This window comes from Cnephaeus nilssonii (assembly GCF_951640355.1).
Source record: "Cnephaeus nilssonii genome assembly, chromosome: 3".
NCBI lineage: Eukaryota > Metazoa > Chordata > Mammalia > Chiroptera > Vespertilionidae > Cnephaeus > Cnephaeus nilssonii.
In genome coordinates, this window is record NC_137074.1 from 8,239,566 (window position 1) to 8,293,383 (window position 53,818).

At 57.9% G+C, this 53,818-nt stretch overlaps 2 protein-coding genes across 6 annotated transcripts; both read right to left on the reverse strand.

Annotated features, from left to right (window-relative positions):
• Positions 1-22,693: 22,693 nt before the first annotated feature.
• ICOSLG (inducible T cell costimulator ligand) lies at positions 22,694-34,632 on the reverse strand. Of its 4 annotated transcripts, none has more exons than XM_079765051.1 (9): positions 34,425-34,632; positions 33,469-34,088; positions 32,979-33,096; positions 30,876-30,916; positions 29,666-30,019; positions 28,522-28,821; positions 26,928-27,101; positions 26,386-26,421; positions 22,694-25,644 (listed from the first exon to the last, which is right to left on the reverse strand). In XM_079765051.1, the coding sequence occupies exons 2-9, from the start codon at positions 33,668-33,670 to the stop codon at positions 25,634-25,636; spliced, it is 1,236 nt and encodes a 411-aa protein (XP_079621177.1). In that variant the 5' UTR covers positions 33,671-34,088; positions 34,425-34,632; the 3' UTR covers positions 22,694-25,633. The 4 variants fall into 4 exon arrangements, with proteins under 4 accessions (XP_079621177.1, XP_079621176.1, XP_079621178.1 ...); XM_079765050.1 differs by having other exon boundaries at positions 34,394-34,632; XM_079765052.1 differs by having other exon boundaries at positions 32,979-33,110; positions 34,394-34,631.
• Positions 34,633-39,784: 5,152 nt separating this feature from the next.
• On the reverse strand, positions 39,785-52,206 carry DNMT3L (DNA methyltransferase 3 like). 2 transcript variants are annotated; one of them, XM_079767118.1, is made up of 12 exons: positions 52,022-52,206; positions 51,452-51,550; positions 51,129-51,173; positions 49,861-49,940; positions 49,672-49,784; positions 48,673-48,844; positions 46,495-46,579; positions 45,156-45,244; positions 44,314-44,389; positions 43,704-43,843; positions 41,777-41,862; positions 39,785-40,090 (listed from the first exon to the last, which is right to left on the reverse strand). In XM_079767118.1, exons 1-12 carry the CDS (start codon positions 52,128-52,130, stop codon positions 39,928-39,930), a joined length of 1,257 nt encoding a protein of 418 aa, XP_079623244.1. In that variant the 5' UTR covers positions 52,131-52,206; the 3' UTR covers positions 39,785-39,927. The 2 variants fall into 2 exon arrangements, 1 of the variants encoding a protein (XP_079623244.1); XR_013813342.1 differs by having other exon boundaries at positions 40,029-40,090; positions 41,777-41,858.
• Positions 52,207-53,818: the final 1,612 nt, after the last annotated feature.

Here is a 53,818-nt window from a genome sequence, read left to right on the forward strand (position 1 = left end):
ACAGAGAATGGGATGTGTTCTCTTGGCAGTGCCGATAAGACACCCTTCGGGAGACTGAGCAGGGGGGATACCCGTGAGGCCGTTTAGATTTCACACACGTTTTCTTCCCAGTACTGCCTCCTAATCAGCACATGCTAGTCCTACCTCACCCAGCCCTCACCAGATATCACCTTACTGTTTGGAAACAAGTTCAGCTGGTTAATCGAGCTCAGGGTGGCAGGCTGGGAGATTCCCTAGCCCCAGGTTGATGGTTGTTGATCAGCTCTTTATTAAAGGTAAATTCCTTTAACATTGTAAGTTCAGTTATAATTTAACGTGTGCATTTTTCTTTTTCCACATTTCAAGTACCTGGCAAGGTATTTACAACTCAAACCAAACGTCTCCAACAGGTAAATTACTCTTATTTAGCTAGTACATTAAGCTTATAACAAAGTCCACTTACATTCTAATACTGTTTTTTAAACTTAAATTAAACATCTCAGTTTAAAATTACAACTCTAATAGAAATAGACATTTAGGTTATTCCTAAACTTCACTTTAACGATAGCTAATACAATGAGGTTGACATAGTGCATTATTTCTATTAATTTTTTGTTTCAATGAAGTATAGTTTAATGCTAACTTGATGTAACTATAAAGAATTTAATGAGCTATAAATCTTAACATTTTTATTATGAAAATACACATGTTGTTATGTTTAGGCACTTAATTTTTAAAATAGTGGATATATATATATATATATATATATCACATAATTTATCATTTTAGCTATTTTTAAGTGTATAATTAAATGTTATTAAGCTCATCCACGTTGTTGTGTAACCATCACCACCGTCTACCTAAGGATTTTTCCATCTTCTGTAACTAAAACTGTACCCGTTAAATAATTGCCCTTCCTCTTATTCCGTGGCAAACACCATAAATCTCACTTTTTGTCTCCATAAATCTCACTATCTTAGGTACCTCATCTAAGTAGAATCACGCGGTATTTGTCTTTTTGTGTCTGACTTATTTCACTTAGCATAACATCCTTCCTTTGTAAGGCTGAATAATATCCCATTATGTGGATGGACCACCTTTTCCTTATCCAGTTATTATCAGTGGGAGTGCGGTTTTGGGGGGTTCTGCTGGAATAAGAATTTCTGGAGGCCCCGTGAGTGGATGAGACAGTGTAGAAAGCTTAATTTCTGTGGAATCAAGCCCCTGAGTTTCCAAGGTCCCATCTCCCTTCGTCCCCACAAGGAAGAAGCGTAGCTGTTGCTCCACAGAGCTAGTGTCAGAGCCAGAGCCCAGAGTTCCTGCTCCATGTGGGAGCATCAGGCTGGCTTAGCTTGGGTTTGCAGCTGCAGTCCACCAGTCCATTGCACGTGGGATCCGCTTGGCCACATGGCTCTGGAGGCAACACGGGCAGGAGCAAAGCCAAAGAAACTAGAGAGCCAAGAGTGAGCTCAGAGCCAGAGAGCGAGCTCCTTTGTTCAGCAGGTTATGTAACTCCAAATTTTCATGGGCTTGCAGTGGTCCTGCCTACACTCTGTTCCCAGGTTTGATTGACAAGCACCTTCCCTTAGGTCACCCTGATTCAGTGCATATGCGCCCAGCTTCCCCTCTGTCCAGTCCCTTTCCCCGTAATTTTCAGGAAACGGGCTGGTGGTTCCCTGGGGAGCGTGGAATTGCAGCTTCCTGGTGAGGCTGCCCAAATGGCCAGCTTATAATGTCTGGCCTCCGCTTTGCTCCTCTCCTATTGTCAATAACCAATTACAGTGGTATCACAGTCATCCGCCGATGGACTTTGGGGTTGTTTCCTTTCACTCTTTGGCTGTGGTGAATGGTGCTGCTATGAACATGGGTGAACAAATATCTGTTCAAGTCCCTGCTTTCACTTCTTTGGGCTGTGTGCCCTGTGATTGCTGGGTCACGAGGCAGCTAGCTCTGTGTTTAATTTTTTGAAGACCTGCCATTCTGTCTTCCATAGTGGCTACACCATCTTCCATGTGCACAAGGGTTCCAATTTTTCCACATCCTTGCCAACACTCTCAGTGTTGTTGTCTTGTTTTGTTTTTTATTGTTATCTATATATATAAAAGGCTAATATGCAAAGTGTCCCCTTGGGAGTTAGACCAGGAGACCAGGAGTTCGATCACTCACTATGATGTGTGCTGACCACCAGGGGGTGGCACCGAGTGAAGGAAGGCCCCACCAGCAGCTGGGGAAGGGCGGTACCGGCCGGCAGCCGGAAGGCCCCAATCGGCCCTGATCGCCGGCCAGGACTAGGGACCCTACCCATGCACTAATTTCATGCACTAGGCCTCTAGTTGTTTTAATAAAAGCCATCCTGATGAGTGTGAAGTCATGTCTCATCATGGTTTTGATTTTCATTTCACTAACGGTTAGTGAAGTTGAGCATCTTTTCATGTGCTTATTGCCTATTTTTATAACTTCTTTGCAGAAATTTATATTCAAGTTCTTTGCCCATTTTAAAATGAAGGTTGTTTGTTTTTCTTTTTTGTTGTTGTTGTTGAATTTTAGGAGTTCTTGGTATATATTAGCCTTTTATCAGGCACATCACTTGCAAATACTGTGTGGATTGCCTTTTCCCTGTTGATTGTGTTCCTTGGTGCACAGGAGTTTTTAATTTTGATGCAATCTGGTTTATTTATTTTTTCTTCCATTGCTTGTGTTTTTGGTATCATATCCGAGAAGTCATTGCCCAGCCCAGGGTCATGAAGCTTTTCCCCCCGTGTTTTTGTTTAACAGTTTTGTAGTCTTAGCTCTCACTTAGGACTTGGGAATAGTTTGAGTTCATGTTTGTCCGAGGTGTGAGGTGAGGCTCCGACCTCACTTTTCTGCCTGTGGACACGTTGGGGCTTTTTCAGGAAAAGCTCACTGGGTTTTTTCTCTGAGACGTCCCTACGCTCTTGTCTTGCTTTGCTCTGGCTGCATCCCTAGCAGGCTATGGAACTGGGGCACAGGGAATGTTTAATTAAGGCCGTTTGTTTAAACTTGGCTGAGATTTCTGAGTACACTTAGAGACAGACCTAGTCCTCTAAAAACCACACAATGAATCTCAGCTAAAAAAACAATAAAAACTCACACAGACAGAAATTTGGCGATGTAAACGTTACGTCGCAGCCGCTGTTGCTCAGCTCCTAGTGTGCTCAGCGGCCGTGTGAAAGTGGGGGGTGCGTGGGTCCGGTCTTGTTATCATTGCGGAGTTACCCACCTTAACCTGAGCCTGTCTCACTGCCCCCCGTCCACAGTGCTGTCCTCTCCCCACGGTCACCATCTCGGAGAGAGGACTTGTTAACTGGGACCTGCCTTGTGTGACCCAGGCCGTGCTTATCCCGGCCCTCACGTGTGTGAGGGGCTGTGGCTGGGTGTGCCCACGTGTGTGGACTTGGGGAGCAGCCGCTTCTCAGCCATTTTCTCTCCCTCCAGGCCAGGCAGCTCCCACTCAGTCCGGGTGTCAGGCCCTTGTTCGCCCTCCTGGGCTGGACACCCCTCGAGGCTAAGGGCTCCACCTGCCACCATCCTTGTCCCGGTCAGTGGCTGGTGACACCCAGTGCACATGGGTGGGTCCCTAAGGCGGGGGAGGGTAGACCATGCATTTTCATTCGTCTCTTCCCAGTGAACTTCTCCTAACACATTTTTATGCTTAACAGTCTTGATCTCCTTCTTACTTTTCTGCAGCTAAATATGCAAATCAATGGAAAATGAAAGTCACTTTTATTGACTGTGACCATGAGGCTTTAGGTGCTAAATTTTTTGTCTGGGTTGTGAGCATTTTACAATAATGATTATGCATTTGACGAAAACAACCAACTTGTTATCTTGTAGACAAGTTACTGTTACACGTGAGAGCCAGAGCTTATTGGGAAGCAGCTCCCTGTGAGGTGCTGGGGCCCAGTCTCCTCACCTTGAGGTCACGTTTCCAGTGAGGAGCTCTCTCGGTGCTGCAGCTACCCAGAGCTCAGCACAACTCTGTCTCTCCTTCATTTCTCCGAGGGGAGGAGAGGGGCGGGGAGGGGAGGGGGAGGGGAGGGAAAAGGAGGGGGAGGGGAAAGGAGGGGGAAAGGAGGGGGAGGGGAAAGGAGGGGGAGGGGAAGGGGAGGGGAGGGGAGGGGAGGGGAAGGGAAGGGGAGGGGAGGGGAGGGGGGAGAGGGGAGGGGAGAGAAGGGGAGGGGAGGGGGGAGAAGGGGAGGGGAGGGGAAAGGAGGGGGAGGGGAGGGGAGGAGAGGGGAAGGGAAGGGGAGGGGAGGGCAAAGGAGGGGGAAGGGAGGGGAAAGGAGGGGGAGGGGAGGGGAAAGGAGGGGAGGGGAGGGGAGGGAAGGGGAGGGGAGGGGAGGGAATAGGGAGGGCTTTGTAGCAGCAAAAGTCTAAAATTTAAAAATTGAGTCTATGAATTCTTTCCTAGAAAAGTGCCCAAGGTCATGGGATGCGTGATTTGTGAGGTCCCGCCAGGTGCCGACTCGGTGAGGCCTCCTCCCCTGTCTGCGTGGGGTTCCCCGGGTTACAAAGGCCTCGGCGGCCCGGACCTGGAAGCCAGCTAGGCTTTGCTGAGCCTTGGGAGCTGGTGGTGCTTCCAGGCCAGGCTGAGGCTGACGTGGGGCACCGACTGTAACCTCGCCTGTGTGCAAAAGGTCGGGCAAAACATTTTTTAAAGTTTTATTCACGTCTCTGCTCAGTATTTTTGCATTTTATGTGCCTCAAATGATTTCTTGCCAAAAAACACGGAGCTGCGGATTTCGTGCCCACGAGGGGAAAACACCCTCCCTGTCACTTCCCTCTTGCATACCAGTTGACAAATGGAGCTTTCTGCCTGAGAAACCAGCTGGTTTCACCTGTCAGTTATGGACATGGGCTAATATGAGCTTCAGAGAAGCTTCCAGAACCTGCTGGGTGTGCTGTCCGAGCCCAGCAGCAGCCGAGGCAGGAGTGATGATCGTCCCATGTAACTGCCTAAGCGCTGGGAAGAAATCTAAACAGGGGCCAAGTCCGTGCGCGTCCTCCCTCCCTCCCTTCGCGGCTGCCAGGATTCGCTCTGGGAAAGGAGGGAGCAATTCAGCGGGGACTCCTCGGTGAACGGTGTGTGCAGCAGGGCGTGGATGTGAGTGTACACGCGCCGAAGGGACTCAACTCCGCGCCCAGCTTTGGGGAGTCATTGCATGAGAATCGAGTGTAATTCAGGTTAACATGCTGTGTCCATTAACCACCGAGCCCAGCGCCCGGGGCATTTAGCAGAATCCTACGGCCTCTGCGGCCCGGGGAGGGAGGGCGCTTCACTCGGTCGTAGAACGTGTACAACGTGATCTGTGTCCAGGCGGCGTGGACGCCGTGGCCCCGCAGGAGTCAGCCCACCCGCACTTGCGGCATCAGAAGCACTGGCCCGGAGCGTTCGGCGGTCCCGCTGTCATCCCCTCAGAGGGTGTTGAGAGCAGCTGAGGAGTTAGGGTTTGTGCTGTGACTCGGGGGCTCCCCACCCCCATCCTGCCACCTGTGTCTGGCCACAGTGCCCTGCGTGGGCCGAACCTGTGAAAATGTGACCCTACAGGGTTAAGGGGACTTTGCATATGGGATTAGTTAAGGGTCCTGAGATGGGAGACGACCGGCAGAGAAGGAGGCAGGAAGGTCAGAGAGAGAAGATGCAATGACGGAAGCAGAGGCCAGAGAGGGAAGAAATGGTCCCGTAGGCTCTGAAGACCAAGGGAGGGGCCAGCAGCCAAGGAACCGGGGGAGGAGGGGGGGGAGGGGGGCGCCGCCAGAACCTGGAAGAGGCCGGACATGGCTCCCCTCCCCCAGCCCTCCAGAAGGAGCCCGTGGGGACTGACGGTGACCTTCCGACCTCCAGAACCATGGAGAGTCAAGTTGTGTTGTTGTAAGCCACTAAATTGTGGTGATTTATTCCAGCGGCTGCAGGAAGAGAATGCACAAACTTATAAAAATCTCCATAAAATATGCTGGAGCAGCATGAGAGCAGGAACACTTGCATAACAAGATCACAAGAACTAATAAAAACAAGAACTAATGGTCATTTAAGTCGTCTCCCAGTAAACAGCTGCCCGTCCATCTTAGCAAATGGAGTGGCCTGGATCCAGAACTTGAGAGGGACATTTATCTCACCACCTCCGATAGCTTTCATGACAGCTGCCTCCTTAAGGATGTTTCGACATTGTGTTCTTGCTGGCAGCCGCACCATAAACACACCGCCCGCGCCCAGGCCCTGGGCTCCCAGGGTCCCAGACACCCGGCTCCAGGCGACTTCCCCGCGGTGGAGTAGCCACTCCAGCGAGAGACAGACCCTGGGACTTGAGCCAGGAAGGCGTTTGCATGGGCGGGGGGCGGGGAGAGCCCCCTTTCCTTCCCATCTGCCCCCACATCGCTGGGGTTCCTGGAGCCCCAGAAAATGTAGCTACCACAGGGCAGGGTGCTTGGCCACAAGGAGCTGTGGGGGAGCCCTTGACACCTCAAGGAAGCTCCCCAACTTCCAAGGTGCTCCCCAAAGCAGCCAGTACCTTGCAGAGCCGGGAGTGATGTGGTCAGCACAACAGCTGAGCTTGTTTGTGGGGGTGAAGCCAAGTCCCACGGCCCTGCCCCCCGGAATGCGAAATTCCCTAGGAATGCTGGTGATTGTGGCCACTGGGGTGTAACTGTTAGCATCCCTGCTGCTTCACACAAGGAAACAGATCTCCCGCCATGGCCTGTGAAGCACACAGGAAGATTCCACAGGCCTGAGGAAGAACGTTCCCAGCCCAGGTCTGGGCAGCTGGTTATTTTGTGTAAAAGGTGGGTTTCTGGCTCCAGAGCACCTACAGGACGGAAGGTGCCCCAGGACCAGGGTGAGCGCAGTGGGCACGCGCTAGGTCATGGCCATCAGAGCAGGTCCCAGCACTCTCAACCCGCTGCCCTCCCCTGTGGTCCCTCCGCCGGGTCCTGCTCCACCCCACCCAGCACCCCCACCCTGCCTTGTTCCCTCCCAGACCCTGCTGGCTGTGTCCCCAGCGAGAGGGGACCCAGACATCACTCGCCCCAGGGCCAACCCAGACAGGGAGTGAGGCCAGCAGGTCTGCCCTTGAAATGGGCCTGGGATGGGGGACAAGGAGCAGCCACTTCTCCCCCAGGCTGGAGGAGCGAGGGCTCACCCCTGACCCATCGACAGGTGTCCTTTGCTGAGGGCTCACCCCTGACCCATCGACAGGTGTCCTTTGCTGAGCATAGGGTGTTGGTGGTGATGGCTGTGGACAGCACTGGAGACGCAGGGTGGAGAAGACAGGGTCCTGTGTGGAGGCCCGAGGCAAATGCACGCTGTGTGTGTGTGTGTGTGTGTGTGTGTGTGTGTGTGTGTGTTCCCCACTGTGAGGGGATAGGGGGGCCTCTCAGAGCAGAGACCAACTAGAGGGAGGAGGGTGTGCCCTCAGGTACCTGGGGAGGAGTATTGGGAGAGGGATAGGCAGGTGCAAAGGCCCTGGGGCCACAGACCCTCTGCAAGTGAAGGCGTGTGAAAGCGGGGAAGGAGAGGGCAGACATGTGGGTTTCCTGGTGGTGGTTTGGCCTTTGCAGAAGGGTGAAGCCTGCAGTCTTAGGTGTTGGGGGACAGATGCAGGGAAGGGGGAGAAGGGCGGAGGCTGGGAGAGGAGTAACCAGAGAGGCCTGGGCTCTCAGTGCAGGTCCTTCCCAAGGTTCCATCCCACACCCCACCCCACCACACCCCACACACCGAGGCCGCCCAAATCCCAGCCCCCCATTCAGCCCCTGGCCTGTGGGTGCTGTGGACACCTCCTTGGTGTCCCACAGACCTCAGAACCCCAGTCTACTACACAGCGTACCAGGTCCCCCTGCCCCGGGCCTGCAGCGCGCAGGCCAGTGCGGGTAAAAGACGGGCTGTCACCCTGGAGTCTGGAGATGATTTCTGAGACGTCAGTGCACGGGAATTCGGAATAAGCAGCAAGGACTCAAAGATGACAGGGTGTCGGGTTCTAGCCTGGATTGCCTTTGGACGCTTCTTGCTCTGCGCGTTATGGATAACTGACAGCGATACAGCTGTTCCTCGCCTGTAGGCCGCGGGATGAAGAGTGGCCCCAAGGAGACAGGTCCACGCCCTCGCCCCTCCTCCCCATGGGCGTGACCTCCTTTGGAAATGAGAGTCTTTGCAGATGTCATTCCTTAAGGACCTGGGCGTGAAATTATTCTGGCTTGAGGGTGGGTCTGAAATTCAGTTACTTACGCAATTACAAGAGAGAGGAGAGGAGATTCGAGCCACGTGACAGAGGAAAAGCCACGGAAGGGGAGGCCGAGATTGAGGGCTGGAGGCGGGCAGCACGGGGCTCCGGGAAGAGGCAGGCGGCCCCCTCAGTGCCTCCGATGGACCCAGCCCGGGGGCACTCAGTCTCAGGGCAGTGAGAGCTCCCTCTCTTACTTTAAGCCGCTCTGTCCATCTGTGTACTGGGCCCCAGCAGCGCCAGGGAAGGACTAGGACCTGCAGATTCACCCTGCCCCTGGGGGCTGTCAGCCCCCGCCCCCGCCCCCGCCCCGGGAAGCCAGCTCCCCCTGTGTTTGAATCCGAGTCCCGTCCCTTTACTCCGTGTGCATCTGTGCTTTCTGCTCCGCTCCTCTGAACCGGCTGGGACACCTCGCTGTCCCCTCATTAGAAACGAGCTTAACGCGCTCATGTGCATGAATCCCCTGTATGTCCGTCTGAGTCCTGCTTTCTTCTGGGCAAAGGTTATCTTTGCACACGAATAGTTTAGGGGATTGCGAACAGAAACTTCTGGATAGTCAGTCTTTCTGGGCTGGTCCAGGTGCTCGCAGCAGCTGTGATTCACTCACGCCTTAAGAAAATCAGTAAGTTCGAATGTTCCTGGGGAAATGGTTTTAACCCCACGAGACGCACCAGCCTGAAGCCGGGAGGAAGTGACCCTGCGGGCAGTCTGCTCAGGCCTGGCGAGGCCCCGGATGTGGCCCCGAGGAGGAGACACGCACGGGAGCCTCAGGAAGCACGGGGGACCAGCTCGTCCGGGGTGCCGGTGGCAGGAGATGGGGGCTTTCCTAATGTGACAGCCACCAGCTGAGGTCACAGGGCAGGGCCCGGCCCCCTCCAGGACCTCCATACCAGGGCGATGCGGGGCCGATGGCCAGTCTGCGTCCCCAGCCTGAGCACGGTGGGGCGTTTCCGCTGCTCCCCTGGACCCCCTGTGGGTGGGGGGCAGTGCAGGGAAGTCAGAGCTGGGGCCCTGGGCCTGGGCCTGACAGCTGGGCCCTCTCCAGGCAGCTGGAGGCGAGCAGCCTGCAGCCCTGTCCCCGCACGGCCACCAGCCCCCCCCCTCCTGCATCCCACCCGGCTCCTTCCCTCTCCCCACACTCAACGGCCAGCGCCCAGCCCAAGCTGCTGAAATCAGTGATGGCCCTGACAACAACAGCAAAGGCAATAATAGTAATCCTAGAGGGCGTCAGTGGGAGCGGGGCTCAGCATCGCTCTGTGGGCCTCACGGGGACCCCGGGCAGCAACCTGTGCCCTCGGCGGAGGCCCGCTCTGTCCTGTCCCTCCCCACTCACCCCCAGCTGCAGGCCTGGGGGTCCATGCCCACCACACAGACGTCACCTGAGGCCAGGAGCAGAGTCCCTGATGCTGCCAGCGCCTCCCGTGGGACACTGAGGCCCAGCAGGCGCCCAGGGCCGCGGGGGACCAGCCCCACCCCCTCGGCCCCCGTCTGTGCTGAGGGGTCCCGTCTCCCCGGGCCTGCAGGTGGCTGCCCGCCGGGCACTCAGGTAGCACCTGTTTTCTACTTCCTGCCCTCAAACTGCACACCTGCTCTTTCTCTAGACGTTTCTGAAGGGGTTTTCCAAAGTGAATTCAGCTCCAGGGCGCGGATGGGCATCGGTGGTTAGGGACGGCACGCAGGCGCAGCCTTGCCGCCCGCCCGGGAGCGCTCCCTCCCTCCCTCGGTCGTCCCTTCATGTGCTGGTGTGCCCACTCCTCCTTTCCTTCATGTGTCCATTCCCCGGTGTGTCGTCCCTGACACTGTCTCAGGCGTCAAGAACCACGCCCCGTGGCCTGGCCGGTGACTCGGACCCTCGGGGGCAGGCAGAGTGGACACGGCCTTTACCTGGGGACACAGCGGGGTCTGCACCAGGCCCCTCACCCGAGATGATTTTGATCTGCGAAGCCTGGAGACATGCGGGTTGTCACTCTGGGCAGGTGCTGCTGGCCCGTGGAGAGCGGAGGCCAGCACACTGCGCAGCCAGGACAGAGTACGAGGACAGAGGTCCGTGTGCTGGGAGAAGCCCTGCTAGACCCTCCGGCTGCGTCCTGAGCCTGCGTTAGGCTGTGGGCGGACGGCGCTGGTGGCCCCGATCTCCCGCTGTCTGTGACCCGCTCCCTCCAGCAGGGCCCCCACGAGCCCACCTTTCTCCCTTCAGCCCGCACCGTGGTCCCTCCATCCACGCCCGCGTCCTCCCGGAGAAGCTGCTCTTGGCCCGACCCCATCTTCCTGGCCCCTCGGGTGTCCTGACCTCTCTCCTGGGACACAATGTGTCAGAATGAACCTCAGAGGGTAAGGGCGGCGACGCCCATGTCACTGGTGCAGGCAGAGCGTGGTCAGGACCTCATCTGCTCCTCACACCCCACCGCCGTGAAGGACGGCCGTGCTGGGGACCCACTGGGGCCCAGACTGTCACTCTCTGACTCCTGTGCAGGTGGGGGGGGGGGGCCTGTCATACCATTGCCGCTGGAGCCACGGAGAAGGCTTTGTCGGGGAGATGGGGCTTCTGGGGATCCCGAGGCACCGGGGAGCTGGGTGGGTGCAGGAGGGAGAGGCAGGGCAGGAGAGGGGACACCTCGGTGGGAAGGCGTGGTGGGTGAGATCAGGCCCCTCGGAGGGCCAGGGAGGCCCAAGCCCGTGGAGTGGGGTGGAAAGAGCAGTGGGCACGGGCGGCCACGTGGGGCTAAAAGGCAGGTCTTATCTTGCAGGAGGCAGGGGACCCTGCAAGTTTGGGGGGCCCATAACACCCCACGTGGCTGGAAGATTCATGAGGCCTGAGGCTGGGCCAGGGAGGCAGGGTGAGGCCCAGCCTTGGGAGGCTGACCTGGAGGGTATCCCTCCTGTGTCCACCTGCATGGCTCTGGGTTTATCCTGAGCAAGTTATTCAAAATCTTGCTTTTTTTTTTTAATGTGTCCAGGTCAGAAGATAAGGGTCTAGTTTGTTCCATCACCACAGAGAGGGCCCGTGGGGTCAGCACAGAGCAGGCCCCGTGGGGTCAGGAGCACAGAGCAGGATCCGTGGGGTCAGGAGCACAGAGCAGGGCTCGTGGGGTCAGGAGCACAGAGCAGGCCCCGTGGGGTCAGCACAGAGCAGGGCCCCGTGGGGTCAGGAGCACAGAGCAGGGCCCGTGGAGTCAGGAGCACAGAGCAGGCCCCGTGGAGTCAGGAGCACAGAGCAGGCCCCGTGGAGTCAGGAGCACAGAGCAGGTTCCCGTGGGGCCAGGAGCAGCCTTCCTGTTGGTGGAGCCCAGGAGCAACCGTCCGGTCAGATGATGTCAGGAGTCATCGAGGAGCAGATTCTGGAAGAAGTTCCTCAAACTCCTGTCCAGCCTGAGAACGAGGCTCAGGCCTCCTCTTCCCTCCTCCCTTCGCCCACCAGGGAAATCAGGTCGTTGACTCAGAGCCGTGCAAACCACCCCCACCCACAGCCCTTACCTGCCTCCTGGGAGGCAGGCCCTTCAACGCTAGGACCCTGAGGCTCTGGACCTTTCCAATACCTTGTAGTGGGGGCACCAGGAGAGGGTGGGCACCTCCCACCCTGCTCACCGGGCAGCACCCTCCTTGGCCCAGCTCAGTGCCAGGACACCCAGGGGCCCAGAGCCTGAGTAGACAGGCCACGCTTTTGGTAGCAAACCCCACAGGGGACGGTCGAGCACCCTCGATGCGCCCAGCCCAGGACCCTGTGGCAGGAAGAGCCTCCTTGGATAGTAGCTGAGGATTTGGGCAAAATAACACACGGCGGGGAGTGGGACAAGGAGGGGACGCAGGGAGCATTCGCCGTGTCAGTGAGTGAACGTCCTTATTGACTCAAAATATGTTCTAACTTTCCAAAGAAACCCGACAACCTCAAGACCACCCAGCCGTCCTCCATCGTGGGGAATGGGCCAGGGGCCTCCAGTCCTGCTCCCCACTGGGCAAGACCAGCCCCAGAGGCCCCTCCTCCACAGGCCTCCCACCCACCGTGGAGAATGACCTGGTCTCTCGGTCAGCCCAGTCGTCAGCCGAGTCCACCCCGGGACACAGCGATGACTGGACTTGTGTCGAGTCTTCAGTGGGTCACTGCTGTTCAGTGGGAGGCCTGGATGTCCTGTGCCCAGAGTGAATGAGTGAATGAATGAATGGTACAGGGGGATAGGTTTGGACCCATGTCACCTCCTCAGGGACCTCTACAGAAAGAACAGAAAAGGTCTGCCCCATCACCCCTTTCATCCTCTTCTGGAACCCTGGCCGCTCCGACATTGTCTCGTTTCCCTGTTTTCTGTGAAGTTCACCAACATCCCTGTGCCTGGGACAGTTCCTGCCACAGCCCCAGCACTTGGCATTTGGGGAACAATCTTGCCCTCCTGGGGGTGCATATTGAAAGAGGGAATGAATGACTGAGTGAATGCTGGAGGAATGAATGAGTGGCAGATGAGTGCTGGGTGAGTGTCAGATGGAGGCATGCTGGATGAGGGAATGAATGACTGAGTGAACGCTGAGGGAATGAATGAATGGCAGATGAGTGCAGGGTGAGTGCTGGATGGAGGCATGCTGGATGAAGGAATGAATGACTGAGTGAACGCTGGAGGAATGAGTGAGTGGCAGATGAGTGCTGGGTGAGTGTCAGATGGAGGCATGCTGGATGAGGGAATGAATGACTGAGTGAACGCTGAGGGAATGAATGAATGGCAGATGAGTGCTGGGTGAGTGCTGGATGGAGGCATGCTGGATGGAGGAATGAATGACTGCGTGAATGCTGGAGGAATGAGTGAGTGGCAGATGAGTGCTGGGTGAGTGCTGGATGGAGGCATGCTGGATGAGGGAATGAATGACTGAGTGAATGCTGGGGGAATGAATGAGTGGCAGATGAGTGCTGGATGGAGGCATGCTGGATGAAGGAATGAATGACTGAGTGAACGCTGGAGGAATGAGTGAGTGGCAAATGAGTGCTGGGTGAGTGCTGGATGGAGGCATGCTGGATGAGGGAATGAATGACTGAGTGAATGCTGGGGGAATGAATGAGTGGCAGATGAGTGCTGGGTGAGTGTTGGATGAAGACATGCTGGATGAAGGAATGAATGACTGAGTGAACACTGGAGGAATGAGTGAGTGGCAGATGAGTGCTGGGTGAGTGTCAGATGGAGGCATGCTGGATGAGGGAATGAATGACTGAGTGAACGCTGAGGGAATGAATGAATGGCAGATGAGTGCTGGGTGAGTGCTGGATGGAGGCATGCTGGATGGAGGAATGAATGACTGCGTGAATGCTGGAGGAATGAGTGAGTGGCAGATGAGTGCTGGGTGAGTGCTGGATGGAGGCATGCTGGATGAGGGAATGAATGACTGAGTGAATGCTGGGGGAATGAATGAGTGGCAGATGAGTGCTGGGTGAGTGCTGGATGGAGGCATGCTGGATGAGGGAATGAATGACTGCGTGAATGCTGGGGGAATGAATGAGTGGCAGATGAGTGCTGGGTGAGTGCTGGATGGAGGCATGCTGGATGAGGGAATGAATGACTGAGTGAATGCTGGGGGAATGAATGAGTGGCAGATGAGTGCTGGATGGAGGCATGCTGGATGAAGGAATGAATGACTGAGTGAACGCTGGAGGAATGAGTGAGTGGCAGATGAGTGCTGGGTGAGTGTCAGATGGAGGCATGCTGGATGAAGGAATGAATGACTGAGTGAACGCTGGAGGAATGAGTGAGTGGCAGATGAGTGCTGGGTGAGTGCTGGATGAAGACATGCTGGATGAAGGAATGAATGACTGAGTGAACGCTGGAGGAATGAGTGAGTGGCAGATGAGTGCTGGGTGAGTGCTGGATGGAGGCATGCTGGATGAGGGAATGAATGACTGAGTGAATGCTGGGGGAATTAATGAGTGGCAGATGAGTGCTGGGTGAGTGTCAGATGGAGGCATGCTGGATGAGGGAATGAATGACTGAGTGAATGCTGGGGGAATTAATGAGTGGCAGATGAGTGCTGGGTGAGTGTCAGATGGAGGCATGCTGGATGAGGGAATGAATGACTGAGTGAACACTGGGGAATGAATGAGTGGCAGATGAGTGCTGGGTGAGTGCTGGATGGAGGCATGCTGGATGAGGGAATGAATGACTGAGTGAACGCTGGAGGAATGAGTGAGTGGCAGATGAGTGCTGGGTGAGTGCTGGATGAAGGAATGAATGACTGAGTGAACGCTGGAGGAATGAATGAGTGGCAGATGAGTGCTGGGTGAGTGTCAGATGGAGGCATGCTGGATGAGGGAATGAATGACTGAGTGAACGCTGGAGGAATGAGTGAGTGGCAGATGAGTGCTGGGTGAGTGCTGGATGAAGGAATGAATGACTGAGTGAACGCTGGAGGAATGAATGAGTGGCAGATGAGTGCTGGGTGAGTGCTGGATGGAGGCATGCTGGATGAGGGAATGAATGACTGAGTGAACACTGGGGAATGAATGAGTGGCAGATGAGTGCTGGGTGAGTGCTGGATGGAGGAAGGAATGAATGACTGAACAGGAAGCCACCCCGGCGCAGCGCTGAGTGCTGTGACCGATTCGTGAGAAGGGGCATCTCTTGGATCTCGGACCTCACCAAGGCAAGCTGGGGCCTCAGCCGAGAGTGTGAAAAATAGAAGCCGTTAGCAAAAATGTTCTAAACGAACCGATGGAAATTCCCCTTGTCAAAAGGAACTGCTGTCAGTCAAGCCACACAACCGCATGTCCAGGAGCTGAGGACTGTTTCTTGAGCTAATAATGAGCTGGGGGAGGGGGCAGTCAGCTTCCCTGCGGGGAGCGTGTGAGAGAGGCCCCCAGTCCCACCCGGGGGTCTGCGTTCCGGCGCTGTCCTATTGAAATTAGTCATTCAACCGTCATTTAAGAACAGACACTGCCGGTGCCTTCCTGACAGGTTTGCAGGTAAAGGACGCCCGTGGAGAGGGTTGTTATTTAGGGAAAAGGCCTCTGAGGACTGAGGACTTTCTGGATAGACACACTTCAGCAGGTAGGATTTGGACAGGAAAGGCGAAGGTCCAGGTAAACAATTGGGACGGGGGGCGGTCCTGGGCTAAGAGTTGGGTGTCAGAGACCACGGTGGAGTGTTGCTGGTACCTTGGTTCTCTGGGTCGGGACTGAGCCGTGCGCCCAGCCCACCCACCTGCGTGCCAACTCCTGTCGGGTGGATGCCCCTGACCCCCCCCCCCCCACGGCCTGTGCAAGCTGCCAGCCCTTTCACAACTGCCTGAAAATTCTAAAAACTTTTTTTTTCTTTTTTTTTTTATTTCCCCTGCCCTCCCCCCGCCCCCCCCCCCACACACACCTGAAAATTCTAAAAACTTTTAAACAATTGACTTTTAATTATAGCTGACATATAATATTTGTTCGTTTCAGGTGTACAACAGAGTGATTAGGCATTTATATGCCTTACAAAGTGATCACCCGATAACCCTGGTACCCACCGGGCACCACACATGGTTATTACACTATCACTGGCTGTGTTCCCTGTGGTGTGACGTTGCCTCCCGTGACGGCTTTATAACTGGCGATTCGTACTTCTTCGTCCCTTCCCATCCCCCTCAGCCCCTCTGTCTGACAACCATCGATGGTTCTCTGTATCTCTGAGTTTGCTTCTATTTTGTTTTGTTTGCCCATTTATTTTGTTTTTGTTTTTTTGAGCCCACACATAAGTAAGATCATACAGCATTTGTCTTTCTCTGACTTACTTCACATAACACGACACGTTTCTCCAAAGAGGACGCAGAGATGGCCAACAGACACAGGAAAAGATGCTCAACATCACTCATCATCAGGGAAATGCAAATCAAAACCGCAATGAGGTGTCACCTCACACCTGTTAGAGTGACTATCATCAGAAAGTCAACACAGGGTAAGCACTGGGGAGGGTGTGGAGGAAGGGGAACCCTCGTGTAAATTGGCGCAGCTACCATGGAAAACAGCATGGAGGTTCCTCAAAAAGTTAAAACGAGAGCTGCTGTACCGTTAAAAGTCAGGAGTGCCATTCTGGGTGTATGCCCAAAGAAAAGGAAAACATACGTGAAAACATAAATGCACCCCATGTCCATCGCAGCACTATTTACAATAGCCACGGTATGGCAACAACCTAGATACCCATTGATAGACGAATGGATAAGGATGTGGTATATATACAAACCATAAAAAATGAAATCTTGCCGAAACCGGTTTGGCTCAGTGGATAGAGTGTCGGCCTGCGGACTCAAGGGTCCCGGGTTTGATTCCAGTCAAGGGCATGTACCTTGGTTGCAGGCACATCCCCAGTAGGGAGTGTGCAGGAGGCAGCTGATCGATGTTTCTCTCTCATCGATGTTTCTAACTCTCTATCCCTCTCTCTTCCTCTCTGTAAAAAATCAATAAAAATATATTTTTTTAAAAAATGAAATCTTGCCATTTTCAACAACACGGATGAACCTAGAGGGTATTATGCAAAATTCCTAAATATGTAATCACTGTTTCCCACGGCCTCGGACAGGCAGGGCCAGACTGAAGGTGAAGGGAGGGAGGTGCCCGAGAGCCGGCGGACGGAGGACCACGCTGGCAGGACCAAGTGCAGACTCCGCCCCTGGAGGGAGCGTTGCCCCGGGCTTTGCGCCCTGGGTGCCTTGCTTGTCTCAGCCAGGTTCGCCCGGTCACAAACCCCTGAGCCTTGTCTTCTCTCAGTCAATCACTGGGACCTCATTCTGTGGCCGTGAAAGGCAGCCCATCTATGGGGTCAGGAAAGGCTGCCATCCACAGCGGGTGGGCTGGTAGGTTCTGCTCAGCTCCCAGGCCCCTAAGGGGCAATGGTGCCCGTCTGGCTGCATGACAATGTTATTGTGGATGCCCGGTGAGCTGTGACTGCTGCTGTGCATGCAAATGCAGGCCATTCCTGGTGCGGCTGCAGGAAGACACACAGGCTAAATGCAGGGGCTTGTTTTCAAGGCCGGGGGTGTCGGTCCCACACGTGACAGAGCGTGACAGGCTCAGTGGTGAGCACCTGCAGCGCGGCCACCGTGTCGATGGAGACCTTCACCGGGCCCAGCCTGGCCTCTCGCCAGGGAGCTGGCTGTCCCACTGGCTGGAACCACTAGCGAAGGGCAAGGTGGGAGTGGCCCCGGAACAGAGGCCCTGGTTTGGGTGCAGCCCCTAAGCTGTGCTTGTCGGGGTGAAGAAGCCCAACCTCCACTTCATGGAGATGAGCCAGAGAGTCTAGAGCAGGGAGTCTGGAGTTTTTCCAGGGAAAATATTGCGGGCTTTTTGGAATTTGATGCAAAGAGTTTAAAAACTAGCTTATGTATTGACCTAATCATACTCTGGTTCACCATGATTTCCTGTGTAAAACTTAACCTACACGGCTGCTTCGAACCTCCCTCCCTCACCTGTGGCCCTACTAAACCTCACCTGCTGACATGGGCGGGGCTCGGGCGCCCCTGTGGCCTGATGGGGACCGGCCCTGGAGCATGGCTGCCCGTCCTGACCTGCTGGTGGCCCCGGACAGCCCCCCCGCCCCCCCGCCATGGGCCAGGCCCACTTCCTCTGCAGGACCACAGTGGGGCCCAGGAGGGACCTGGCGGTGCTGCCCCGCCCTCAATGGCTTCGCCTTCTATGGGACACCTTGCAGCCTCCCTGGAAGCCCAGGAGCGCGGTCAGAGGGGCCGGGTGCCTTAGGGCGGGAACAGTGCATGAACTCCGTGTGCCACACCCATGGGGTTGATTCCAGCTGACGTATGGGCACAGAGCCCCACTCCAAGGAGAGAGTGGCTTCTGCCTCCCAGGCCCTTCCCCCACCATCCCCTGCCCCGGGTGGGGCTCTCATGCCCAGCCCAAGGACAGCCAGAGATTTGGTTGGGACGGGGTCCCGCCCCCTCCTGAAGCACAATTCTGCGCCCTCCAGAGCTGGCCGGTCCACCCCCGTAGAGGAAGCTCTTGGATAAGGAGGAGGAGGAGGGGGAGGAAGAGAAGGAGGAGAGGAGGAGGAAGGGGAGAGGGGGAAGAGGGGGAGGAGGGGGAAGGGGAGGAGGAGAGGAGGAGGAAGGGGAGGAGGAGAAGGAGGGAAAGAGGAGAAGGAGAAGGAGGAGGAGGGGGAGGAGGGGGAAGAGGAGGAGGGGGAGGAGGGGGAAGGGGAGGAGGAGAAGGAGGGAAAGAGGAGAAGGAGAAGGAGGAAAAGGAGGAGGAGGAAGAGGGGAGAAGGAGGAGGGGAAGGAAGAGGAGGGGAGGAGGAGGGGAAGAGGAGAAGGAGGGGAAGAGGAAGGGGAGAAGAGGAGGAGGGGGAGGAGGGGAGGAGGAGGAGGAGGAGGAGAAGAGGAGGGGGAGGAAGAGGAAGGGAAGAGGAGAAGGAGGGGAGGAGGAGAGGAGGAGGGGGAGAAGGGGAGGAGGAGAGGAGGAGGAGGAGAAGGAGGAGGAGGGGGAGAAGGGGAGGAGGAGGGGGAGAAGGGGAGGAGGAGAGGAGGAGGAGGAGAAGGAGGAGGAGGAGGGGGAGAAGGGGAGGAGGAGGGGGAGAAGGGGAGGAGGAGGGGGAGAAGGGGAGGAGGAGAGGAGGAGGAGGGGGAGAAGGGGAGGAGGAGAGGAGGAGGAGGGGGAGAAGGGGAGGAGGAGGGGGAGAAGGGGAGGAGGAGAGGAGGAGGAGGGGGAGAAGGGGAGGAGGAGGGGGAGAAGGGGAGGAGGAGGGGGAGAAGGGGAGGAGGAGAGGAGGAGGAGGGGGAGAAGGGGAGGAGGAGAGGAGGAGGAGGAGGGGGAGAAGGGGAGGAGGAGGGGGAGAAGGGGAGGAGGAGAGGAGGAGGAGGGGGAGAAGGGGAGGAGGAGAGGAGGAGGAGGGGGAGAAGGGGAGGAGGAGAGGAGGAGGAGGGGGAGAAGGGGAGGAGGAGGGGGAGAAGGGGAGGAGGAGGGGGAGAAGGGGAGGAGGAGAGGAGGAGGAGGGGGAGAAGGGGAGGAGGAGGGGGAGAAGGGGAGGAGGAGAGGGAGAAGGGGAGGAGGAGGGGGAGAAGGGGAGGAGGAGAGGAGGAGGAGGGGAAGAAGGGGAGGAGGAGGGGGAGAAGGGGAGGAGGAGGGGGAGAAGGGGAGGAGGAGGGGGAGAAGGGGAGGAGGAGAGGAGGAGGAGGGGGAGAAAGGGAGGAGGAGGGGGAGAAGGGGAGGAGGAGGGGGAGAAGGGGAGGAGGAGAGGAGGAGGAGGGGGAGAAGGGGAGGAGGAGAGGAGGAGGGGGAGAAGGGGAGGAGGAGGGGGAGAAGGGGAGGAGGAGAGGAGGAGGAAGGGGAGGAGGGGGAGGAGGGGGAAGAGGAGAAAGGGAGGAGGAGGAAGGGGAGGAGGAGAAGGAGGGAAAGAGGAGGAGAAGGAAGAGGAGGAGGAGGAAGAGGGGAAGAGGAGGGGAGCAGGAGGGGAAGAGAAGAGAGAAGAGGAGGGGGAGGGGGAGGAAGAGGAGGGGAAGAGGAGAAGCAGGAGGAGGAGGAGAAGGAGGGGAGGAGGAGGAGGAGGGGAAGGAAGAGGAGGGGAGGAGGAGGGGAAGAGGAGAAGGAGGGAAAGAGGAAGGGGAGAAGAGGAGGAGGGGGGAGGAGAGGGAGAAAAAGGAGGAGGAGGAGAAGAGGAGGGGGAGGAAGAGGAGGAGGAGGGGAGGAGGAGGAGGGGAGGAGGAGGAGGAGAAGGAGGGAAGGAGGAGGAGAAGGAGGAGTAGGGGGAGGAAGAAGAGGAGAAGGAGGAGAAGGAGGAGTAGGGGGAGAAAGAAGAGGAGAAGGAGGAGGAGGAGGAGGGGGAGGAGGAAAGAAGAGGAGATGAGGAGGTAGAGGAGAAGTGGAGGAGGAAGAGGAGAAGGGGAGGAGGAGGAGGGGACGGAGGGGAAGAGAAGGAGGATAAGGAGGAGGGGGAGAGGAGGAGAAGGAGAGGAGGAGGAGGAGGAGGAGGAGGAGAAGGAGGGTGACGAGGAGGGGGAGGAGGAGGAGGAGGGTGAGGAGAAGGAAAAGGAGGAAGAGGAGGAGGAGAAGGAGAAGAGGAGGAGGGGGAGGAGGGAGAGGGGGGAGGGGGAGAAGGAGAGTGGTGATGATGCCTACCTAGCATCCTAGTGCACCTATCCTTTTCCCACACACTGCACGCCCCTTCTCATTGTCCTCACAGAGACCCCCTCTCCCCCGCCCCACCCTACCCCACTGGCATTGCTTGCATTTTGCACAGAGGGGTTAGTCACTTGGCCAAGCACATAGCAAGGTGGACGGGCCTGGCTGGCACCCCTCTCTCAAGCCGTGGCCGCCAAGATGCCCTCCTCCTTTGTTGTGGAAAGAATGCCAGGGCAGCTTTGGGAAACCTAGGTGCTTAAAGAGGGTCTTTTCCGACTTGGTTCTTGGGCCACCAAAGTGTCACTTCCTCTTTTAGGCCCTAAAGGCAGACAGGAAGTTCATTTGGGGAGGTAATTTTAACTAAAAGTTTGTTGGGTTTTATTGCAATTCTCCCCATGGCTGTTGGCCCATGCGCTGGCCACGCAGAAGGTGCATGATGCTTAAAGCCTATTGTCGAGCAACCCCCATGACCCCCCACATCTGTCTGGGGCTCAAACAGTAGTCCCCAAAACCCAGAACCCTCCCCGGGGGGCAGGCCCAGGTCTCCCCAGGAGGGTTCACTCTGGGGCCAGGACACCAGCTGGCAGGGACCTTGAGGAAGCCCTGGGCCCGAAGCCCGGGAGCCGATTCATGAATGCTGACTCGTGCCATGATTCTTCACGATGGAGCGAGACCATCTCCTCCTCCATGCACCGCAGGTCACCCTCTGACTGTGGGTCTCCTGAGTATGGTGTCCCCCTCTGTGGGTCTCCCTCTGACTGTGGGGCCCCTTCTGTTCACGGGTCTCTTGTCTACAGCCAGTAGCCTGCCCCATACCTGGGCCCTCATATTCACAATTCTTTCAATGTCCTTGATTGTTGCCTGTTACCACTAGTTTTTACTTGGTGCTTGATTGATTGTGGAGGGTAAGGGATTCCTAGACGTGTCCCACCGAGAAGTAATGTTTATAAACGACCGCTCCCACGCTGTGAGATTTCACGGTCCTTTACAGCACAAAGTGCAGGCTCTCCCACGGTCCCTGATCCCCAGACACTGACCAAACTGGCTCAGGCCCTTCCCCTCGGACATCCCATCCCCGCCTGACCCCGCCGAGGACACATTAAATTTAGATGGTGAGCCGAAACCGGTTTGGCTCAGTGGATAGAGCGTTGGCCTGCGGACTGAAGGGTCCCAGGTTTGATTCTGGTCAAGAGCATGTACCTTGGTTGCGGGCACATCCCCAGTAGGGGGTGTGCAGGAAGCAGCTGATCGATGTTTCTCTCTCATCGATGTTTCTAACTATCCCTCTCCCTTCCTCTCTGTAAAAAATCAATAAAATATATTTTAAAACATTTAGATGGTGACATGAACTCTCTTCCTTCCCAAATGGGTCTGCTCAGCCCCACAGTAAGTTTTTTCTTTTTCAGATTTGGAGGGTGTATTGGAAGGTGAACAGAAAGCCCCATCAGTTATAAAAACAAAAGTCAGGTTTATGAGGCAGGCACAGGGACAAACGGAACGTTTCCGGACGTGTGAGACGCTGGACACCTTTTTGCAAAGAGCCCTGCATGTTCAGCGCTGAGGGCAGCGTGGAAAGTCCCCGGCGGGCTCAGACGCCAGGTTCCCGGGCAGCTGAGCAGCATCGGAGAACCCCCACGCCCCTGGGTGATGGCAGTGCTGCCCCCCGGCCTGTGCCTCGCCCTGGCCTGCCGCCCTCCGACGGGTGCCTCCAGCCTTCCCCAGTTGTTGCCAAGGCCTGGGGTCCCCTCCACAGTCACACCCCTGTCAGGGCAGGAATGGTTGTATCTTAGGGTCTGGACACACCAGGCCTTACATGCCCACTTCATGGCCAGGCCTGTTCCCTGAGACACTGGGCCCTCAGATTGCTGCACATCACCCCCAGGTTCGAGCCTCACAATGTATCCACACCCCTCCCACTTTCTTTTCGGAAAATTATTTTTTTAAATTTTAATGTTTTACTTTTCAGTTACAGTTGATGTGCAATATTATATTCATTTCAGGTGTGCAACCTAGTGGTTAGACATTTATGTAACTTACAAAGTGATCGCCCCCGACAAGTCTAGTACCCACCTGGCACCATACAGAGTTGTCCCAGTATTACTGACTCTATTCCCTACGCTGTCCATGACTTCTGTAACTACCGATTTGTGCTACTTAATCCCTGCACCTTCTTTCCCCAACCTCAACCCCCCTCCCATCTGGCAACTGTCAAAATGTTCTCTGTATCTGAGTCTGCTTCTGGTCTGCTAGTTTATTTTGTTTTTTAGATCCACATGTCAGTGAAATCACATGACACTTGTCTCTCCCGGTCTGTCTTATTTCACTCAGCACAATACCTTATAGGTCCATCCAGATGGTAAGATTTCATTCTTCTTTATGGCTGAGTCATTCCATTATGTATATGCACCACGTCTTTTTAAAAAATATATTTTTTTATTGATTTCACAGAGGGAGAGATAGAAGCATCAATGATGAGAATTATCGATTGGCTGCCTCCTGCATGCCCCCCCCATCGGGGATCAAGCCCACAATTGGGCATGTGCCCCTGACTGGAATCGAACCCAGGACCCTTCAGTCCGCAGGCCGGCCCTCTATCCACTGAGCCAAACCAGCTAGGACTGCACCCCGCACGTCTTTGTCCATTCGGCACTTAGGTTGCTTCCACAGCTTGGCTCCGGTAAATAATGCTGCAGTGAACATAGGGTTGTCTATGTCTTTATTTAGGGTTTGGGCTTTTTGGATAAATACCCAGACGTGGAATTGCTGGGCCTTTGTCTCTTGTTATAGCCGTCGTTTCAAAGTCTGTTTTGTCCAGCACGAGGATTGCTACCAGCTTCTTTGTTTCACCTCTTTTCCCGGCCCTTTACTCTTAGTCTGTGTATGACTTTGATCTGAAGTGAGTCTCTTACAGGCAGAGTATGTAAGGAGACTGTTTTATTACCCGTCCAGCCACAGCCTGTCTTCTGACGGGAGCACTTACTCCATTTGCATTTGATTAAGAACCACTGGATCCTCAGACCGGGGTCCGCCCTGCACACGGGGGAGCTGTCTGGCCCCACCCTCCTCACAGAAGTCCCCGGCTGGTCCCTTCCCCCCGATTCAGCAGGACCAGCATGGATTCGAGGAGAGCGTTGGCCGTCCCCAAGGAGACTCACCACTGGGGATCTGGGATATTGGAGTCCAAGGGGAGGCTGTCCTGGTCAGGATGCAGCAGGGGGCTGGTGTCGACTGGGATGGGGGGAGGCCGACAGCCCTGACCTGGACCCTCCAGGCCTAGCCCTCTAACCCTGCTAACCATACGCCTCCTCCGAGACCCAGTGTGGACGGGGATGGGAGGCAGGGGCGCCCCTTGCCCTGCCCCCGCCCCCCGGGAAAGTGGCCTCGGAGGGCAGGGACTCCCCCTTGCACCGGCCTTCAGGGGGACACTTCTCTGCGATGGGCCGTCTGTGCTTTTGGACTTGGAGCAGCGCCCCTGCCTTCTACACCCCGGAGGCCAGTATCAATCCCTCAGTGAGACAACTAGAATGTCTCCAGACCTTGCCCAGCATCCCCTGAGGGTGCAGAAACCCCCAGAGCGAGAGCCGATGGTGAGGCAGGGGCCCAGACCTGCAGTGAGGACCAGCGGAGCTGACCAAAGCCACGACACAGCTTATCTTGCATTCTCTCCAACTGGGTTTGTGGGAGCAGGTGTCAAGCACGGGCATTCAGCGGGTCTACAGCACCGGCAGCAAATGGCGATTGGGGGTGGGGATGGACAGTACAAGCCTGGAGGACTCGGACGTGTGCTGTGTCCCAAGGCCAGTCCGCCTTCCCCAGGCCCAGGTCAGGGGGGAGGGGCTGCCGGGCTGTGGCTGAGGGTTGTCAGGGACCAGCGGCGAGATGAGGAATCAGGGCACGGAGCCTGGAGGGCATGCTCGTGGCATCGGGAGCCCCGGGTCAGGTCCGCACCTGCTGGGAGAAGGCTGAGGGTGGCCTCCCCTTCCGCCGCCTCCGAGAAGGAAACCAGCTTCCCTTCGTGCTGCCCCATCCCCGGGGACACCGGCCCCAGCACCTCCCGGGCCCCCAGGGCCTGGACCGAGGGCGGGCACCACATCCAGTGCTTTGCTCCAAATGCTAGTTCGCGGCCCCTCGGCCACTCCTCAGGGATGACACGTGTCTTCTAATGCTTCCGTGTTAAAAGTCTGGTGGGCCTTGTCGCCCTCATGTAGAAGCCACACGAGGGCTTCTTGCCACAGGACACACCACGGATTTCTTGTGATGAGTGTAGAGCTCGGCTTCACCACGGAGTCCGGCCCTCACTTCTGCTCCAAGTCTGGGTCTGGGGCCCATCCGTGCTGCAGGGCCACGGGCGGAACCTCAGGCCCCGTCTTCGGGGTGCGCACACCTGGGTGACCTGGCAGCCTCCTTCGCAGAACGTCCTGGAGACTTCATTCCAGGCCACAGCGTGGACACCGCCCGGGGAGGGCCAGGACACTGCCGCCTCCCATCACCTGGGGGGACGTGGGCTCGGAGGAACCGGTGTTGGAGTTGGGGTCTCCATCACCCCCTGCAGGTTCTCAGGGGCGGCCGGGCGAGAGGCCGCGGCAGCAGTGCAGGGAGCGGCCCAGACCGCACTCGGAGGAAATGCTGTGATCTGAAGGCTGCCAGCGCCTGGGGAGCCCTCTTCACGCCGCTGCCCCGCTCTCAAGGACCGGCAGTCGCACGTCCGTGTCCGTGTCCCTGTCCGCGTGTCCTCAATCCCCCCGGAGCCCGGCTCTCCTGCCGCGGGCCCGGGCGGTGGGCGCCTGCAGCAACCTTCTTCGCGTGGGTTTGATTGTGCTTTTACAACGTAGCTTTTCACCCAAACACCCGAGGCTGTTTCTCCCCGGTGCGGCTCCCCGAGGACAGCGAATCCCGGGGCCTCCGTGCTGACCGTCCCCTGCACGCGGGACGCGCACACGTGCACAGACAGTCACGGGAGCCCCGCAAACACCCTCCGCGCCTCTCCCAGCAGGGCCGCCCCGAGGAGAGCGGGCGCCTCCCCTCTTCCGTCCACACGGGCGCCCGTCCTCCGGTCCTCCAGTCCCTCTCAGACCCCTGGCCCCACAGCGTGCGTCGGGGACACGGAGCAGGGCTGGAGGCGGGGAGGAGCCGTGTCTGGCAGCGAAGCCGGGGCGCCCGCTCACGAGGGGTTAAGTGCGGTCTTTCCAGGGAAAGGCCCCCGGGCCAGAGGCTCCGTGTCCGTGAAGCTCCTGGTGGAGGGTGCGGCTGAGCTCCCTCTGCCACCAGCCTGCCTGTGGCAAGCCGCCTTCCGACGGCCCTCTGGGTGGCGTCTCCCGGAAGCCTGGTCCACGTCCCGGGTGGTGGGTTCTTGTCAAACGTGGTCTTGGAAGGGAGAGAAGGGAGAGGGAGGTGAAACACTCTGCGGGTCTCGGGCAGCCCCCCACTGTCTGAGAGACGTGTCCCAGAGTTATCCCAAACTGGCTGCGGGCCCTGCACCTCCTGCAGCCACAGCCCCCGGCGTGGCCCAGGCCCCTGGGCAGAGGAATGGGGCTCAGACAGGCGCAGGGATTTGCCTACGGTCTGACTGCAAAGCTACGCACAGCCCCAGGCCGCTGCTGGGGAACGAGACTGTGGGTGAATATGGTTCCCGAATTGGGATGGGAGCCACATGGACCTTTGCTCCCGGGACTGTGGGGTGCTCGGTTCCCCGGGAAACACCAGTTACCTGTTCTATTAGGAAGGGCTCAGTGTCTGAACCCACTTCAGCCCCCCGCAGGGGTGGTGGGAGGGGAGGGCATCTGCACAGAGGCAGTTAGGAAGGAGAAGGGAGGCTGGGTGGAGGTGCGGGGCCCTCATCCTACTCGCTCTCCGCGCCCTGTGTGTGCGTGGAAAATTCCATAACCCGACGTCGGCAAGCGGCCCCGCGGGCAGGACTGTGGGCGGCAGGGGCCAGTGGAACGTGCCTTCGCGGGGGTTCCCTGTCCCCGAAAACAGAGGCCCCTGTGCATGTCCCAGTCACCAGGTAATGCTCGTGCCACGTGGCGAACGTGGAGGCAGCGGCGGCCACGCCGCCCAGGCCCACGGAACCTGCCCGCTTTCTCCCCGAGCCTCTGGCAAACTCACCGGGGAGCCCCAGCTCTGGCCTCGCAGCCTCGGCACCTGTTGGAACAAACCAGGAATGCTCAGGGCCGGCCGTGGAGGGTGGGGAGGGGCCGGTCTAGAGACCCCCGTGGCTCAAGGGCTTGGGCCGAGAACAGACTCCCAGGGCCACCCGCCTCAGGGCAGACGCTCTGCTGGAGGGAGCGTGGGAAGCACATTGAGGGGCTCTGGGCCTGGCCTCGGGGCGCCCTCTGCGGCCTGGCGGACGGGCAGCTCGGCTTCCGCGGAAATGAACTCCGTCCTGACCTCTAGATTCGGAGTCCATCCTCTCCCCGACCCCCAACCTGGGAGGCGGCGTCAGGAACGTGGGGCCTCAGACGCGGGCTTCACATCCACGTGCGGGAGCTCTGGCGAAGCTGTGCTCGCTCAGGATGCTAACGCCACTAAAACCGCACTTAGAGGGAAACCACCTCCTTGCAGAGTTTATAAACATCTTGAGAAAGGCAAAAACACCGCTTCCTACCAAATAAACAACGCCAACCAGCTGCACGCGCCCCGCCTGGTACCTGCGTAGCCCCGGCGAGGACGGCGAGGACACCGGCTCCGGCACCACCAGCCTGCAGACGCCGCCACGACCACCGTCAGCAGCAGCGCGATGGCGGCCACCACGGTCCTGGATCTCCCCGCCTCGGCGTCGCCTGGGGTCTCTGGGCTGCTGCCTGTGGGTCCCGGGATCGGTTCTGGAAGAAACAGGAAATTAGCCCGAGGCTTTCAGGGAGAGGGGAAAGAGGAAGGCACCCGGGAGCATTACTTCCGGAGCACTTCCCCGGCACCGCGCTGCGCCTTTGGACAGAAAGCTGGTGGACGGAAGGGCTTTCCCTCCCAGGAGCCACTCCGCCCACCTGCCCGGGACGTGCCACGCCAGCCCTGGGTGGTGGCGAGAAGCACAGGTTCTTCCTGGCTCTTGACACTTAACGTCATTGACTCTTTGTCCAGCTTTATTGCTGACTTAAAAAAAAACCCAAGTGGCTCTTTTCCTCCCTGGCTGCTTGAAGATCAACCTTCATCATGAACGACACGGGAACCATCCGGCCCGGGAAGCTCACGACCGACAGACCACTTCAGCGGGAGCAAATGGTCATTGATGTCCTTCCCCCCTGGGAAGGCAACAGTACCCGAGACAGAAATTCGGGGAAAACGAGCCAAAATGTACAAGACCACACCTGCTGCCCTCTTTGTGTTTGGTTCAGGACCCACTTTGGGGGTGGCACGACCACTGGCTTTGGCATGATTTGATTCCCTGGATTACGCAGAGAAAAAGGAACCCAAACATAGACTTGCAAGAGAAGAAGAAGACCTCAAGAAAACAGAGGAAGGAACGCAAGAACAGAAGGAAGGAAGTCAGGGGGACATGCTTCACCCCCACTGCAGGTCAGAGCCAGCTTCAAGGCCTGCGACCCCTGCAAGCTCCCGGGGCCGCGCCAGAGGCCCTGTGCGTGGGGCAGTGCTGTGTCCCCATCGCGGTGCTTGTAAGTCCTGAACAAGGACCCCTGTGCTTCCCACTGTGCACCGAGCCCCCCAGGTCCTGCAGCGGCACGGCCCACGGGCGCACCCCCCCTTCCGCCTCTCATCTCAGCGCTGTGACAGGGACACAGACGGAGAGAGCCCGCGGCCTCTACGAAGGAGTCACCTGTCTGTGCCCCTTCCACGGGGAGGCCTCAGGCCAGCACAGGCCCAGCTGGACCCCTAGCACGGGGGGGAGGGGGCAGTCTTCTCAGGGGGCACACACCCAAAAGCAAAACGCTTGTGGGGGCAGCGCAGGTGTGCGCTTCAATCCTGACGCTGTTGCCGCCTAGTCCTGGTGCTTCTGATCTGTTACACAGCCGTTCAGAGCCTCAGTCCCTCCCCTGTGAAACGCGTCACCAAACTGGCCCATGACTGAAGGTGAAGCCAAGCAGGGTGCATTGGGCACCCAGCCCCGGGCCCATCGCCACCGACGTGGTGATCCCGTCACCGCGCACCGGACTCTCCCCTCCTCTCCCTTCCAACCACCTTTCCGATGCCGCTGCCGGGTCACCTCGGAGGGGCTTAGTCTTCTGAGAGGATCCCCCATCACCCCGGGCCCAGAGCCGTGGTTGGGGCAGGCCTGCAGATCCTTACCGCCCCCTTTCTGGCTGCTGACAGTCAGGTTCTGGTGCAGCAGCACGTTCTCGATGCAGCAGCCGACGTTCACGTGGGGGGTGCGCCGGATCCTCAGGACGCTGACCACGTCGTACAAGCCCCGCGCGTTCAGGGAGACGGTGCTGTTCTGCAGGGCCTCGTCCAGCAGGCTGTTGTCCGTCCTGTTGATCCAGTACACGTTGGGCCTGGGGTAGCCATCCTTGGACGTGCACGTGAAGGTGAGCTCCTCGTCCTGGGGGGCGGCCGTGGGGGCGCTGACCACGGGCATGCTGTAATTTGCTGCAGGGGACGAAACGGAGGTGAGGGGCGCCAGGTTCTGAAGGTCAGAAATGGAGGGGTACCCGGTGCTCGGGGCCCCGGGCCAGGTTAGAGGGGAGGCGGCCCGTCATGCCCCTGACTCTGGTGGAGAGACAGGACCAGGGCTCTGGTCTGGGCAGCGGGCACTGGCCCTGCTCTGCCCAAGAGTCACTCCTCTGACTCCAATAGGGAAGTTACTGAGCCTGAGGACAGGGACCGGCACCCACTCCTCACTCCAAAGAGGCCGGTCATTTGCACCTAGGGACACGGAGAGCTAGCCGTCATCGCCCATCTCTGAACTAGCGGTGCCCTGAGCATCTTGATTGATTTTCCTTTTCTTCCTAAATTCTGACCTCAAATCTGCCTTACAGCACTCCTTCCTAATTTTATTTTAAAAATCTAATTTGAGCCCTGCCCGGTTTGGCTCAGTGGGTAGAGCGTCAGCCTGAAGGGTCCCAGGTTCGATTTTGGTCAGGGGCACATGCCCGGGTTTTGGGCTCGGACCCCAGTAGGTGGTGTGGGGGAGGCAACATTATATATATATATATTTAATCTAGTTTGAGTTGAGTTGGCGCGTTCAAAGCAGAGACGGCAACATTAGGAGTATTTCTGTGAAACCAGGGAGCCTCAGGTTATGAAAACTTCCTTACGAGTTGATGTTTCAACCAACTCAGCTTCATCCACAGTTAAGCAGAAGGCTGCTCATTGAGACTGGGATTTTTTTCATCGAAAGAACCAGGTGAATGAGCCAGAAAATGGGTCTCCTTAATGCTTTCTCCAGGCCAGGGGCTGGGATGAAGTCTGCTGTCGGCGCCGACGCCCTTACCTGCCACGTGCAACATGACCTCAACATTCAAAATCTGCTCCGTAAACTTCCTGAACACCAGGCAGTAATACTTCTGCTCGTCTTGGGGGGTGATGTTGTACAGGTGCAGGGAGAAGTTGCCCTGCTGCATGCTGTCCAGCGACATCTGGGCCCGGTCCTTGTACCGGTTGTTGTGATGGCCCACGGAGCCGTTCCCGGGCAGGTAGTAAGTCACAGTTTCTGGCTTGCTGCTAGTGTCCGTGATTTGCCAATAAACATAAAGTTCACTTAAATCAAAACTCTTTTCTTCGGTGTGAATGCAGCTGAGCTCCACGTCACTGCCCACCATTGCTCTGACTTCTTTTTCTTGACCATCTGCAGTGATTCAAAAAGTACATTTATGGGGCTGGCTTTAGCTCAGCGGTTCCTTCGACTCTGCAAAAAGTACATTTATTTTTTGAGGGTTGAGTCTTACCTAACTTGGGAAGTTACTCTGGGGGGCGGGGGGTGGGGGGGTTGAGGGAACTCTCTCAAACACCAATTCTGACTCATTTCAGTAGAAAAGGAATGTATTCATAAGATACACATAGGGATGCGATATTTTAAAAATTCGGAATTTGCGGTAAGCTCCTGCGATGTGTTGTCTAATGTGGACTTCCTGTCAGTATGGGAGAGGCCAGTGTTGGGAGAAGCGGGGGTGGCCACTGGGACCAGGCTGCACGCTGTCTGCTCCTTCTTGGGAGTTTATAATTAATTCAACTGAAAAGGGTTTTGTAAAAATTTAGACATTTAATAGGAAACATCAGTTTCTCAACAACAGACTTCTAATGCTGCTCGCACTGTGCCCAGGCAGGCCACGTGACGTGTGCAGACGGCTCTCCCATCCGCACAAACACTTGGAGGGCTGAGGAAAGTGGCTGTGTCTGCCCTCCCTCGCTCTGAGCTGGGTGTATCCCTGTTCCTTGCTCCCAGCTCATCAGGAAAGCAGAGGCCTGGTGCATGCGGGAGGAAGTGCATTCCATCTACACCTAACTAACACGTGATAAAACAAGAGCTACAGGGTCTAGACAAGCGACCCCTTTGTGCTTGGGGCCCAGCGACCTCACAGGAGTCCCTGGAAAAACAAGGAGGGCTGTGGCAAGGCCCCCGCTGTCCCTGCACCCCGTGGCCCCACTCTCCACACTGAAGGACTGGGAACGGGCCTCCGGCCCATGAGGGCTGTCGGACTCACCAGCTTGCAGGCCGCTGAGCAGCAGTAGGAGCAGGCCAGCACTGGAAAGGAACCAGAAAGACAGGTGAGTCCCCTTTCCTCCAGAAGGTGAAGACGCCTTCTCACGGGCAGGAGCGGGTCACACCCATCGCAGAAAAGTGAACTCATCCACTGACAGCCAGCCCATCAGCCAGGCCCCTGCAGCAGGAGGCGCCCACCTCCCTGCCCAGCGCAGCAAGTCCCGAGGGGCTGGCATCCCCGCAAGCGGCCAGCTCCCGTGTTAACCCCCCAACACAAGGATGAACGTGCGATAAAGGTAGTGAAAGACACGCCCAAGGCATAGCTTTCGACACCCTGGTGACCTAGCCATAGAGGAGCAGAGTCCAAGAAATTGTATGGAATCAGAAAAAAAAACACTTCCACAGAATCCATGGCAGGAGCTGCATTTAATTTGGGGGACAAAGAGAAGATCTAAGATGCCCAGTGGCAGTCGGTGAGCGGCAGGACAACCCTCTGAGGAAGGAACTCATTCTGAAACCAATTGGGAGGCTCCTCCCAGCCGGCGGGCAGCTGGGCTGCAGGGGTGAGAGCTCCCCAACTTCCAGGCTCCTGGTGCCCTCAACCAGCCACCACCTCCTACCGGCCTCCCAGGATGCTGTGTGCCCTGAGCTCTGGACAGAGACCCCTGACAGCTGTCATCGGACTCTGTTTAGAGGCATGTCCCTTGCCACCAGGGGCTCCCCATACCCCACCGAGGCCACAGCCTGCAGGTGGGGCTGTCCTCTCTCACTGTCCCTGTTGGGGCCTCCATTCCCGTTTGTGGGGACAGCTGTGATGACCACCTCCAGTCTTGACTCCTCCAACCATCTTCCCCTGAGCCAGAGCAGCCTTCTAAAATACAAAGCTACGAGGACGCCTCTGTGGCCCCTATTTCTCTCCCATGGAGCCCGCCTATGGGTGCTCACGAGGCTCGCCCTGTGTGCGCAGGGTCCGAGGCACCTGTCAGGGCCTCTTCGGGGCCTCTGGGCTCCTGCAGCGGGTACAGTGAGCCCTGTCCTGGGTGCTGCCTGCATGCGGGCCTCTCTGTACCTCTCCCTGCATGGTCCTCTGGTCCCTGCTGTCAAACACTACCCCCCCCCAAGGCCCACCACCCTTGCCTGCACCCCGTCACCACCCTGCCTTTGGCTCCAGCCCACCCTCCTTGAGTCAGAAAGACAGGGCCACAGATCCCAGGTGAGGGTGGCTGGTGGCTGTGACATTCTAGCACATTCTTTCTCTTTTGAGCAAACAGAACACTAAAACTACCCACATGTCTGACTGGGGAGGCTGAGCTGCAGGACCCACCCGGTGTGGGCAGCCTTGTGGGCTGTGTGGCTGGAAACCTGGGGACCAGGTGCCTCACCAGTTTATCCAGGGAGTCAAAGGCTGACGCGCCCTGAAGGTGGTGTTTTTGCAAAGGTGCCCACCCCCGGGCTGGCAGGAGCCCTGGGGTGATGGGCTGGACCCAGGCAGGCCCACCTTCCCAGTTTGGCTCTGCGGATAGGGGAGGGGGAATCCCTGGGCTGTGGGAGTCAGGGCGGCACCGCTGGCCTGGAGGTATCACATCCTTCATTCTTCCCCTCTGCGGCCAGGAGGGGAGGGAGAAGGAGTGAGGGAGGTGGCGGGGAGCGAGCGCTTTCCCTTCCCTTCCCAGGGACCCGCCTCCTAGCACACCCACACACAGCGTGGGTCCCACGCACTGCCGTCCGTCCCCACGCACTGCCGTCCGCCCCCCCACACAGCGTGGGTCCCACACACTGCCCTCCGTCCGCACGCCACCCCTTGGCGGATGCCACGGACTAGCAGGTAACCGCACCCGCCGGCCCTGCCCGATGCCGGCCCTGCCCGATGCCCGCCCTGCCCGATGCCGCCCTGCCCGGTGCCCGCCCTGCCCGATGCCCGCCCTGCCCGATGCCGCCCGGCTCCTGGCTGCCCACCCTGCGCGCGGACCCCGCCGCTCTGCCGCCAGGTGAGTGCGTCCCCGGCCGGGCGCCCTGGGTCGGTCCCTCCTGGGCACCCAGCTCTCTACGGTGGCGCCTCCGCTTCTTCCCCGGCTCCCGCAGGGCCCGGCCGATGGCCTCTCACCTTCTTAGCTTCATGGTGGAAGCGAAGACCTCGGGGCGCGGGAGACCTCGGAGCGCAGGGACCTCGCGCCGCCGCCGCCGAGCCGAGCCGAGCTCTAACTGCGCTGCGCGCCCGCCGCCTGGACACCAGCTTCTGAGAAACCCGGGCGGGCGGCCTGGGGCTCGGTCCCGCCCCGCCCCGCCCACGGTCCCGCCCCCGCCACCCCAGCCTTAGGCGGAGCTCCTCGGAACGGAAGCTCGGCCACCAGTCTCCAGGCGGGTTCAGGTGGGCCCCGAGGGCGCCGGGCCACGGGCGTGGGTGCTGTAGGTGCCCGGGAAGTTGGGGGGAGTGTGGCACAGGGGGGCGGCGGCCGTGGGCGCTGTGGAAGGGCTGGCCCGTGTGGAAGGGCCTTGGAAGGCTAAGGGCTGTCCCCCAGAGTCGCGCAGACCGCCCCTTCGGCCCAAGGTCCCTGCCCTAGGCCCCCTCCCTCCCTCCCTCCCTCCCTCGGTACCTGCAGCTCTCAGGTGAAGTGAGCTCCACATCTGGGATGGATGGATGGATGGGTGGATGGATGGATGGATGGTTGGAAGGAAGGAGGGAAGGCCGCAGGCTCTACCGTCCAGCCCGGCCCTGGGTGTACCCCTCCTGCCCCCCAGCTTTGCTCTCCGATCCCGCGTGGCTCCTGGGCCACGTGCCGCAACATGCGTGCGCATCGAAGGCTCTGGGAGGCGCGCCGCGCGGAAACCATGTCATCTTCGCTCTCCCACGGTGGTGAGACCTGGCCCTCTTGTTTTTTGCTCGGTTCTCCGCCCAGCCCTCTGGGCCCCCTGGGCCAGTGCCCCCACTCCCGCCCTCACGGGCCAGGTGCCACTGAGGTGAGGGAGGTGGGGCCACGAGGGAACAGGGTGCCCTCCCTGCAGAGACCCCCAGGAAGGGCCTGGGACCCAAGGCCCGCAGCTCAGGTCTGGGGCCCAGGTCCCCGTGGAGCAGGCAGGAGGGGCGTGTCTGGGCACCCAGGCTGATTCAGAGGCAGAGGCCCGCCTCTGGGGGGCAGGAGAGGCCAGGTGTAAGGTGAGGGCGGAGCCAAGCTTCTGCAAGTTGTCACTCATCCAGCAAAGATTCCGTGCACCACTGCTGGGAGAGGGGACCGGGCCGCAGAAGACAGGCCTGGAAGGGGTGGGGTGGGGGTGGGGGGCTGGCTGGCTGCCAGGAGGGGTGGACTGGCGGTTCTCAAACCTGGGCTCCACCGGTCCGGGTGAGGCTGGGAGATTGGTGTGGAGGATTTAAAGAGACCAAGCGGGGCCACCCTCCCTCTTAGCGGTGGAGAATGGTGATTGGGGGGGGGGGGGGGGGGGCAGGAAGGGCAGATACAATCTGAACTGGGGGTGGGGGGAGGAAATATAAGATTTGGCTAGGAGCGCAGGGCGTGGGCATACATCAAATGGCGGGGGTGAGTATCGGACTCACCCCATTCCTGGAGCCAGAGATCCAATCTGTCCAGGGCGCAGCTGGAACAGATGCAGGCGGGGGCGAGGGACGGGGCACCTCATCAGTCCCCGTGGAGCTGGGGGGGACCTGATTCCTGTGGCCTTGGTTCTTCTCCCCGTGGATCGGCAGCTGCTGGCAAAGGAAGACAGAGTGTGGGGCGGGCCAGCCTCAAGTTCTCCCGCAGATGGGGCAGGGGGGCGGGGCTGGGTGCGCCTCGCCTCCCCCACCTGGCCGCGATCAGCCCCGCCCTCAAACCCGGGGAGCTTTCCGATTGGTTAGGCTTCACTGACAGGCTGTGGCTTTACTTCCGGCTCCCAGAGGAATCCCTACTTTGCCCTCAGGGATGCTGAGCGGGAAGGGGTGGGCCCCATATGCAATCTCTGGGGGTGTTGAAGAGGAGCGGGTCTTGGGGGAGGAGCTAACCCCTGTGGAGCTAAGAAGGGAAAGTGCCCCCATTGCAGCCTGGGCACTGCCCCAAGGCAGGTGGGAGGCAGGGGAGAGGCCCATAAGGTAGAGCCAGCAGGAGCTGAGGCTGGTGAGGGAGGAGCGAGCTCTGCTTCCTGGGCAGCCCCAGACCCAGGCCAGGCGCACAGGAGTGGGGCACTCTGGATGGAGAAAAAGACTGTGCATTGAGCAGGCAGTGAAGTGGCAGGGAGTGCAGCTGGGCTGGAAGGACATCGGGGGGACTGGGCCATGGAGCGAGGGGCACCGCCAGGAGTGGGACCAAGGCCAGACCCAGAACCCCCCACCTGAGAAGTGCATGCTGGCTTCCTCTCCCAGCTCTGCAGTTCAGGAGCTGTGTGACCTCAGAAAGTCACATGACCCTCTGTGCCTGCATTTTCCCCTTGTGAAGTGGGGGGTTATAAGCTGTCCCTCAGAAAGCAGCTGAGTTAATGCGTGGATCACAGTTTTGAGACAAATGGGTAAAGACCACCATGGGGGGGTGTGGGGAGAGAATCCGGCCTGGAGGAACATCTGGGCAGACCTGGGGACCCAGGAGTTGTATTCACGCCAGGGACTTGAAGCTCTGGGTGTAGATGGGGAAGCCAGAAGGGGTCACTTTCAGCCAAACTCAGAGGGTCCCAGAAAGGGGCTCCGTGGATGGGGTTTAAATAGTTAGAGGGGGATCTCCAGGTATTTGTGAGCGAGCGGAGTGCATAAAGCTGTTCCGAGTGGCTCTGGGCCTTCTTGGGAGCACCCTGATGGGAAGTGGACAGGAGTTAGGTTGGACCCTGTGACGTCGGTTACTGGAGTGGAAGCAGCCTGGAGTCAGCCCTCCAGGGCACAGCCATCGCCGCGCTCTGTTGCTGCCACAGCTTGGATCCAGAGCTTGACCCCCAGGAAGGTCTTATGTGTGCCTGGATGCTCCCGTCCCCTGGTCCCCTGCATTTCTGGGGCTGCTGTGCCCTCGGTTTCATTGCAGATCTTGCTAAATTAGCCCCTGGACATAGGACCTGCCTCAGAGCCCAGGAGTGTCCTCCTGTCCACTGCTCAGAGAAGGTTCACGTTGATCAATGAAGACATCTGTAGCTGCGGCCCTGGGCTCTCCAGAGAAACAGAACCAAAGGACTATATATAAATTCTCTCTAACAGGAATACATATATCTACACTAATAAAAGAGAGAAATGCTAATTGACCGTACCTTTGCTATGCCCACAGCCAATCAGAGCGAGTATGCAAATTAACCCAACAAAGATGGTGGTTAATTTGCATACGCTGAGGGAGGGAGGAGTGAAGACTGAAGACAGCATAGAAGGAAGAGGGAGGGAAAGCAGAAAGCAGGGCGGCTGTGGGAGGGAAAGCGTGGGCGGGGTTGGCGGCGGCGGAAATGCGGTGGGGCAGTGGAAGGGAAAGCACGGGGCAGCAGTGGCGGGAGGGAAAGTGCGGGGCAGCAGTGGCGGGAGGGAAAGCGCGGGGCAGCAGTGGCGGTGGGAGGGAAAGTGCAGGGGGGGCGGTGGCTGCAGGAGGGAAAGCGTGGAGGGTGGGGGGTGGGGGGCAGAGGCGGTGGCAGGGAAAGCGTGGGGGGCGGGCGGGAGAGGTGGCAGTGGCGGGAGGGAAGCCCGCTGGAAGCCCTATTCTTGCAGGAATCTTCCTGCAACTGGCCTCTAGTATATATATATATATATATATATATATATATATATATATATATATTCTCTAATAGGACTATATATATATAAATTCTCTCTCTCTCTAACAGAAATATATATACATATATTCTCTCTCTCTCTCTCTCTCTCTCTCTATATATATATATATATATATATACACATACACATACATATATATTCTCTCTCTCTCTCTCTCTCTCTATATATATATATATATATATATATACACACACACACATATATATATATTCTCTCTCTATATATATATATATAAATTCTCTCTCTCTAACAGAAATATATATATATATATATATATATATACTCTCTCTCTCTCTATATATATATATATATACACACACACACACACATATATATATTCTCTCTATTAGGACTATATATATATATAAATTCTCTCTCTCTCTAACAGAAATATATATATATATATATATATATATATATATATATATATACTCTCTTCCTACTCTTCCCCTGGCTTCCCTGAATTTCCTCTCCTCCGTCTCAGAGGCCAGATTCCCTCTTGATCTCAGGCAGAGCTGTCTGCACCTTATCTTGAGTGCATGGCCTACAGAAACACCCAGTTCTCCGGCTCCTACTCCCAAGCCTTCAGCTTATCAAAATATTTTCCCAAACAAGGACTGCTTCCTGCCTGAGAATTCTACCACCCACAAAAAAGATCAAAACATTTCCCCGCATGTTAGCATCCTGCCTGTGCTGGAGACAATGCCTGGGTTAGAGAAGTGTTCCCGAGATCCTCCTGGAGACCCTCAGGAGAAATGTTTTTGTGACAAACCAGGAAGATATCAGGAGTGAGAACTCGTTAAAGCAGGAAAGTTTCCAATAAATCCTATTGTTTAGGAAATAATCTAGTAAAGAGCTTCTAAATCAAAGGAAGGAAAAGGAGGGACAGGAAGAGGAGGGAAAAAGGAGACTTCATCCCCAGGGGCCTTAGGAGAGCATCTGGATCCTCCCCTCAGTATCATCCTATCTAATAATCTAATAAAGAGGGAATATGCAAATTGACCATCACTCCATCACAAAGATGGCTGCACCCACAGCTGAGGCCAAGTTCCTGTAAGGAGCCTTAATGAGCAATCAGCAGGTACCTGAGGCTTCGCCCTCCCCTGACCCCATGGGGCTTGACAGGAGACCTCAGGCTGTGTCCCCCACCCGGCAGGGCTTGACAGGGGATCTCAAGGTGCGCTTCCCGTCCTGGTGCTGGGCTAGGGGACCTCAGGCTGCTCCCCCCTCCCTGCCCCAGCGCCAGGCCGGGGGACCTCAGACTGCACCCCCCGCCCCCAGCACTAAGCCAGGGGACCTGAGGCTGCGACCCCTGCCTGGCTGGGCTTGACGGGGGACCTCAGGCTGTGCCCCCCACCCAGTGGGGCTTGACGGGGGACCTCAGGCTGTGCCCCCCACCCAGTGGGGCTTGACGGGGAACCTCAGGCTGTGCCCCCCACCCAGTGGGGCTTGACGGGGGACCTCAAGGTGCACCCCCAGTGCTGGGTTGGGGGAACTCAGGCCGCGCCCTCGCCCAGCAGGGCTTGATGGGGGAACCTGAGGCTGTGCCTCCCTCCCAGTGCTGGGCTGGGTGACCTGAGGCTGCGCCCCCCCCACCCCCTGCCTGGTGGGGCTTGATGGGGGACCTCAGACCATGCCTCCCATCCTGGTGCCAGGCCAGGGGACCTGAGACTACGCCCCCTGCCTGGCAGGGCTTGACAAGGGTGAGACTGGCCCGGTCTGGATCTAGCCCCACCAGGGGGGTGGGGGTCTGGGTGTCATGTGATTTTGAGGTGCATGTGTGAGTGGGGACTTGACTCTGGGTCCCGCATAATGTTTTTTCATCTCTGACACTTCTATTATAGAGAAAGGGCAAATAGCAATTTTAAAATATTTCCTCTAATTAATCCCCTTTTATTGTGCACAAATTTTGTCCACTGAGCCATTAGTGTATATATATATATATTATTTTAAGGACACCAAAGACGAGTTGTAATTGGAGCGCACAGGTGGTGTGCCAAACTCCCAGATCAGCCTTGGTTCCTTCAGTGGCTTGGATGTGTCCCGGTCCCATCAGGCTGCTAGAACAGAGTACCCCACACGGGGCGCTGGAGGCTGGAAGTGAGGGGTCGGGGTGCCAGCAGTCAAGTAGGACCCCTTTTCGTGGTTCCTCACATGGTGGAAGGGGCAGGATGCTCGCTGGTGCCTCTTTGATTTGGGCACTAATCTCATTTTGGAGTCAGCTCCAAAGACCTCACCTCCTCACACCTTCATGTTGGGGTTTGGATCTCACACATTCAGACCACAGCACCCACCCATCTTAAGGAGGTTGGTCTGCTTTAATCAGAGTCCACCGATTAAATGTTAATCTCACCCAGAATCATGAGCACCTGGACCAGCCAAGTTGACAGAGAAAATTAACCATAAAAAGGCTAATCTTAACAATGTATATTTTTTCAAAATCCTCAACAAAAGATCCAATTTTAGCCCAACCTTTCTTCCACCAAGTGTCTTCATCCCACTAACAGTACCAAGCCCTGGCCATCATGCCCAGGACAAGCTGAGTGGTTAATGACCTCAGCCTTGGGCCCTTGGGGGCGGGGGGGGGGGGGGGGGGGGGTTCCTGGCTAAGCTGGAAAGATCCCTTTAGGATTCACCACAGGCTTCGAATCCAGCTCGAACCAGTGCTCTGCAGGGGTCTCCCCTCCCTGGAGCCCAGCGAGACCGGGAGGGCTGCACACTTCATGGCGTATCTGGCCTCCGCCTGGTGCTGTCTCCTCATCCCTTCTCGCTTTGCTCACCACGCTCGGAATTCTGGACTTTGCTGAGGTCCGGGCTGCTGTGTGGCTGTCGGGGGTGGGGTGGGGGGGGGTGAGTGGTCACGTGACAGCATCGCTCCTGCACCTGGGAGCACCTGCAACAGCCGCCTGAGAAACGGGTCATGCCCCTCTTTCTCGCCCCAGCCCCATGTCCTACAGCATCAAGACCGTGCGTGTACTTCAAAACACCCAAAATGACCACTAACGCGCGTCATAAGTGTATTTTTAATTCCACAAACAGCACACAGAAACACTTTCAGCAGCACACATGCACTTGAACATCAGGATGTTGTCTCTGGTGAGACGCCAGGCACTTCGCCCCCTCCCTTGAGAAGACGTGGGGTGGGGAGGGGGGAGCGCCATGGCTACATCTCCAGACCCAAAGGGCGTAGGGGTCTGAGGCCACCATGGAAATCCAAAGTCAAGCAAATAAAGTAATCATTTGAAGAGGGAAATGGAGACAATATCAGGAAAGTTATCTTAGTTCTAAGAAAAGTCTTTTTTTTTTTTTTCACGGTATAATGACTCATTTATTAAGAGGAAGTTGAGTTCGATTGAAAATACTTGAAATATTCTCTCAGGGGGAGGAAACACTTCTTCACCAGGGTGGCCGGCCCGGCGGCGGCGGCCCGTGCTCTCTGCCTGTCCTGAGCCAGCAGGGACAACTCCTCGCGGGGAACCTGGTCCGAATGCCTGCTGCGGAGAGAGGGCAGCCCATCACCCACCCGCTCCACGGCTCCCAGGGCAGGGCTGCCGGTGATGGGCGGGGGGCTGGCTAGTGCCAGTCGCTCCAGATTCTTCAGAGTCTCTCACATAAACACTCCATCCCGTGTGCATGTCCTGGGCATCAGGGGACGATGGCCCCACCCCTCCCACCTCCCTCCGTCCTGTGAGAAGCTGGTGAAAGGCAGAGGGTCCCCAAGGACAGATCTTGGCCCACCTGGGGAGCCCCCCTTTCAGTGAGAAGAAGCATCATGGAGAGACCCCACAGAGAGGAATATCATTCCCAAGGGGTTCTGATCTACCCAAGTCAGGGACACCTGAGCAGGTCCCGGGGTCCTGTGGCAGCCTGAGCTGCAGACCCTGCATGTGGGGCAGGTGGGCGGGGAGAGCACAGGACCCCAACTTGCAATGTGATGCAACAACCCATGGGACTCAAGGCTTTGTGAACACGGCGCCCAGCACGTGCGTCTCATGCTCCCAGGCACCCACTGCAGTCAGACAGACACATTCCCTGGTTCACTTTGGAAGGCCAGGGATGAGGCGCCAGAAACATGCAGGGCTCCTCCTGGTAACCCCTCCTCCCCCCACCTACACACACCCCAGGGCAGCCGCCCACCCTCTCAGCAGGACGAAGTCTGCTTTCGGTGAGGGGCCCCTCCTCGCTGTCAGGACAGCAGGAGGCTGAGGGGACCTGCCCTTCACAGCAGGGGCTCCCAGCCCGTTTCCGGGAACCACGTGGGGAGGGAGCCAGCTGCTGGGCAGGGCAGGGCGGGGGGAACAGGCGCAAGCACCGCCCACAGAATGGCCGTCCAGGCTTCGGGGAGGGCACATCCCGGAAAGCCGCCTCACGTTCGCTGCACCTAAAACTGATCCCGGACGTGGGCCTGGCGAGGGGAGCGTCTGGGACCGGGGTGGGCGGGCAAGGCTCCAGCAGCCACTGTGAGGAGGAGGGAGGACCCGGCTGCCCCTGAAGATGCATCAGCGTGGCTCGCCCGGGCTGCCCGGGGCGGGGTGCCGCGGAGGAGCCAGCTGTCCCCTCCAGGGCAGGACGTGTGGGGTGAGACGGAGCCAGGGCAGGTGTCCTGGAGCAGGGAGCAGGCTGACACAGGGCCCAGGGGGAGGGGTATTGGGGGAGGAGGTGGAGCAGGGAGAATGTTCAGGAGCAGGAATAGTCAGGAGAGTGGGTGCGGAGGGGTGTACGTGAGCTTGTGTGATTGTGTGTCCATGAGTGGGGGTGGGTGAGTGAGCGGGGCTGTGAGGGTGTGAGTGTCTGGTGAGTAGGGGGGGCTGTGCTGCCGAAGGCTGGGGAGGGGTACCAGGCCCGGACGCGTGTGGCCGTGGGCAGGTGGCCAGGTGGCCAGGGGTGTGGACTTTCTTCTCTGGATGCAGGGAAGCCCTGCAAAGTCCTGGGGTGAGAACCTCAGGAGCATTCATGCAACAGCTTTTGGGGAGAAGGTCCCCAAAGTGGAAGGGGTGTGTCTCCGACCTTGAGCATGCCCAGAGTTTTTGGGGTTGCCTCAGAGACCCAGCAGACAATAGGTCCCGCCCTGGGCAGAGAGACTGCTGGGCATGGCTGGCTCCCTGTCCCCTCAGACTCCTGTCTCCCGGATGGCCAGTGTCCCTCCTTGCTCCCAAAGGGCTCAAGTGCACAGGAAATACCTCCTCACAGCCGGGATGTTGCTCCACACGTGCACGGCATTCCGGACGGTTCTGCCGCAGGCGTCCAGGATGGTCACGGGGTCTGTCTGGGGTGGAAACATCGGCTGTGGATCAGGGTGACCTGGACAATAGCCTGTCCCCTGGGGTGCCCACAGGCCTCGGCCGCCATGGGAACCATGGGTGGCTCTCAGAATTTGCTCAACAGTCTCCCCAGACTTGTCTACGTTACACAGTCCACACTGCTGCACATCACACACAAAGTGTCCACGCGAGAGTTCGACCGGGAGTTCTGTTGCTCGCTATGATGTGCGCTGACCACCAGGGGGCAGCTCCTGAGTTGAGGGTCTGTCCTCTGGTGGTCAGTGCGTGTCATGGCAACTGGTCGTTCTGCTGTTCAGTCAATTTGCATATTACCCTTTTATTATATAGGACCTTATTTGTAGCTTTTTTTGTTTTGTTTTTCTTTATCTTTATCTTTGTTCTTTTTTTTTTCCTTTTTTTATTAAGGTATTATATGTGTACTTTATTCGTAGCTTGAAAGAGGAAAATTATCTCCATTGACATTAAAAAGAACATCTGACAAAATCCAACAGCTATTCCTGATAAAATTAAAATTACTCAAAAAAAAAAATAGAAATCGGTGGAAACTTCCTTAGTGTAGTGAAATCTACCAACCTCACCCTCAGGCAGCATCACCTCAGTAAGGAAACCCTGGATGCATTTCCATGAAAGTCAGGGACAAGAGAGACAGCTGTGTCCCGTCACTGCTGCTGTTCAATGTTGTCCCAGAGGCAGCAGCAGGAGACAAGAGAAAGGTACCCGAGGTGTAAAATCCCAAGGAAAGAACCGCTACCGGTTGCAGGTGATCTGCTCAAATACCTAGGAAGTCTAATGGAACCTGCTGAAAACTACGGTAAATTAGAAGGTCATTTGGTAAGGCAGCAGAAGCGAAATTAAGGCACAGCAATCAATAGTTTCCTGTAGACAAGGCAAAACCAGTTAGAAGACGAGACGAAGATCCCCGCTGCCACAGGGCACTTCGGACTAAAGTAACGAGAGCTGCACCGGAGAGCTGGTGTCACCTGGGCAGGCCCAGGAGAGCGGGTGGGGGTAGGGGCGCCCATGGCCCTGCCGCCCCGAGGCCACCGGGCCCACCCGTGGAAGTGACAAGCACTCGCACACACGCTCCTTCCTCGCAGCCGTGCTCGCGGGAGCAAAGGGTTAGAAACCACCCCGCTACCAACAAGGATCAGGTTAATCCATTTTTATGTCCATACAGAGTCCAACGGAACAGGGCAAAACGAAACAAAACACAAATAAAACAAGGAAAGGGGAGGTCCTCTGTACGGGGAGGATCTGGTTCCGGGAAAACCGGCCCCGGAGGAGCAGCGTGGGCAGAGCCGCTGTGTTTGCATCAAGAACCCTGGAGGTGACCAGGAGCCTGGAGATGGGACAGCTGGGGGCCCGGACGGCAAGGACACTGTTGGCCTTAAGTTGGGATGTGAGGAGTGGGCACCAGGCTCACCCCGGGGCTGCCCTGGGCGTGGGGAGGGACTCGGCCCCGGCAGAGTTGTCCCCGAGTCCTGGCTGCTCTAAGGGTCAGGATTCAGACACACGGAGAGAAAAACCAGCTGTCGGTGCCCCAGAGGGTGTGTGTGAGTGCGTGGGATTATGTGTGTGGTGTGTGCCAGTCGTTTGTGCACTGCATACGGTGTTGCACGTGGTGTACCCTGAGCGTAGTGTGAAGGGGGCACCCTCTGAGGCCCCAATGGCACAAGGCGACCCTCAGGGTCCCTGTGAACTCTGAAACCTGAGGCCTCGGGGGTGGGGGTCAGACCCTAAACCGCCACCCCTAGACCAAGGCCGAGTGTTTCGGGGGAGGCGCGGCCTGGCTGGCATCCCGAGACCGCCCGCCCCCGGCACGCACCTCCAGGAAGCGTGTGGCAATGGCGTGGTCGTCCTCAGTGAACAGCAGGTTGTCCACGAACATCCAGAAGAAGGGCTGTGAGCCTCTGGGCCGGGGCCGCGAGTACTGCAGGATGCGGTGGAACTGGAACAGGTACCACCCTGGGGGACACCCGGGCGCATCTGGCTCTGCCCGGCGCAGGGGCATGGGCGCGGGGGCAGGGTGGGGTGGAGACTGCGGAAGGACCCGTTCCACGGGGCCGGTCTGGGCCCCGGCACCACTACTGCCCAGGATAGTTGTGTCGCCCTAGGGCTCGCTGTCGCCCGGTGTGCCGACCCAGCCTCACCCCGTGCCCGGGGTTAAGGCGCAGAGGCGGTTAAAACGAGGCAGGGCTTGCAGGTGGAAGGGGCAGGACAGGGTCAGAGGGCACAGGGGTCTGGGATGTAGCGATGGCCTTGTACTTGCTGAAGGGGACATTTCATGGATGTCAGTGATCCCTCAGTAAAGCCGTTTTTATAAAATGTAGACAATTTGTAATTTCCGGCCTCCCGGAGGGGGGTTGGTGGGCCATGGGGGGAGGGGGGGCGGGGATGAGAGGGCCCAGGTATTGGGGTAAAGGGTGCTCTTTTACCCGGAGAGTGGTCAGCGGCCTGGCGGAGGGGAGGCGTGCAGCCGTACACGAGGTCGAACGGGCCCCACTTTTCCACCTGCAGGACACGGGACACGGGAGGGCGCATGCAGTGGGCGGACCCGTCCCAGCAGCAGGCTCCCGTGTGCCCAGCGGTGGCACCACTCAGGCGGGCAGTGACGCCGCCGGGTCAGACCCACCAGTGACCTTCTCAGTCACCACCGGCCTCGGGACATTCGGGGCTGCCTGTCCTCGTCTGAGGAGAGGCGGGCCCTCCCCAGGTCACTGGGGGCCCGAGTGATGGCCCGTGGCAGGCGTCACCCTGCAGATCGCTCCTGAGAACCAGTGCGCTGACCCCGGACTCAGGGCCGCGCTGGATGCTGCTGGGCACTTCGCCCAGGGCCACGGTCCAGGACGTCGGAGATCGCCCTCCAGGAGCCAGGACATTTCATGGAGGAGATGTCCGGGGGATGTTTTCAATCGGCCGTGTTCGTTTTAGAGGGAGGGGTGGGGATTCGCCCCCTCTCTGGGCAGCACCATCTCCGGTGGCGGGATGGCCCCTGGGGTTTCAGCAAGTTGGACAGGAGGCTTGGCCGATCGCTCTGCTCTGGGCTGTGGCCAGCGTGGGGGCCACGGAAATGCCCCTCTCATCTCTCCCACTGCAGGGCGAGCCGCCAGCAGCTGTGCGGACGAGTGCCAGTTCCTGGGAGACCCTCACGTCGGCCAGGCTGGGGCCAGAGCCGGGCGGCATCCGGGCTGTCCGCACCCCCACTGCCCACACCCCACCCGGGACCACGTGCACACCCGCTCCCATCTTGGCGCTTGGACGGACACGCTGTACTTACGCTCTTCCTCACTACGTCGGTCACATCGGCCAGGTATTTCAGTCTTCCTGAGCCAGGACCGTTCTCCAGGAAGCCCAAACTCGTCAGCTCTGGGTGGGAAAGAGAAGGACACAGAACACGCTGACCCTGAGCCCACCCAGGACCTAAGGGCCCACAAGTGACCAGAAAAGCAAGCTTCCTCTCTTGAAGGACACGATGGGGACGAAGGGAGGTGTGTTGACTTGAGAAAGCCAAGCGGTTTGTTGTGGAGCCGCCTTCCTGGGCTGCGAAGTCGGCCGCGCTCTGGGTTAGGAAATCGATGTCACCCGGCCAGGCTGTGTGACGCGGTGGGGGGCTGCGGGAGCCGTCACGGCTTTGGAGGGTCTGTGGCCGGGGGTGGGGGACAGGAAGAGCCCAGAGAGGACCTTACAAAGGGGCTCAGGGGTGCGTCCTTGGCGGGAGACGAAGGCAGGGCGGCCGTGGCCTGCCTCCCGGGTGCCTTCAGCGGTAAGCTGTGCCCACTGTGGGTCTTGGCCCCTGGTCCGTGACACGGTGCCCGAGGCTGCAGTGACCACTGCTTAGGGCGGGGGGCACATGCCAGAAGTGGGGCGGGGTCCCCATACCATGTGGTCTGGGACTAGGATGTATTTTCATGCCTTCTCATGGCTGCAGAGCCCAGAAGAATCCGTTATATAGCCGAAACCGGTTTGGCTCAGTGGATAGAGCGTCGGCCTGTGGACTGAAGGGTCCCGGGTTCGATTCCGGTCAAGGGCATGTACATTGGTTGTGGGCACATCCCCGGTGGAGGGTGTGCAGGAGGCAGCTGGTCAATGTTTCTCTCCCATTGATGTTTCTAGCTCTCTATCCCTCTCCCTTCCTCTCTGTAAGAAATCAATAAAAAATATTAAAAAAAAAAAGAATCCGTTATATGCAAAGGCACCAGCAGGGGGCGGCCAGCTTGGGGTCCAGGGAGGCAGGACATCCAGGCAAGGCTGGAGCGCAGCAGTGCTGGGCCTTGTGAGGGACTGAGGGCGCTGGGAGCCCCAGGAGGGGCGGGCGGCCCTGCAAGGTGGCCAGGGGTGTGGTGGTATCTGAAGTGGACTTCGTGTGGTGGCCGTGGGCAGAGAGACCCTGGCCGCACGGCCCCAATGGGCACTTTACACTCACCGTCTGCATTTTCTTTCCAAGGCACGACTTCTGAGGGAGGGAGCACCAGGGCTCCCGCACCCTCTCCCAGCCCCCAGAGTGAGTCTCAGCCCCTGGAGTTGCCCCGGACACACACACACACACACACACACACACACCCCTAGGATAGGCAGGCGCATCTTCCGGTGTGAGTCCTCTGGGCGCCACCACTCACCATTCCTGATGTCCCCAAAAAGGGACAGCACGCGGACTGGCTCTCTCTTCCACACGGGCACCGTTTTATACATCTCAAGGGGACTCTATTAAAGAAAAAGAGACGGTGGTTAGAGCCCATGAGTCACAGGGAGGCTCCTTTCTGGCCAGAAGAGGGGTCCCCCTGAGCAGAGGCTCACCTGGGGCCCTCCCTGACCTCACTGTGCACCCCCAGGCCGGGCCTCCTGCCCTGAACCCTCCCCAGGCCATCGCTAGCAAAGGCAGGCAGGAAGCCAGTCCCGTGGGGGGGCACTCGCTGTGCATTGCTTGGGGAGAGCCTCACATCGGGGGCTTCTGAATACACGCAGCGGTGGGATCCAGCCCATTCCTCTCCTTCCCTGTGTGGGCTCTGAGTGCAGCTCAAGCCCCCTAGCACCCCTGAACGTCACTAACGGGAGGCCCTCCCAGGCCGAGGGCGAGACCTATGTATGCCCTGCGCTCAGCCACGAAGAAGCCACACCGAGACAAAGGATGATGTCGCACTTCCCTTCCCCTTCCCCTTCCCTTCCCTTCCCTTCCCTTCCCTTCCCTTCCTCTTCCAGGATCCCATTTTGGAGAACGACCCCCACTCCAGAGGGGAACCTGGCCTCCTGCACACAAGTAATCAAGCTGCCCACTGTCTGACCAGGCCTGAGCGGGGAGATGGGGGGGCGGGGAAGGAGTCTGCCTGTGTGGGAGGCTTGCAGGGGACCCCGAGCCACACGAGGAAGGGCCTGCCTGGGCGCAAGCAGACAGGACAGCACCCACACAGGCAGCGAGTGAACGAGCAGGTGTGCCCACACCGAGGAGGGTGGGAATTTTCTTACAAAGTGGAAGTCCTCTGCCGCTTGCCAGCCTGGTCGTCCCACCCTGAGATGGACGGTTTCTGCCGCTAGGTGGGCCATCGGGCACAGGGGCAGCGGTGACGGACGGACACTGTGGGATGCGTGTCCGGTGCCCGGCTGCACTGCAGGCACAGAGTGGCCGCCCCCTGCGCCTGGCACTGGGCTGGCGTAAGGACATTTCCAAACGTCAACTTCATGTTCTTGCAAAGTGAAAGTCCTCCTGCAACTTGCCAGCCTGGTCGTCCCACCCTGAGGTGGACGGTTTCTGCCGCTAGGTGGCCTAGGTGGCCCCGGAGGGAGGTTCTATGAGGAGTACAGGTGCCTGTTCTCCCAAAAGCACCATCAAGACACCTGCCAAGGTGGTTGTAAATGCCCACATGCCCCCAGCCCGTGCCAGGGAGAGGTGGACGGCACGCCCGCCTGTGCACCCTGTGGGTGGGCCCAGCGGTTCTGTGTGCAAGTCCCCAGAACCGGCTCTGGCTGTGGGCCCCTCCTGCCCACGGCTGCATCGCCAAGCACCCTCCCTCTCCCTCCTTAGTTTTCCAGGACAACCACAGCAAATGGGAATAAACTGTGTGGCCACGAATTTGCTCAGGAGGCCGAAGTCTTTTTAATCACCGTGTCAGCGGCACGGGTTCCCGCTGGGAGTCTGAGGGGGGCTCTGACCCAGGCCTCTCCCCAGCGTCTTGAGGGGCTGGAAGTCCTTGGGGCCTGGGCGTGTAGACCACACTCCAACCTCCCTCCCCTAAGTCACATGGCCGTCCTCCCTCTGTGACCACCTCCCAGTCTCCTCTCCTTCCTCTATAGGACACCAGTCACTGCATTCCAGACCCACCCTAATCCCCCGGAGACACAGAGATCCTTAACTCAATTGCATTTGCAAGGACCCTAATTTGCAAAACAAGTCACCTTCACAGGTACCAGGGTCAGCACTTGGACGTGTTTTTTTGAGGTCACAGTTCATCCCATTGTGATGAGCCCACTGCTCCTGCCTAGATCCTGGCCCCTGACTGTGACCTTCAGCCCTCAAGAGGCCCCGGTCTAGCCGACTGCCCAGTCTAGCTGTGCTCCTCTCCTACCTGCTACAAACACCTCATTCCCAGGCTCGGCACAAGCCCACCCGCCTGCTAAAGTCATCGGAAAGCAGGCCAGCTCGGGGAACCTGCTGTCAAAGAGAAAGCACGTTTGCTCAAACGCCTCTCGCTTCACCTTGTACCAGGGCAGGCGGGCATTCTGCAACTGGTGGCCAGAGGAAGCCAGCAAAGCGGGGGCCCCTGGCACCACCGGTCCATCCTGTCCGGTGAGCGGCTCCTTACCGAATCCTGGTCATAGAAGGCCTTCAGCCGCTCCCGCCACTTCCTCCGGCGCTGCAGCAGCCCGTTGCGGGGGGAGGGCAGGCACAGGAAGCACACCCAGTTACTCATGGCCTGAATTTTCCCCGAGGTCTTGGGCCCCACCAGGGTGTCCACGCACTCAAAGCAGTAGCACCTAGAGTCAAACAGAAAGCCACAGCGACCGAGATGACACCGCTTTGGCCACCGACTGAAACCACGGGCCCCTCTGCAGGCCGAGGAGAGCCTGCCCCTCGCTTTGGAGTGAGCTCTCGGAGCCCCATACACCCAGGCTCCTGTGGAAAGACTAAGTTGGCCCTGGTCGTCTGCACCCCACACGGGGGGAAGGCGAGACTGTGGACCAGAGGGAGGGGGGGCTGTCCCTCTTAGGGACCTAGAGGGACGGGAACCAAGCCATCTGCAGAAGACGGCTTTATGGGCAAGGACAGATTTCAGATTTCAGAGAACCCCCTAAGCCACCTGTCTTCCCCCAACCCTAGAGCCAGGGACACAGTTAAGGTTTTCCAACACCAGTGAGGGGGGGGGGGAGGGAGGGAAATGCAAGGAGAGCCCCGGGGACTGAAGGGGAGGGGACTATGAATGGAGCTCATGTTGGCATGTAACTGGCATGTAACGAGGAATGAATGTGTCCCTGCCTGTCTCCCTCTTCCTCCCGCCGTGACCAGCAGCCCCCAAGGGTGCAGGGTGCCCACCCTCCGTGATGATTGGGCGAGCAGCTCCGTCTCGGCGATAACAATAAAAAGAAGAATGGAAAACACACATCTTTTGACACCCCACCTCCCATATGTCAAGGCTCGACATCAAATGAAATACGTGAGGTGGGAATTAAGAGCGTTGGAGAAAGTCACCCTTTGTGGGGGCAGCCCCCCACCCCCCACACCCTCAGATGCGTGGCTGAGGAGGGTGGACCTTTCCCAGGGTCCTTGGCCTTCACCCGGGCCCCCGGGGCACCCCTCGCCTCACCGGGTGCAGTCGGGGTTTTCGCAGATGAGCAGCGTCTGTCCGGCGCAGCAGATGGAGCAGTAGGACTGGTACCCGTCGTCGTCGTACAGGAAGAAGTAGTCCCGGAACTTGTCCTTGGAGAGGGCAAAGCAGCCAGTGCCCCGCCGCTCCCACAGGCCTCCCCCGCCGCCCCGCGGCCCCCCCGCTTACCTTGCAGGGGGAGCACATCCCGCCCTCGAACAGGGGGTGCTGCCGGTGCACCCGGAAGCTTCCGCAGCAGATGCACAGCTCTGAGGGGACAGCCAAGGTGCAACGGGGTCACGACACCATCAGACAGAGCCACAGGCTTGGGAACACATTTAACAAGAGGTACAAGGCCCCGCACTGAAACCCACAAAACGCTGCTGAAAGAAAAACCTAGCCCTGACCGGTGTGGCTCAGTGGGTAGAGCGTCGGCCTGCGGACTGAAGGGTCCCAGGTTCGATTCCGGTCAAGGGCATGTACCTTGGTTGCAGGCACATCCCCAGTAGGAGGTGTGCAGGAGGCAGCTGATGGATGTGTCTCTCTCTTCGATGTTTCTAACTCCCTATCCCTCTCCCTTCCTCTCTGTAAAAAAAAAAAAAAATCAATAAAAATATATTTTTTAAAAAAAGAAAAAAAAAGAAAAATCTAGATAACTGGGAAACCGCCCCCCAGGTTCATGGTGTGAAGTCTGATCAAATAATTGAATGGACACCTCCTCCCCTGGGACCCGGCCTTTAGGCCACGGCACGAGGACATTCCCTTTTTGCTCAGACCACATTCCACTGGCGAAGACCACATTCCACGTGCTAAGACCATTATCTCTCCCCTCCGGACCTTCCTGGGATCTGGACCCGCCCAGGAAAGGCCGGCCTACAGTCCTTAAAAATCCCTGACTCCCCGTCCTGTCCCGTCCCTGGGTGCTGGCGCCATTTTGGGGCTCAGCCCACCTGGTATCCCAAGGACCCAATACATTCATAATCCCTCACCACTTTGGCCTCATGCGTTCCTCCTTCAATGACCCTAATGCAGGGGTCAGATGGAATATCGTTAAAATGACGTGCCCCTAACACATGGGTCAGACGGAATACTGTTAAAGTTGACAAGCTGATCCTGAACTGCACACGGAAATGCAAGGACTCCAGAATAGGCAAAGCCATAGAGAAAACAAGTAGATTTGTGCTTGCCTAAGGTGGAAGGAGGAAGTGAGAAGGAATGGGGAATGGCTTGGGGCTGGTTTTTTTTGGGGGGGTGGGGTGGAGGTGGGGGTGATAAAATGTCCTAAAATTAGATAGCGGTGATGGTTGCACAACTCTGGGAATGTAAGACACTGAACTGTGTACCTTCAATGGGGCCATGGGGGCTGGGCCCGGGGAGGGAGAGGAGCAGCAGGGCACCAGCTACGCAGCCAGCGGGACCCTTTACCTGGGGGTGTGGGCATGTGTGCGACCACTCACCTTCTATGGCTCGCCGGTTGGCCTTGACTTTATAGTAAATCCAATCTATGGAAAGAAAAGGAAGTTAAGTGGGCCTTCCTTCTACCTGTCTGCAGTTTAAACACAGCCTAAGTGAGTGTCACAGGTTGATTGTCTGAAGCCACAGGAGCCAGAGGACCCCACCCCCATCCCCACCCCAGCCTCTCCCTATCTTTCCCGGAATGTTACCCACCCAAGCTTGAGGGTGGGGAGAGCCCCTGGGTGGGGCCCTCCTGCCCCTGCATCTGATTTAGGCGTGAATATCCGAGAAGCCTGGAACCCAGGCCTGGGCTTGGCACCCTCACCTCTGCGGGACTCCGGCGAAGGGGTGGACGCCTGCGCACTGGAGCCCACCACGATGATGTCCATGCTGCACTCTGCCTCTGGGTCCATGGCTGGGGCAGCTGCCGTTGGACAGGCACAAGCGGGGGGAAGGGAATGGCCCCTCAGTCTCTGCCTTGGAGCCCCTGGCCCCCAGCAAGGGCGACGGGGCCCGGGGCCCAGCACCCAGCTCAGCAGCCCCCACTCCCCTTCCACCGTGACACCCACCCCTCCCAAGCCCGGGAAAGGCCTTCCTGGCAGGAAGGCTGGTGGTGAGTGCCCACCTTGAGAGGGAGCTTGGTGTGGCCCCTGGGCCGGGTCCCTCCCCACCTCGGCCCCAGCCACAGCGTGAGGTCAGGCGGTCTTCTCCCCACAAAGGGAGAGGCCAGGCCTTGGAGGGGTCCAGAGCTAAGACCCATGCAGCCCCCGCCTCCATCTGCACCCACCAGCAGCTGTGGGCCCCACGGCCGCTCCCGTGCTCCCTCCCGCAAGGGTCCCCCAGATCTGCTGGACCCTCCAGGCAGGAGGCGAGGGAGAAGGAGGAAGGGCCTCACGGATTTCGCAGGGCGGCTGCCACGGCTCCTCTTCCAGCTGCCCCGCGGGGCCAGGGTCCGGGCTGTCCAGGCGCTCCAGGCTCAGGGTCCCAGGCGAGGAGAGGGCCATGGGACCAGGGGAAGGGGCCTCCCAGGAACCCGCAGGAAGCAGGTCAGGTGGGAGGCCTGGGGGTCATTGGGTGTGGGGGCTGAGGAGCACCAGGGGAGGGGGCGCAGGGTCCCCCAGACGTGCGGAGGGGCGTTGGGTGAAAGGGTGAGGAGCTCCTGCAGGCCGCTTATATGGGTGGGTGGGATAGAACGTTCCGGAAGGGAGGAGGGGAGGAGAGGTGGGGTGGGGTTAAGTGCTCAGTGGGAGGGAAGGGGCTTGGGGGCAGGGGGAGGGGGTTCTGTAAAGGGATGTTAAGCGAAGTATGGAGTTGGGTGGCGGGTTCAGGACTGGAGCCCAGTGGGGGGAGGGGCGTGGCACTCCGGGGCGGGGCTTAGGGGGCTCAGTGCTCCGGGCGTGGGTGGGGGCAGGGCTGGAGGAGGAGGGGAAGGGAGAGAGGGAGGAGGAGGAGGAGGGGCAGGGGGAGGGAGTTCCTTGGGGGGCAGAGGTGAGAGGTGAGGAAGAAGGAGCCAGGAGGCATTTACTTCGGTGGGATGGGCCAATGGCACGCAGTGGGCGGGGGGGGGGGGGGGGAGGGGTTGGGGGTCTCAGGTCCCCATTGGGTGCCGGCTGGCCAAGCCTCGTGACTTCCCCTGACAAACACCTCTGCCAGGTGATCAAGGTCAACGTCAACCATGACAAGTAGGGTTGACAGTGTGCACCCAGGATGGGGTGTGATGCGAGGGCACTTCAGCTCTGTGGTTTTCCTGCCCCTACCCATGAGAAAAGCAGGAAAAGTCCCGGAGAGGGGCTCTGGGCACAATACCCGCCAGTATTCCTTGAAACTGCCAAGGCAAAATAATAAATTAATAATAATAATAATAATAATAATAATAATAATAAATAAAAAACTGCCAAGGCCTGCCACAGCCAAGAAAGGGGACAAACCCTCACTGTCAACGAAGCTAAGGCGATGGGACAACTAATGTCCAGGAGGGTCCTGGGGGAGAAAAAGGACATTAGGAGAAAATGTTAGTCAACTATGGCTTACCCATTTAGTTAATGATAATGTATCAGTACTGGTTCATTCATTGGAACAGATGTATCATGCTAATGCCAGATGTTAGTAGGGGAACCTGTGAGGTTCGTGGTAACTGTATGGCTTTGCAAATTTTCTGTGAATATAAGACTTCTAGAATTGTTTTTTTAAACAATGTACAGTATTATTAACTAAAGTCACCATGCTGTACATGACAGCCCCATGACTTATTTTATACTTGGAAGTTTGTACCTTTTGACCTCCTTCATCCATTTTACCTACACCCCCTTATCTGTTCTTCATATCTACTGAGGTCAGGGTTTTTTTTGTTTGTTTTGTTTTTTGAAGGTCCCACATATAAGTGAGATCTGACTTATTTCACTTAGCATAGTGCCCTCAAGGGCCATCCATGTTGCAAATGGCAAGATTTCCTTTTTTTTTTTATGGTTGAGTAATATTTCATTGTATCCATATATACCATACTTTCTTTATCCATTCACCCATCTGTGGACACTTAGGTTGTTTCCATCTCTTGGAGGCTATAAATGAATAAGGGGGTGCAGATATCTTTTCCCGTTAGTGCTTTTGTTTTCTTCGGATAATTATCCAGAAGTGGAATGCTGGGTCATATGGTAATTCTATTTTTAGTGTTTGAGGAATCTCCATACCATTG

Bases quoted from the DNA above. Each gene is read 5' to 3' on its own strand.
- DNMT3L (XM_079767118.1), bottom strand. From the start codon at position 52,130: ATGGCCCTCTCCTCGCCTGGGACCCTGAGCCTGGAGCGCCTGGACAGC. The intron at 51,551-52,021 runs GTGAGGCCCTTC...GTCCAACGGCAG, and splicing joins GCAGCCGCCCTGCGAAATCC to CTGCCCCAGCCATGGACCCA. The intron at 49,941-51,128 runs GTGAGTGGTCGC...CTGTCCCCTCAG, and splicing joins CAACCGGCGAGCCATAGAAG to AGCTGTGCATCTGCTGCGGA.
- ICOSLG (XM_079765051.1), bottom strand. From the start codon at position 33,670: ATGCGCACGCATGTTGCGGCACGTGGCCCAGGAGCCACGCGGGATCGG. The intron at 33,097-33,468 runs GTACCGAGGGAG...GCTGGTGTCCAG, and splicing joins ACTTCACCTGAGAGCTGCAG to GCGGCGGGCGCGCAGCGCAG. The intron at 30,020-30,875 runs GTGAGTCCGACA...GAATCACTGCAG, and splicing joins GCTCAGCGGCCTGCAAGCTG to ATGGTCAAGAAAAAGAAGTC.